General features: G+C 41.9%; 1 protein-coding gene and 1 long non-coding RNA gene across 3 annotated transcripts; one reads left to right on the top strand and one right to left on the bottom strand.

Moving 5' to 3' along the window:
* Nucleotides 1-6433: 6433 nt before the first annotated feature.
* Nucleotides 6434-8045, top strand: LOC136944845 (uncharacterized). Its single transcript, XR_010876797.1, has 3 exons — nucleotides 6434-6596; nucleotides 6844-6878; nucleotides 7463-8045. It is a non-coding gene; the product is annotated as an uncharacterized lncRNA (long non-coding RNA).
* A 6335-nt stretch (nucleotides 8046-14380) lies between these two features.
* rspo3 (R-spondin 3) lies at nucleotides 14381-57364 on the bottom strand. Of its 2 annotated transcripts, none has more exons than XM_067238304.1 (6): nucleotides 57312-57364; nucleotides 21965-22147; nucleotides 21156-21299; nucleotides 20848-20994; nucleotides 20446-20631; nucleotides 14381-15406 (listed from the first exon to the last, which is right to left on the bottom strand). In XM_067238304.1, exons 1-6 carry the CDS (start codon nucleotides 57340-57342, stop codon nucleotides 15186-15188), a joined length of 912 nt encoding a protein of 303 aa, XP_067094405.1. In that variant the 5' UTR covers nucleotides 57343-57364; the 3' UTR covers nucleotides 14381-15185. The 2 variants fall into 2 exon arrangements, with proteins under 2 accessions (XP_067094405.1, XP_067094404.1); XM_067238303.1 differs by lacking the exon at nucleotides 57312-57364 and adding an exon at nucleotides 24952-25237.
* Nucleotides 57365-72089: the final 14725 nt, after the last annotated feature.

The raw sequence follows: 72089 nt of genomic DNA, 5'->3' as shown, positions 1-72089 counted from the left end.
ATGATAGTATTTTCGTGAAATGGTAGCTAATGTGTTAGAAGTGGGCTAGTTGGAGAGCTCACAGTCTGCTGTCTCTGGTGTCCATTTTTACTGTTACAGCTCAGGGGAACATTTCATTTATATGCATCTGTATGTATGCTTGGAGTGGAGCTAGAGGTGTTCCTCATTATCACATCACCGGAGAGCAATTGAGGGGTCTGATGATAGATGGCAGATATTCCCACGTGTTCCATTCTACACTCAAACCACATCTAAGGTCAGTTGTGCTTGGGGTTGAATGCTATGAAATGCAAAGCTTTTAAATGCATGGTTTCCTTGGTAGGAATTTTGTATTTAGGCTTATTTAAACCAGTTTATTCTACTCTACGATTTAAAGTTTTCACTCCTTCGATAGCTAGTGCTAGCTAGGTGTTTTCGTCGAAAAAATTACTTATTTAGCATCAATTTTAACAGACCGGGAAGGCAACACGTATAGTATTCTACCTGCGCGCGTTGCTCTCTCGGGAATGTCGAACGAGTGAAAACGTTAAATCGTAGAGTAGAATAAACTGGTTTAAATAAGCCTACATACAAAGCTTCGTACCTAGTTTTGTACCTGGCTTCATGTTTTGGTTGCTCGCAATGTTGAGGCTATCTCGTAGTTATGATCAGTGACCTATGCACTTTTGTAAAGCTCTCTCGTGGAAGTCGCTTTCGATAAAAGCGTCGGCTAAATGCATAAATGTAAATGTAAATAAATGGAGTCAGGTGGCTGAGCAGTGAGGGAATTGAGCCTGTAATCATAAGGTTGCCAGTTCGATTCCCGGCTGTGCCAAATGGCGTTGTGTCCTTGGGCAAGGCACTTCACCCTACTTGCCTCGGGGGGAATGTCCCTGTACTTACTGTAAGTCGCTCTGGATAAGAGCGTCTGCTAAATGTAAATGTAAGATGCAGTCAGTGATTAAGATCACTGAAACACACAACTACAGATTACTTGAACTATAGTGCACAGTACTTGTGATAACATTTGTGGCGCACACACACACAGACTTCTGGAATTATAGATAGGGCACAATGCCCGGAATGATGTTGGTGACACAAACAGATTTCTGGAATTATAGATGGGTAGTGCAGTGCCTGGTGATGACAGTTCTTCTCAGTGGCTTTGGTACCTATTTTTCTCAGATAACAATTGAAATTCTCTGTCATCTCTGAAGTACTTGTTCAACCTCCCCATCATATATGCCAGTCACTTATGCACATCATAAAAGCAATTTCTCATAATTTCTCACATTAGCAACTAGCACCTGACTCTACTGTCTATAGGTCCGCTGTCATTGGTCAAAAAGTCAACTGGCTGTGTGGGCTGGATTAATTTATCCCAAACCAGCACCAAATCAAGGGGGCGTTCCTCAAAACTTTAAGTTACATTACGTAACCATGATTCTTTAATATTATGAGTGAGGTATCTCACTATGGGAGTTGTCATCTGTCATTGACAGACAGGTCATGACAGTGACCCCCCAGGGTACCACCCCCTTTATAAGTCACTGTCAGACCCTCATAAGTCCTTCTGAAACAAATATCTTCCATGTGCACAGCAAGGACGGATGTGCGGTGAGATACCTTATTCATATTATCAAAGAACCAGGGTTATGTATTGTAACCCAAAGTTATTTTTCAAATATTCACTCGGTATCTCACTATGGGAAGGATATAGACAACTCCCGTATTGCCTGCTCCTATGACAAGTCAAGACAGTAGTGTGCATGCACACCCCTGCTATTATAAGCTAATATAATAGCCTGTACTATCCCATGGGATAGCCACTGACGGAGAGAGGTTTCCCCCTGTAGGGAGGAGCCCACGAGACTAAGAGCTGGTCACACCTCCTAAGGACCTTAGCCCTGTCCAGGTAAATGCGTAAAGCCCGTACCGGACATAGTGTGGATCCGTTGTTCCTCGGGAGAGGAGAAGGGCCGAGGGTAAAAAGCCAGTAACTGCACTGTAGTCGGGGAGTCAATGACTTTAGACACAATGGCGGGATTAGGTCTTAAGCTCACCACAGGGCAAATTGCATGCACAAGGAATGGACTGACAGAGCGTGCAAATAACATACTCGCTTAGCTGAGGACAGAGCTAGTAGAAGGGCTGTCTTCAGTGAAAGAATCCTCAAGTCCACAGTTTCCAATGGCGCGAAAGGCAAACAAGAAAGAGCCTCGAGTACAGTTGTAATGAAGGTCTGTTTCTAAGGTAGGCTAATTAAATAAGACCAAGATCTGAAATGAGGCTTCAATGACCAAAGTGTAAACCACACAAGTTTATAAAAAGGCAATGAGTTTCTTAAATAAATATATTCTTTGTTCCTCTTAAAAAAAAAGGTAAAACAGGTATTTAGGACCATGGACCACTGGTGAAACAGAGTGCCTATACAACCCAGATAAACTTGTAGTAGCACATGGTGAATAGATTCATAACACAACCCTGACTGCAGTTACAAAGGAAATATTTACTCAACACGGCATTGAGTATTCACAGCAAACATATACTGTATTCTTGAGATCTAAGAAACAATAGCTGGAATATTTTATACAGACTAGTTACTCAGGGTCTTGACCGTGAACCTACAATTACGATATACATAAAAACACAACTATACTCGTAAATAAATACAATAATGAAACTAGGAACTAGTGCACAGTGCCCATGATGCATTTGGTGCTTAAGATTACTTGAACTATAGATAGTGCATAGTGCCCATGATTAAATTGGTGGCACACACACAAACACACACAGATTCCTGGAATTATAGATAGGGCACAGCCCGCGATGATGCAGTGACACACCTAGATGTCGGGAATTATAGATAGTGCAGTGCCCGTGATGCAGCTGGTGATGACAGTTCTTCTCATTGTCTTTGGTACCTATATTTTTCAGGTCACAATTGAAATTCTTTGTCATCTCTGAAGTACTTGTTCAACCTCATCTATTCTAGTCACGTATGCACATCATAAAAGCAATTTCTCATTATTTTAAACAAATTGCCAAGGCTCTAGTAGATTCATGCAAATTATAATGTAACCTTCATTTGTCTGCTGTTTCCTATGTTATCAATTGCTAATGTTATGTTCATCAAAATGTATTATATTGGTTTTCTGTTAAATTGTCTTACAACCACAAACATCTTACAACCACAAACATCTAGACATTTAGTTAATAAAATAAGTCATTACATGCACAATAGTTTAGCCAGTTGTCATGATTGTAGGCGTAATTCACCATACAGCGCTTGCATGTACAGTTATGCCTAAGAGGTGTTTGCTATGTAGGAGCCAATTGAGTCCTTTTGAGTATTTGAGTTGATATTTGTTGGAATGCTGCTTAAGCATTCCAAGTATTGTTCTTTGAATCTTTATTGTTGGAATGCTGCTTCAGCTTTCCAAGTGTTCTTTGAATCTTTATTCAACTTCTTATTCTATTTCTTCCGTGGCACGTTTCAGCGCCTTCAAATCTTCAGCTATTAAAACCGTTAAGCTATCAAAAAATTCAGCAGTTTCAGGCCATTCCTGCTATGACTTTTCAGCTTTGTACCTCTTATGCTTGAATTAATATAAATCAATATTCATAATATTTTTAACCTGGTTTTCCAATGGAGTTTACTTTCAAATCCTCTCAAACTTCTTAAAACTTCTTCAACTTCCAAATCCTTTTTCTTCCTCAATCTTTCAGCTAGAGCCACCATTTAAACTTTAAAATGTTGACAAAACCCTAAACTATTTTTAAATAATTCAGCTTTTTGATATCTATTCAACTTTTTTCAATATCACTGATTATGTTTCATGACTTTTTCAAGCCGTTTCTGAGATTTACATGGGTGTGTACGTGAAACCGCTAGAGTGCAGACTGAAACGCTTAGAGTGGAGGGCAGCTTCGGATGTCGTTGAAAAAATATTTCTAGTTTGCCAGCATTGCCACAATTTTCGCTCTTCATGCTTCGTTTTTGGATCAATAGATAGCTAATTTTGTGCTGGTCGTAGACAGTTGTCTGTTGAATCCAACAGACGTACACATTTGTTCAGAGCCCCACGAAAGCGAGACAAAGTCCAACTTCGCCCCATAGAGACCAATGCAAATCTGGTGACAAAGTCGTCAGAGAAAGCAAAAAGAACAATATTTTGAATCTGCCGGTAGAGTCGTATTTATGACCGCACAGAAATATAAAGGAAGTCCCTGGTTTCGGCAGAGTCTTGGGTCTCGGAAAATATCCTTATTTTTTGGATTGGACCTATAGTTTTGCGTCTAGGTCAACTTGTTTGAGGTGTGGATGCTAGGTAAATGTTCGTTTTTCTCTCTGCCTAGCTCGTTAGCCATCACAGCTGCGCCATCACCGTGGCAACCAAACAAACACGCACCAGGAAAGCAAAAGGAACACGTTTTCGAAACTGCAGGTAGAGTCGTATTTCTGACTGCACAGACATATAAAGAATATCTCCGGTTTCGGCAGAGTCTTGGGTCTCGGAAAATATCCTTAGATTTTGGACTGGACGTACAGTTTTGCGTCTAGGTTACCTTGTTTGAGGTGTGGATTCTAGCTACATTTCTCTTATTCTCTGCCCTCAGCGCGTTAGCAATCATAGCTGCACCATCACCGTAACGACAGACACGCACCACTCAGTCTCTCACACAGGTGATTGGTACGTTTACTTGACCATGAGAAACCCGATTACTAGCAATTGTCGGTTTATGCCAATAATACGATTACTCCGTTTACATGTGTAATTAGTTATGCGATTACTCAATAAACGCGTCTACATGATTCTTTTTTATTAATCGTTGTATGCTCCACGGACAAAACTTGCACCATCATCCTTCTGCAACAAAGTGTCGCCGTGACTTCCTGTATCGGCTCTACTGCTGTATGTTTCATTCCATCAACACATTGAATCCTACTAAGAAAGCCGAGTAAACGCATAGGCTACATCTGCTACTACTAATACTATCCCAACTATAATTTCATCTGTTAAAACGATAATATTCTTGTTACGACTAGCTAGCCTACTTCTACTGTTTAACAGTTCAGCTTTCAGCTTCTCCCACATTGTAGGCTATTTTAGCTCTTAGCTTTGTTAAGATGATGCAGTTCAGCTTCCACACTGCCTCTTTTGTGTGACTCACACATTTTTGAAATTCATTTCAGCTTGCGGGTATTTTCTCATTTACATTTACATTTACATTTAGTCATTTAGCAGACGCTCTTATCCAGAGCGACTTACAGTAAGTACAGGGACATTCCCCCCGAGGCAAGTAGGGTGAAGTGCCTTGCCCAAGGACACAACGTCAGTTGGCATGACGGGGAATCGAACTGGCAACCTTCGGATTACTAGCCCGACTCCCTCACCGCTCAGCCACCTGACTCCCCTCCTCATTTATCACTTTTATACTTTTTTAAATATTAAGGTTTTTGTGCAAATTATTCTCCCTTTAAAAGTAATGATACATCCTTTCAAATCATTGTTGGAATGCTGCTCCAGCCCCTTTCAAAAATACCTTTCGGTTGCTTTGAAGCTTCAGCTTATAACTTTCTACTAAAGTTTCACAATTTTCCGCTTTTTTAGCATGGTCAGCTATCCCCATTCAGGTTTTCAGCATGCTCACTGCTGTTTCGCAGGAACAGCCGTTTCTAGTTAGTTATGCGATTACTCAATAAACGCGTCTACATGATTCTTTTTTATTAATCGTTGTATGCTCCACGGACAAAACTTGCACCATCATCCTTCTGCAACAAAGTGTCGCCGTGTCTTCCTGTATCCGCCCTACTGCTGTATGTTTCATTCCATCAACACATTGAATCCTACTAAGAAAGCCGAGTAAACGCACTCAATGATTCAATGACAGCTATTACTACCCCAACTATAATTTCAGCTGTTGGACGTATAGTTTTGCTTCTAGGTTAACTTGTTTGAGGTTTGGATCCTAGCTACATTTCTGTTATTCTCTGCCCTCAGCGCGTTAGCCATCATAGCTGCACCATCACCGTGGCAACCACACAATCACGCGCCACTCAGTCTCTTACACAGGTGATTGGTATTAGCTCATTAGTCAGCTGAGTCACAAGACTGAGCTATTCAGTCAACTCGTCTGCGCATCATTCCGTCCTGACGTCTTCTCTGGTGAGTAACTGTGAGCCGCTAACCGATAATGATTTAAATGATATAAATACAATATAACGTTTTAAAAAGACGTTGAAGTGAATTTGTAACTCGTACAGAGTTTATGCATGAATGGAAGTATGACTTATTTTAGTGTTGGTGGAGCTAACTAATAATTGATCGTGGCAGCTTTAATGTTGTGTCCCATGCTGAGACAGTTGCATTATGTTTAAGTCCTTGACATGCAGTAACACATATTGAAGGTATACAATTGAATGCTGTTGAAAACACAGGATTACCTCAAAGTCACATTTAAATGTACATTTTACATGTGATGTTGATAATAAATAAAGAACCTGAAAGTCCTTAAAGTGAGCTATGAGGTTGGTTTTCTGAAGTGAACTGAAAATGTCTCTTTCTCCCTCTTCATCCCTCACCCTCCTTTGTCCTGCAGGCTGACTCTGAAGAGTAAGTTCACATACATTGTTATGGTTTATGCTAGAACTAAACTGATATTACATTGGTTTACAGTTTAGAATGTCTTCCCATCATAATAATCCGTCTTGACAAAAATGATCTCCCTTACCTACTTAACAATAATCGCCCAACCTTAAGTTCTAGAGTGAAATGGGATGTGATACTGTTTTTTGGAGAAGAATGGAAATATAATGTATTTCTCTCACTTTTGCTGTTTCCTCTCTGTTTTTAACTACAGACCATCACTGCTGGTGACTCCTAGGTGACTTCACAGTAAGTTCACACGAGTTAAAACTGAATGCAGTTTGTTAAAACGCATTGTGAAGTTGTTGTGAAACACTCCCAGCTGCGCTGCCTATGTGAGTCTGTGGCTCTTTTCGAGATTCCTGTCCACGAATCCCCTTATTTCTTAAACGCTTTCTATTCTGAAATATTTGCAGAACATTGAAGGAAAATGCAATGACTTTCACGGCTCCATGAATTCAGAGAATCAGCTTTTAATTGTGGATTGTTTCTTATGAATAAACACACACTTCTTAAACTTTTTAATATATTTAAAATACACTTTTTAAAGTATTATATAGTTGGTTCATAATTAAATGAAGTGTGGTAATCATAAAAGGCAAACCCTGTAAAAGGACAGCTGGCAGCAGCAATTCTGTGAGACATCTGAACCAGTCCCCTTAATGATACATTTAGAACCAGCATTGTTTTTAATATAAATAAGTGAAGTATTACTTGTGGTAGACTGTTTTATATCCTAGTTATTTGAGCAAATTCTGCATTTTAGCTTTAAACGTTCCTTAAATTGATCTTCAAACTGCTGTCTAAAGTGTGTTTTGTTTTGTGTCTTCCAGGTGTCCTGCTGTCCAGCATCTCTCCTCTATCACATTGGCTCTGTCTCTCCTGTCACATCTACCGCTCTGTCTTTTGCATTTGGCAACTCACACTTTGTATCCCCCTCTATCCCACTCTGATGTTGGTAATCTTTGGCAAATGAATGGAACAAACTCTGGAGCCCTTTTTCTGAACTGAATTTTGGACTAAACCTTGGTCACAAGGACCTGTCTGTTGGCTTGACTTGGGTTACCGGTACCCGATCTATCTGATTTGAATAATCTGAGAGGCTCTATTCTCTCACCCTCACCTCTTACCTCTCCTGTCTACAACTCATACACTTAAAACACTTGCTGTTTTTACAACTTAGACTAAGCATTTATGCTATTTCTGAGACTTTTTCCAACACAATTGGTTTGAACAAAACTGAAAAGTTAATTCAGAAACTATAAAAGACAACACATAACATACACATACGCATTTTGTTGTAATTGATAATTGACAAGCTAAATTTCCAAATATATAATTTCTTATGAAAGTTCATCATTAAATTAACATAATTCAAGCTCTCTTGTTACTTTACATAAAAAGCAATTGTAGTAAAAGTCTAAATTATAAAATAAGTTAATTTCCTGATCGTTGTTGCTTTGGAGATCTTCTGTTCGTACCTAAAGTTTGGTTTGGTAGCAGATATCTTCACTCTAGAACTAACGTACATTATTTCAATCATTCACTGTATATGTGTGTTTAGTTGATTTACTTTGTTCATACTGAAATAAAACAAAGCCATCTGTAAGGAGGAAGTGGATTTATTGGGAGTTCCTGCCTTCTGTCTGCAGACCCGACGTTCTTCAGAAGCTTTCTTCCATCATCACTTTGCCACGACAACTCTTCCTGAATTACAATATAAAACACTAGTATTATTAAGTTACTCTCTTCTGGTGAGTGCAAACAGTTGAGGATCAGATCACAGCTGATATTAGATAACTGGTTGTGGATTGATGGAAAATATCTTCTTTAGTGTATTTAATTTATACAAAACAGATTGTGATATAAGTGGCTCGCTGTTATAAACAATTGGAAGCAACATAGTTTGTTCAGTTGTGTGTCAGTGTCAAACTTTAGTTTTTACATTGAGTACATGAAAAAATTTGTCCAGGTTTCTTTGAGAAATATCTTTTACATATTCAATATAATCTGTTCCTTAATTGAAACCCTTATTCACGTACACTGCCCAGAATAGACCCGATCACAGTATTTATAGAAGTGCTTTGTTAAAATTGTCATATACTGTAATAAGGGTTCTTTTATTTGTGTATAAAAGCCTTAATATAATACGTCTAAGGAATATATACTGTCACTGAATTTGACATTCCAAGCATTTGATTAAGCGGTAAAAAGTAAGTTCCTTTGTTATAGATAGACGAATGTAAGAAACTGAGGCTCTGTGGTGTGGTTTACTCTGTAGAATGGACACTCAGATTGTCTTAAGGTATTTATGGTGTTGTTTTATGATACCTAACTAAGAGCCAGAGGGTCTTAGTTAGGTCTGGGGGTTGGGGGAGATTTATCTCAGTTGAGCGAGCTGACCTAACCTTTTGGGCAAGAAGATTGTGTCTGTGTCCTGTTTGTGTATCATTAACCATCTCCTTCTTTTAGAGAGGGAGTTGTGACATCAAAGAACTGTGGGACACTTGATGTGGAGTCAAACTGTCACTGAGTAGTGCTGGCCAATCACAGAGACCGCTATATTGATGGATTGACCATCAGAAGAACCATTTGTTCTAAGTTTATATAAGGCAGGGTTTTAGGGTTGTTCTTCACCACTCTCTCGAACGACCTGTAGGTTACATCTGCATGTCTTTCGCTATGACCGGTCCAGAGTACTCTTAATTTATTTAGTTTGTACAATTTAAGAATTATGTTGAAACCGCCATCTTGACTATTCAGATCTACACAGTGCCACTTGAATTTCCACCATGACAGGGGATTCCACCTAACCAAATGGGTGAGTAACAGTCGCACTGTACTGTCTCATATCCCCAAAGAAGACAGAGCCACTGAAATGAAAGAACTGGATTTGGACAGGGACAAACTCCCTACAGAAAGAGCCCTAGGATTGTTATGGTGTGTAGAAAGTGACACATTCAAGTTTAACATCTCTGTCAAAGACAAGACACACACCAGAAGAAACATTCTGTCAATGGTCAGTTCTATCTACGACCCGCTGGGTTTCCTGTCTCCTCTAATTCTGCCTGCTAAGTTGCTTCTTCAGGATCTTTGCAGAAACAAGTACAGCTGGGACCATGAAGTACCACAGGCTGCTTCAGAGAAGTGGAGGAATTGGCTAACTGGTCTTGAAAAACTGGAGCACTTCAGAGTGGCACGCTGTGTGAATCCAGATGTAAACGGAATGTCCACACAGGCTGAACTCCATCACTTCTCAGACGCTAGTGACCACGCGTATGGAACAGTAAGCTATCTAAGACTGACAGAGGGAAAACACTGTGCATGTAGCTTTCATGCTTGGCAAGGCCAGAGTAGCACCTTTGAAGCAGACAACGATACCATGCCTGGAACTTGTGGCGGCTGTCTTAGCTGTTGGAGTAGACAGAATGCTCAGAAAATAACTAGACATCACACCCAACAGCTCAACTTTCTGGACAGACAGTCAGACAGTGTTAAAGTACATTGCAAATGAACACACAAGATTCCGCACATTTGTAGCCAATAGAATCTCTGTCATCAGAGAGAACACTGATGTCACACATTGGAAATTCATTGGAAGAAAGCTGAATCCAGCTGATCTAGCATCTAGAGGAATGAGTGCAGACACGTTCATCAAATGCAGCAAGTGGATCCACGGACCAGAGTTCCTGTGGAAACCAGAAGATGAGTGGCCACAGAACCCATTAGAAGCCATGCCACTCACACAGGATGACCTTGAGGTCAAGAGATGCACAGCAGCGTACAGTGCTGTGATCAAGACACAGAACAATCCAACATGACAGTTGCTTGAATACTTTTCAAGTTGGAACAAGTTAAAAAGAGCTGTCGTGTGGTACTTGAAATTGAGAAACCTTCTTCTTGTTCTCAGTGTGAATAGAAAGATACAGTGTAAAGTGTCTCCACACCCACAGACAAGAAGCCAGAGCAAAATGCTGGACAGCAAGAGAAAAGCCGGCAAGAACAAACCTGGCAGCCAACGTATTTCCCTGGATGACCTGATGTGGGCGGAGAAAGCAAAACATCAAAGCTACCCAGAGGAAATGGCAAAGCTGGAAAAGACTAAATTTGTTGGAAAAGGACTAAGGCGGAACAGCACCATCTACAAGCTGGATCCTGTGCTGGAGGATGGAGTCTTGAGAGTAGGAGGAAGACTCAGCAAGGCCGCAATGCCTGAGGAGACTAAGCGTCCCATAATCCTGCTCAAACACATTCAATGTCTCCACACTAATACTTAGACACATACGTACATGAGCAACTTGGACATGGTGGGAGAAACCATGTTCTCTCACAACTCCGAAAAAGATTTTGTATCGTTAATGCCAACTCCGAAGCTCGCAAAGTCATATCCAAGTGTATTGTGTGCAGATGTGTCCGAGGAAGGATTGGAGAACAGAAAATGGCAAACCTGCCGAAAGAAAGACTCGAAACCGACCTTCCACCTTTCAGCAATGTAGGTGTTGATTACTTCGGGCCTTTTGAGACAAAAAGAGGTAGAAGCCTAGTCAAGCGCTATGGTGTCATTTTTACTTGAATGTCAAGTAGAGCAGTACACTTGGAGACGGCCCACTCCTTAGACACAGACTCTTGCATTCATGCTCTGAGGCGGTTCATAAGCAGAAGAGGTCAGGTGACACGCATCCGCTCTGACAACGGAACCAACCTCGTAGGAGCTAAAAGAGAATTACAAGACGCCATCTCAAACTGGAACAAAGAAAAGATTCAGAACACAATGCTCTAGAAAGGTTTTCAGTGGACCTTCAATCCACCAGCAGCCTCACATCATGGCGGGGTATGGGAGAGGCTAATCCGTATGGTCAGGCAGACTCTCAACTCCATTGCTCATGAACAACCACTTGATGACGAAAGGTTTACAAACACTTTTCTGTGAGGTGGAAAGCATTCTGAACAGTCGCCCTATTAGCACAGTCCATGAAGATGATTCTGATCTTGAGGCACTAACACCTAATCATATTCTTCTTCTGAAGTGCCATCCTGCTTTTTCCCATGGACTGTTTCAGAAGTCAGACACATACAGCAGACGGCGCTGGAAACAAGTTCAGTTTCTTGCCGATCTCTTTTGGAAGAGATGGACGAAAGAATACCTACCCCTGTTACAAGAAAGACAAAAATGGACTACAGTCAAGAAAAGATTTAAAGCAGGAGACATTGTGATGGTGGTGGACAGTTCAGCCCCTCGTGGGTCCTGGAACCTTGGAAGAATAATGGAAGTCCAACCAGATTCCAGAGGTTTGGTGAGGACGGTGAAGATTATCACAAAGACTGGTGTGTTTGTGAGGCCAGTAACCAAGCTCAGTAACCAAGCTCTGTTTGCTTCTCGAAGGAGCAGAAAAGATGACACTGGCCAGAGATGAGTAATACCCACTCATGATATGATTGATTTAAGTGATTTAAGAATAACAGTAAACTACAATGAACTTAGGCTCCTTTATGATTTTGAATGTTGTAATAGTCGTCCATGCATACTATTAGGTGTGTAGGAGCCAATTGAGTCCTTTTGAGTATTTGAGTTGATATTTCAGTTTGTGTGACTATGTTATTATTAGTGATTTACTTTGCATTGAATTAGCCTGAATTAGGACGTGGTAATTGTTTCTAAGTGTGTGCTCCCTATAGGTCAGACACTGGCATTAGGATAAAGGTGTGACAGGCCAAGGAGAGGTGTGGGTTCCGGCCTGCGCTTACCATCTTTGACCGTGTCCGGGAAGCGTGAACGTGAACCATGCAGAGCCTCGAACTGAGCCAAACTTACTAGAATGAAACAAAGACCTTAATGCTTTAACTTACTATTGATGTATTTTTGATGTACGAAATAAAACGGACTCAAGTTCATTATGTCCACGTCTCCTGGACTCTACTTTACAACACGCGTCAAGATACAATCACCAGAACTCTAAGAAGCGGTCAAACAAATTTGCAGAATTTCGCTGCTACAGCTATGTTTACATAAACGTTTAAATTTTTTCCTTTGTGTTATGCAATGCTGTAAAATAGTCTTGCATTTTCAGTATTGCATTTGCATAAATAAGACGCAACAACTGACCAAGGATTCGTACGAACATTGTTCCTGTCGTATGCCCGTTTGTGGATTGCTATATCAATGCCTCAAGAAAACGACCAAGGAGGCTAAAGTGGTAGGAATAGTGCTACGTTTCTGTCTTGTCCAGTCCTGGTTTTGTGTGTGTCTGTTCAGTCTATGTTCCAGGTCACATACCCCAATACGCCGGTCCACATCTTCTAGTAATCTACTTCGCCTCCCAACCAGACACACCTGTTACCCATCCATTATTACCTGAACAGTTCATCTACCCTGGCTTCCCACAGACTTGTTGCCAGTTCAACATTGCTACTTTGACGATAGTTGGTCGTTGCCTTGCCTTAAAGATTACTAATCCGCCTCTGTCCCTGTGTACTACAGACAACCTACAACCTACGGCTCCATCCTCACTCCCTCCTGTCTGGCATCCACGGACATCACCATCATCACCCTCTGGTGACTACAATAAACCTGGTTCATATCACATCAGCATCTGAGTGTTGCATTTGGGTTCACCTCTCACTCCCCGGGCAGCCGGGATCATAACAAATAGTGCCCATGTCTGTGATGCAGCTGCTGGTGATTATAATGTCGTAGCACATTTGAAATGTGCAGGCAGTTTTTACATCAGTAAACACATACATTTATGTAACAAAATTCACTGATTCAATCTGACTCGTAAAGAGAGGGAGTGCAGAGTTAATGATTTATTCACTAAAATAAAATGCAACGTTACGTCCATTACGTCCCTCCACACTTTCAACATGAAAGGACTAACCGGAGGTAGTTCACCTTAACCCTTGTGTTATCTTCGGGTCATTCTGACCCATCAGTCATTGTGACCCACCGTCGTATTGCGACAACTTTACCGCATACAAAAACAAAGTGAAGTATTTTCTTTTAACCGTTGGGCTGTTTCAGACCCCCCACATTGCGAAGGTTAAAAGAAAATTATTTTTATTTGTTTTTGTATTGGGTAAAATTGGGTAAACACAACGATGGTTCGTTATGAACCTTTGGGTCATGTGACCCGAAGGCAGCACAAGGGTTAAGTTATGATGTGTAGCGAGCAGGCCTTTCTTAGGCCCTATACTGAATGGCGGCTGAGTCCGCAGTGGGCTCAGGTAGTGATTCTGTCATTCCTCACACTGACTTATGAATCATGCCATCTGGAAATTAATAAAAGTGCTTTTATATTTTCTTAACCCTTGTGCTGCCTTCGGGTCACATGACCTAAAGGTTCATAACTAACCATCGTTGTGTTAACCCAATTTTACCCAATACAAAAAATAAATAAAAATAATTTTCTTTTAACCTTCGCAATGTGGGGGTCTGAGACAGCCCAACGGTTAAAAGAAAATGCTTCACTTTGTTTTTGTATGCGGTAAAGTTGTCGCAATACGACGGTGGGTCACAATGACTGATGGGTCAGAATGACCTGAAGATAACACAAGGGTTAAATACTGTGTGGTGTGGTGTGTATGCTGACCTCTGATGCCAGACCATACCAGTTAAATATAAAGGTGGCAGCGTAACCTGCTAAGCGATCCAATAATTGGTTCACCTTGTTTGGGCGTTTCTGGTATGTTACAAGTGCAATACTGAAATACCATAAAATAACAAGAAACACACAGACTCTTACAAACCCATTATAGTTTATTGGACATACAGGTGCTTTTGAGTTCTGTTTAGGTGGGTTTATTGAAAGCACAGATCCTGCTCACACTGATAGGCACACTAGTACTTTGTTCAGGAGACACATAATAAACATGGCCATGTAAGCTGGGATAAGTGTTCTCGGAATCAAAATAAACGTGAGTCTATTTGCCTCATATCTCCATGCAGTATCCGCATTTCTTCTCTCTCTGTAGGTGATGTTTTACGATGAAAATAGGAAAGTTCACTTTTAATTTACTCAGCAAAAAAATACAAAAATAACTAAAAAACACGATAACATCTAAAGAACAGCAACAACAACAACAATTCTACTTAATGTCACAAATGTACATTAAAAACAAGACATAAAATTTGTGGGCCCCGTTTTAAATAACCATAAACAAGCATTGTCCCAACAATATTGTCTCCATACTGACACGGTATCTATCCTATAATCTTTCTTTACTATACAGTCATCCAATCACGCTGTTTGAACTACAAAGAAACAGAAATAGGAGATACCCTTCCTTCCTTTGCATTGTGTATGTGTTTGTATGTCTGTGTTTGTGTTGGGGTAGTTGTTGAGTTGTGTGTGTGTGTGTGTGGATCCTCAAAGTCAGTAGTGTCCCTAGTACCATGTGCCCCGTCTCTCTTGTGCATATACAGTATTATAGTTAAATTATACAGGTAGCAGCAGCACCCCTCCAGTAGGGGGTTGAGGGGGGCGAGGGGGGGGGGGAGGGGGAAGAAAGAGGGGGGCAGAGGAGGTGGAGATCAAAGGAGACTGGGCCCCAGAGCGCTTGCTACTGTGTCGGGCTGGGAGAAACAGGGTCTATGTTCTGGCCTCGCCGGCGCCTGTGCTCTGTCTTGTTCCTTTTTTCAGAGTCTTCTCGATCACCCGTGTCCCTTTCACGTTCTTGCTCTTTCTCTTTTTTCCTCTCTCTCCGGCCCTCATGGCCCTCCTTGTCTCTCCTGTTGTTCCGGTTCCTTCTCTCTCCCCGCCGCTCTCCCTTTTTCTTGTCTCCTAGAGAGAGAGAAAAAAACATTTTACACAACTCCTCTATCTCTTGTCCATCTTGACATCTTCTTTTCTTTCCATCCATTTAAACTTATTATTCAGCTATTGGTTAGGCAAATCACTATTAATTCAGTCGACCACTAGGGGTCAGCCTGACACCAAAGATGACAGCCATAGCCTAGCCAACATTTATTTCATCTGTTGCAATACTCCACTGATAGTTTTGATAAAAATAGAACGCCTTTAAATAAATGTTAGTTTATCTGCTTGTTGAACCATCATATAAACAAATCTATGTATTGGAATGTTGAGAGTTTCTCACTGAAACTCAGAAGGCCATTAGTAATAACAAGAAGAGAGATAGAGGGAGGCAGGGAGATAAAGGGAATGTGACTAAGAGATGAGTACACATATAGAGATGGAGGGAGACAAAAAGAGAGAAGATAAAATAAATAGAGAGATAGAGAGTAGAGACAAATCTACTGAAACTGGGCCTTTCCTGTTGTGCCATCCATGTGTCCACGAGCGGTATTAAGAAATTGCTGAGGTAGGCACTGAGGCCCTCTCTCCCTGTCAACCGTAGCCCCCCCCCACCACCACCACCACACACACACACACCCATACACACTCTCTCTCAACACAAATGCCCCCACTTCTGTCTGTGTCCATTAATCAGCCGAGCTCTCCGTTCTGATCGGGAGAAAAGGGGTCTCCGCTATCGACCATAGCTGACCCACACATTCCTGGGGTCCAGCCAGAGCAATATAGAGCCCTACCAGCAAACTGTGTTTAGTCTCCCCTGCAGAAGTAATGAAAGCATCTGCCTTAGAGGTGTGGAGGACACTCAACCTGGAGCTCTCTCTGCCTGTAACTATCTATTATCTACCCAAGTGTGTGTATGTATGTGTGTGTGTGTGTTGGAGGGGGGGAGTAGGTAGTATGAGTAAGTAATTTTGTGTTTGGGTGTGTCTGGGGGGTGGCTGAGGTGATGTGTGTGTGTTTGTTTTGTGTGTGTATGACAAAAGACAAATTATTGAACGAGGGGGTTGGGTGTTTCTCTTGCTGAGGGAGTACAGTCCAAACAATGTAGGGGGCTTACAGAGAGAACGATAGAGAGAGAGAGAGTTTCATTGCTGTGGTGTGCATGTGTATGCACACCACTGTCTGTCTGGCAGAGACAGAGAAACAACAGGACAAACGGATTAGCATTCTGTGAGACTGACCCACTCTGTCTCCACTGGAAGTATGACTAAAAATCATGCACCACCCATATTCTATATTTAAAGGAAGTTCTCAAATTCTCTCCAATTGCTTTCTCTGTCTGAAGATTCTGAAGCTCCAGCAGATTAGTCATTTAAAGGTATTTCCCAAAAACTGAGATCTAAGCTGACCTAGAAGGTGTTAAGACGATGACAAGGAGTGTTTATTTGGACTCTTTGCCAGTGGAATCTCTGTCTGTGAGTTTTGTAAACTGTCCTACAATATGCTGGGCCAAAATGAGACATTTGAGTTAGCAAATCTCTCCACGAACATATAACACTTACTCAGGATCTTGCTGGGGCTTGCAGGGGATTGATCCCTACCAGTTGTTTTTGCAGTCAAAGGTGGCACGCATGGAGGGGTTAACTGAAACTTATTGGATTGAGGTATACAGCCTACTGTGAAGCTACCATGAGACAGAAAGTAACATCAACAAAGAATGAGACTGTGGATTAGCTAAGGACAGCTTTCAAAAGTTAAACAACTTCATAAGAGTATGCTTAAAGTGCTGGGAGTTTGCTTATCTTGCTTAGCACAAGATACCTCCAATTAACACTGAGGCTTCACCGAAGAAATTGTCAGCTTGCATTAGTAGAATTTCAAAAAAGAGTGGGGAAAATGGAGTGTCAATGGAGAGTGTCAATGGAGAGAGAGAAAGAAGAAAGTGGCGTGGAGTATGTAAACAGCTGGGATTCACTCAAGCCATTATTCATACAATTATAACATTACCCCTTGTCTGATGTGCTGACATGAACATACAATTCTACATGACTTAAAAATATGTAAATTAATGGCTAACTTTTAAATATTTGCAAATGTATCTGCACATTTTCTATAACCAGAACACTGTTAAATAGAACTCAACTACACCCTACCCAACATACTGGAAGCTGGGTGGGGCAGGGGCCTGAGAGGCAGAGAGGATTTGTATGTGTGGGTGCGTTTGGGGGGGTGTGTTTGTGTTGCTGTGTGTATGTGGAGAAGCACAATTAGGATAATGACGTAGAGGGGGCAACATCCTCCATGGCAGGCGTGCGGTCGTCCGGGGGCTTTTGGCGGGAGCCAGGCAGGGATTAAGAGCTCTGGGCTGTCCCAGGGGAAGAATGCCCGCTGCTTTGAAGGCACGGGATGTCCGCTTGCTGCCCTTCGTTCAGCACCGACCGCCTGGCCTGAGGGCTGGAGGTCTTGGGGGGGCTGAGGAGTGGAGGGGGGCCTGGTGATGGGTCGTGAGGGGAATGGATGGATGGGTGATGGGTCGTTGTCAGATGTGCAAGGACGTGAATGTACAGAGGTGCTCTAATTTGTTGGTACCCCTCCACAAAAAACTAAAAAGGTACAATTTCCTCTGAGATAACTTGAAACTGACTAAAGTAAGTTTCCTACCATTTGCACTATCCTAGGTTGATTTTCCTTTTGTGGCCACGCCCAGGGAAGTTGGTTACAGTTCCATAGACCTTGATTTTCTTAATATTTGCAACTGTTGTCACAGGAATACCATCAGTTACTTTTACCATGCTTGTCTATTATTTTCTTTCTGATCTACTCAGAAAAGTATCTCTTTTGCTTGCTCTGGTCTATTCATTGGTGCCCACAATGAAGCCAAATAGCAGTGACTACTTTCCTCCATTTAAATAGGCTGAATGACAAAATTGAATGACAAAATTGGAGACGTGTGATACTAAGTAAAGAAACCAATTTGTTTCAAAAATACCTATAATCCAATTATTTATTATCTTTTGTAAGGGGTACGAACACGTGTCCAGGACATTTTAGAATATATTTGTAGAATGGACAATAATGAATCTATATTCACAGCTTCTTTGTTTTATTCTGTGACATACCATAGGCATGCAAGTGTGCATTATGCAAGAGCTTTTATTGTCATCATTATTCAATAAGAATGGAGGGGGGGTACTGGAGAGAGTGAGAGAGTGAGAGAGTGAGAGAGTGAGAGAGTGAGAGAGTGAGAGAATGAGAGAGTGAGAGAGTGAGAGAGTGAGAGAGTGAGAGAGTGAGAGAGTGAGATAATGCTAGAGTGAGAGCGTGAGAGAGTGAGAGAGTGAGAGAGTGAGAGAGTGAGAGAGAGTGAGTGAGTGATGGCAGTGGGATCACTCAGTTCTGTTTAAGAACAGCGAGACACAATGGATGAGTTCAAAAAGAGCAGCCTTTTTTGAAAACAGCAGCGATTAAAGTAGGAGGGTAGAGTGGGAGAGCAAGAGAGACAGAGGGAGAAAGGGCTAGAGAGAGAGACGGAGAGACAGATAGAGTGACAGAGAGATTTGGGACTTGGCAGGAGAAACAACAAATAAACCTGGCCTGGTCAGTGGGGCTCTTGGAGATGGCCAGGGGGAGGAGGAGGATGTATCACTGTCTGAAGACTGTTGGGGATTACAGAACGTTGGCGGAGGTCAGGCCCTGACCCCCTGGTGCATATGGAACATAAACACTGACACGCAGGGGACGCACCAGAGCAGATAATTAGCACTCACTGGATGTTCTAAGAGCTGGGGCAGCTGAGTAATCACACACACACACACACACACAAGCAGGGCAGGGGCAAGGTCGATAACCGAGCCTGCAGTGTGTAACACGCACCCACAGCTGTGTCCTGTGACCCATCAGAGGATAAACGTGGAGCCGACTCCACACTGAGCCCAGACCCGCCTCAGAAGCCTCCACACATGGCTGGAGGTGTTTACTTTGGTGTGAGGAGAAGGGGAACGAAGGGAACGAGGAAGAGGAGAGACAGTGAAAGATAGAAAAATTGTGAGCGAGAGAGAAAGAGAGACAGAGGAAACAAAGGGCGGGGGCAGAGGGCACATGTCATGGCCCAAATTAGTCCATCCCCGTCCAGTTGACACTCTTTACAAATTACCACCTTCGAGGTAACATGTAGTTATTTTAGTGGATCAAGTTCAGGTGTATCAGTTTGTGTGGGTATATACAGTATATTTGTGTGTATGTCTATGTGTGCATTGGAAGCTGTTGGGATAAGTGACTAAACTAACTCCTCTCTCTCCCGCTGCCTCGTGGCTCCCCAGGGAGGATCGACGACAGCCTGTCTACTGCAGTGGACAACTCCCGGCTGCATCACACGTCTGTGTAGTAAGAGTGAGGCCTTGGAGACCTCCACATCTTTCTCTGTTATCTCTCACTTGGCTGTACGGATGTCGCTAAATGAACTAGCTGCCAACCAGCATGAAAAACAGCGTGTGTTAAACTGTTTAAAAAAACACAGTTAACAAACAAAAACACAAATATAGTAAGCATGTAAATCCTTTATGGACATTTTTCCCCTCCACGACGCTCTGTTTCTGCGTTGTTTTGGTTTGGAAGTAGTGGAGTTCCATTCATTAGGAATCACGCGAGTCAATGTTTACAAGAAACTGTTGTTGTTTTGGATATTTCCAAAGCCGAAAGGTCTTGCAGCCTTGCAACACAGCAGATGCGTTCTGCTAGTGTCTAGCAACTGTGATGGTAATCATCTATGTAAACAGCTCCGTTTCCTACAGAAGGAGGGGCCGATGTTGACCAGTCCTTTCACACACACAGATAAACGAGTGAAAGTCTGGCATCCATATGAGAGCAGATGACTATCATACGTAGCAGGGACGTGCAACTATGCAACCCACCTGGGATTCAAACTCATGACCTTACCAACCAATTGCATTATTGCTTTTGTTGTCACAGAAGCTGAATGAAGTTTGATGTCATTTTTTTAATTCTTATTCCCTTTTTGTAAGAAGTGCTTTGTAACCTCGACTCATTGAGAGCTGCATCATTACCTGGACATCTTCTCTTTTTGACGATGCATTCTTTTGTCTCAGAGATGGGGGGGCAGGGTTGGCCTAGGTGGGAGGGGTGTAGGATGACCTTCCTGGTCCTTGTTTCCTCCCCCCATTTAAATCCACAGGTTCTCCCAGAGTTGGAGCAAGGGCTCCATTCGCTCCACTCACTCATCTCACAATGCACTGAAAGGGAGAGAGAGAGATATTCCATTAAATCTTGTGGGATGTGGTTTGCACTTGTGTCCGAATGATGTTGACATGATGATGATGTTTGTCATTATACAATGGAAGACTAGGAGCTGGGGTTGGGGAAATAGTGGATACTAGTAGATCTACATTGGTAAGGATCTAGATAATGCACAGAGAAAACCTGCATCAGGGTATGGTTATAAATCTCACCTTGATGGGTGCACTCCATTAGTTTGTCATTAGGCTCAAACCCCTCAAAACAGACTTGGTTGCACTGACCCTGCTGTAAGTAAAAGGTGGACCTGCATCTTGTACAGGTGTCACTGTTCACGCACGTGTCACACTCTGCAGGACAACCTGGAACATCAACACATTACCACACTATAACACACAAACACAGTTTCTCAGAGTCGCACAGTTGTTTATATGTATCTGTTTATGGGTGCACCTTCCTATGTGTGTGTGTGAGTGTGTGTGTGGTGTGAATGGTTGTGTGTGTGTGTCCTCGGCTTACTTACTGGAAACACACTCCCTCTGTGTGTCACTGCGGACCAGTCCTTCTGGACAGTTCTCCTGGCATTTCCCCTGGTGCAGATAGTAGCCTGCTCGACAGCGCATGCAAAAGTTCTTGTTGAAGCAGGAATCACACTCGGGCCCACACTCTGAAAGACAGACCCACCGCCAGCGTTTATTTAACAGTGGGAGTTATTATGTGTGTACTGGACCTTAAACATACAAGCAGGGCAGTCCCGTATGTCAGAGATGCGTCTGCAAGACTGCTCAGCAGGAATATAGGTTACTACCATACAGGGATTAGGTAGGCACCTCTCAAGGAGATACCCCAGGTTACAATGTCATGTTCTGACAATGCTGTACTTGCACAGCTTGATGTGGATATACTGAGGGACAGGGAGGTTCAAATTGAGGTTGCACCCAAGTCCTTATGACCTTTCGGAGATCTTAAAGACAATAGAGTCAATGTGGTGGTTATCTACATTTACATTTAGTCATTTAGCAGACGCTCTTATCCAGAGCGACTTACAGTAAGTACAGGGACATTCCCCCCGAAGCAAGTAGGGTGAAGTGCCTTGCCCAAGGACACAACGTCATTTTGCACGGCTGGGATTCGAACTGGCAACCTTCAGATTACTAGCCCGACTCCCTCACCGCTCAGCCATCTGACTCCCTATCCTTATCTCAATAAAGCCAGAGGGTAGGTAGGCGTGAACATCAAATCACTTCCAGTTGTCGAACCCTCTGAAAGGTACAGTGGTATTAAATGACGATGATAAAGTAATGAGGTACTAGTACAAATGTTGGTACTTACTGGTGCATATGTTCCTGTCAGGTGAGCGTGTGCCGTAGAAGCCACTGGGACAAGAGAGCAGACACACTCCGATCTGCCTCATCCCATTCCTCTCCAGAAAGATGAAGAAGCGAGGCTTGCAGGACAGGCAGCCATTGTAATCAGAGCAGGTCAAACAGCCGCCCTGGCACACCCCCGGTAATGCTACACAAAACACAGGGGCCACAGTCAATGAAAGCACCACAGAATTCAAGTTTTGATGTTCAATATTTTTTGGGGGGAGACCTAGGATAAATGTACCCAGCTCAAACTCTAATTTTCACTGTCAGACAAGTAAGGTTTGATTTTTAAGATGGCAGATCGGACTTCTCATGTAGACAGCATGAAATTATCACAGCTAATTGAGTTCAACAGCGTGCTGAAATGGAGTGGAGGCCATCGTTTATTTAGCATCATCAACAGATGCTGTTTCCAGCGACAGTGACCGTAGATTAGAAGAACCCTATAATAAACAAGACAGAAAAGCATTCGGGGCTTGTCTGTGGAATCTCTCGGCGGGAAAAATAATCAAAGGAGGTCTCAAGTAAACGCGTCTGCTTTGCACGCCACCCTGTCAGCTCTGCTCTCTCTTCACGGTGTGTCATGCCTGCTGTTTAGTGACACTGAAGGACCACCAGTGAGTATGAATGTGCTTCATAGAGAGCTAATGTGTGCCGAGTCAAATCTGAAGTGCAAATGTGTAAGCCAAGATACCCTTCTGATGTAAACACACTTAGCACTGTGTCTGTTTAAAAAATGATTGCTTTGCAGAAGGTGCTTGGGAAGGAAGGTAACGGTAGTGCACCCTGGGCCTGATTCTTTTGTCTTCTGTTAAGCTGAAATCTTTAGGCCTACTCGTTGTCTCGTACACCATAGATCACATCCTTTTGATGCAAGTAATAGATCTATATCTCATTAGCTAGGTCTGATCTCAAGACTGTGGTAAAATCCATATACACTGCACAGCAAGCTGGGGTTTGGACCCAGTTAAGAAGAGTTAGCAGTGTTTATCACAGGCAGATGGATGAGTAGTGGGTTACAAGACGTTTCCCCCTCCAGCTCTGGCATATCGTGCTATTGAGTTTGAATTTTTCCTCTGTATTCCGTTCAGCTTTTGCTGCCAGATTGCAATAGATCACCAAGATTCTGTTTGACATATCTTAGCAATCTTTACAACTGCTGTCCATTTGCCCACATTTGCTCCTGCCAAGCCCGGCTGATTCACACAAGCTCTAACTCAGAGGAATTTAGCCTGCCCTTGCACTGACACAACATTGGTTGGGCAGCAGCTTGCGTAACCAATCCCACCACAAACTTTCCTGCATATGTACATCTCTCCAATCTAATAATCACCTGCCAAATTAAAATAAAATGAAATGTTGACAGCTCCAAAATTGAGGCCTCTACGGCATTGGTAAAGTTTCAATAATTTACATGGAATTATATGTAAGGTTTGACAAAAATTCTGTCAAAGACATTTCAATATTTCCCTTTTTCTCTTTATTGGATAGGCAACTAAAAAAGAATTGGAGGGCATGAAGAGGAATGAACAGAAATTTAACAGGTCTGAATTTGAACACAGCAAACGCAGTTACAAGCAGTAGTGAGAGGCAGTAGAGACAACTATTATACCACCCAAGAGCCCCTGGACTGTAGTTTACAGAAGGACTTCTCCTTAACTAATCTATCTTTCATCTATACTGTGTTTGTCCCTAAAACAGGTAGGTTTCTATGAACGCATTGTCATTTACAACAACATTCTGACATTTAAATGTATCATCAAGCAAGATGGACGCGGATGCTTCAGGCCAGTTGACCGCATGGTCGTTGACTCGCTATCCTTTCCTCTTCTCTCCTATTTCCTTTTCCCTTTTAATAGTGTCCTGAGTAGTGCACTCATTCACCTCTCCCCCCTTCCCACAAAGCACATGCACACACACTTACTTGTGCCTTCAAAAGCATCAGCTCAGAGTAAACAATGACTAGAAAGAATTCATCTCTCCTACGAGATTAAATCCCTCTGCATTTTGATTTCAGTATTAGTATCACTAGTTATTCTTTTAAATGCACAGGTGAAAGTTGCAATTACCTACTATGACTATTTCTAATTTCACTTTAGGCACACACATTTTTGCCTTAGGGACACTGTCAGGCTGTCTGATGTACCAGTTTGAGCAGTACCACTCTGATAGCAGATTAACTAACAGATTAATTTATCTTTGGGGCATCTCAATCAAAATAATGGAAAATGTGGTAAAAACAGCTGGCGGGCTTCACGAAACAGGTTTGTCTGACTGTTTATTTGAAGGGATACTGAAACAATTTTGGATATATTTTAATTGGAGATGTGAATGGTTTAAAGAGACTTCTACGTTGCCAATTCCTAAAGACACATAATTAAGACCACTTTTTGTAAACAACAATCCCGGCACATAAGAAAGAGTTGCTCAGATGTGATCATTTTGACTAGTTCAAAACAACAAATTAGGGACACCGAATCCTAAACCGCTTTGCGTAAAGTGAGCCGTAAACCTACTGACCGCCAGAGAGCGATAGGAACTAGCGGACAGAATCAGTGCGCACGACGCAGATGCCTCTTTTACCCGCGAGAAATCGTCAAAAAAAACAAAACAAAACAATAACAGTGAAGTGAACCTCAAGTCAACTTTGTGTACGAATGCTAATAAAACAAATAGCTTAACTACAACTGGGTTTAGGAAAACAAAACCTAGTCGCATACCCTGCTGTTTTTACCGATCCAAATTAATTCAAGCTATCCATATCACCAAATATAGTATGCCCTAAACAGTTAGATCACAACATGTTATAAACCCAAGAGTGAAATGACACTTAAAACAAATAATGAAATGACTGTCCATGACACACCGTTGGGGACGTGGACCATGCAAGAGAGCACTGCAATGCGCGCGGGGCGCCTCAAGTCCACTGTGTGAATTCAGTATACTCACGTTTATGTTGCCGGTGCCTGGAGGTGTGTTGCTGACAACCAGTGTATTCTATGCAGTGCAAGATTAACACAATGGAGAGCAGTTGTAATTGCATAGTAACCCGGAGATGATACGTGTATAGCCAATGTCAATGTCCGCGAATTTTTTATTTAAAATTCCGGTGTTTTTCAGAGGGAGATTGTTGTATAATTCCTAGAATGAGCTGAATCTCCAGCACCCTTGTGCAGAAGTGAGAGATATGTGATGTACAATGGCCCAATGGTACCTGGGCCGCTCAGACAGTAACATTCTGGATAGAATCCTCATACGTGCCACAATGCTCGACCAAAGCAGGTATCCACTGTGATAGAACGTATTCCCACAACATTACCCGTTATTTTATCCTCCACCGTCACGGGACTAAGGAAAAACGCAGAGCAGAAATGCAACTAACATAGTGATAAAAAAAACTTTAATTTGTCCTCTTCCAGTGGTCCACACCGATTCCGTGTGAAGGTACTCCGGGCGTCCAGGTGTGAGGGCTACTTTATTGTGCCCTGCGAGGAGGAGGTCATCGCGTCATCTCAGCATCTAACTGAGAAGCCAACACTAAAACTCGAAGGCCGACACAGCAGAACCTTTAAGTGTCATACAGAGTGCCAAGTTTCGATGGGTTTGGAAATGTGTGTTTTGTTGATGCACGCCTGCTATTGCCTTCGAAACGAAACTCGAACAAATCTCTGCGTATAGTTTCAGCTCTTTTCTGCTTCGCGTGCAGTACCCATTCACTCACTTCGGTTTGCTCTCTGATGACTTCAGCCCGGTGTCGTGTCTCTTTCTCTCTCCACTCCACGCGCTCCAAAGTTTATTTAGAGGGCAAGCCCCCCACGTCAGAGACCCCCTCGCTTTTGATTCCTAAGTTATTTTAGAAAGGCAGTTAATGCACGGCGTTTAGAAATCTAGTGAGTTGTAATCTCATATCAACAGAATAACAGGTAGCCGACTGCGATAACTGTCATTTAAATAGACCTTTAATTGTTTCTATTGATAATTATCAACAGTTAACTTAATGTATTTTAGTTGTTGTCAATTACGAAATGAGAGCAATTAAGACAGACTTTACCATGAAAAGTTGTATTATATTTGAAAATTGTTTATGCTTGTGTTGTTTCTAATGTGGATCCACAAGAATACAATATACACAAATTAAAACCACATTGTCGGTTCATAACACGCGGCTTGGTTTATAAAGCGCAGAGGAGACGAGTCTCCAGGGACTTGCGGTTCTAACCTTGGGAAAGTTCCTGTATGTAGGCTAATAGTGTTTAAAACGGGAGAGATAGACAAGAGGGTCGTGTGGCCTCTAATTTCTCTGTCTCTTTTACAAATAACATCGGTACTGAGCACGAGTTTTTGAAGCCTGGATTTAGGCCCTACCATCCTGTTGGAAATATTATCAACAACAATTATGGTTCTCGAGTTTGTTTATTAATTGTTGCAGTTCAGAGATAGAATAAGATCTCCGACAATTCGTCAGCACGAAATGTTACGTACAGGCACACCCACAAGGGCATCTCTGGAGGCTCATACCAGCGCTCCTTGGTTAGTTGTGAGTTGTGCTAGAGCAGCGCACCCACCGTTTTACTGTATACCTATTTTTTTTGCCAATTTCCAATTGCCAAAAGTGAAAAACGTGTCCTTTGTAGCTACTCATGTTGTTTTGCAACCTCATTTGTCATTGGCAAGATTAGTACCTGTGAAAATAAAGAAAATACAGTTGTCATTCTAGCATGATTAATAGCAAAATACAATTCCTGTAATTTGTGCATTTTTTTTATTCTAGTATTATTCCAATATGAACACTTCAACACCCTATTATAAATTGTAAATGCCGATTATGTGGGCCACAGAAGTTCCATCACCTCTAGAGGGAGTCAGTGCCGTATAAGCCTATGTGACCCACATAGAAGAATATAACTGTTTAGGGAGTAATGTTATAGGGATCTACTTACCCAGGATGGGCACTAACATACTATTTATGTCTGCAGCAATGGGAGAGATTATTGCACTGTGTGTGTGTGGTGGAGAAATAGCAAGTGATAGAGCGAGAAAGAATAGAAAACGTAAAATCAAGAGAGGCTTCAGCCCGTTGCAATGTATCTACGTCCTGTATGCCAGTGGTATTCCTAATTTCCAGATAGGGGGTTATTTACTTGTCTGGCAACATTGAAAAGGGGCCTGCTGCTTTCTCTAACCAGTGTGTTGATGTTTACAAGAGCATCATGCAGGCCAATGCTTCCTTCTCATCTGCAGCTGCAACATCAGTTACTCTGATGTGGAAAGAAATGCAAACATTGTGTGGTCTCCTTTCTTAAGTGAGCACACTGCACCCCCCCCACACACACACCCCACAAACACACACAAGCCACCAGACCTCTCCTCACCACCATCCAGAAATATGCCAGCGCGGCCACACTCGAGGGTTGATCATTACTTCTTGTCCGGTTGTTTGTTTATGATATGCTTAAACCCCCGCTCATACTGTTTAACTGTTTAGTTTTTAGTTTAATTGTTGTTCAGACAGAAATGACATTTCACAAGTAGGGTTGGGTATCGTTAAAATGTTTTCGATTCCGATTCGGATTCCGTTTTTTTGAATCCGGTTCTTATGGAATCTTGGTTCATATTTAAAAAACAATTCGGGAGAGAAAAAATATAAGAATATAATTTTCTGTTAGCAAGCTCTGATTCTGACATGCAAGTAGATACAGGAGAATATCCATTGATATTTCTGTGAAAAACTAAACATGTTTCCTGTATTTATTCAAACAACATTTGTAGGCCTATTATCCAATCATGTTCTAGGCCTATAGCCTACTCTATATAACTACAAATAGCATCCAAAGTTTACGTCAAATTATGAGATGGAAATAAATACGATGGAGGGGTAGCTTAACCTACAATTTCTATTTCTGGGAAAAAGTTTAGTTTTTTTTTTTTTTGCCTTTTTTGTGCCCCACTGCCATTTTCGTTTCATTTTGTCGGGCGATCATTTAATGGAGAGGCAGTAGCCTAGGATACAAACTTTTTGGCTTTATATTTCAACTGTCAAGTCAACCAATCAGCTTTAACTAACAAAACTATCCTATGAACTACTTATGATTAGGGTTGGGTATTGAGAACCGGTTCCATCTTAGGACAGGTTCCAAATTTCCAAAAACCGTGGATTCGATAAGACACAAGCCTTTCAATTCCTCACTTCGGTTTTACTTTACTGCGAAGGGTATTATGATCCCTTGGTGCTATTTTTACGTAGATAAATTGCAAATTTACAAGAGGTTTCTTCTGCACTGTCACTTGTATTCCCCTGGTTGAGCTTTTTACATGGCTTGTGTAGAGAGAATGTATGGTCCCTAACATCATACTGTAGGCCTCCCGGAGGTTGGAAGTGGAAAAAGGGGTTAAAAATGTATAGTAATAATGATAGCAATAATAATACTAACAATAATAATAAAAATAATAACAATAGTAATAATAATAATATATTGTATTTGTAATGCGCCTTTTTTGCACTCAAAGCGATACAAACAATACCCTCTTTGTGTCTCCCAGGTCCATCCTGCTGGTGTCCCAAAAAGGGATGCTGACTGGGAGTACGTGTGTTTAAATGTGTGTGTGTGTGTGGTGGAGTTGGGGGGTGATGGTCGGTAAGGTCGCTTGGTCACTCCCTGTGACCGCCCGTGACAGGATCTGTCAGCACTCTCCAATGAAGTCTGGCAGGTGCAGAAATCAAGCCCAGAACTACATGACTGTACGAATGGGCCAGGAGAGCAAATCAAACACCTATTTCAGTCATCATAGCCATCATATCAGCATCTCAGAAACCTGCAGGCCAAGGTTAAAACCGGGCTTGGCTCTCTCTTTCAAAATGACTCTCCTTCACTCCCTCTGACAAATTAACCCTGATTCAGATGGTCATCTCACCCATGCTACACTAGATGTTCTTTCGATTAGATCATACTTTACTGTCTGCCAAGGCAGATATTTTATTTGCATCACCATGCATGATGCACAAATAAAAGAGTGTGACACATATTAAGCATACACAATGTTCAAATAGTTTTCAGATATGTTTATGTTGATATTTCAAGTACAGGGCTGCGATTATACTTCCATGTGCATGCCAGTGTGTTAATCACTCTTTCCTGTTTGCAGCTGCCAGAGGCAAAAATCGACTACAAAACCAGTTACAGTAAACCAAATCGTTTTCCCTGGTTTTCAGTACCGTTTTGTAATTAATGTCTGTCTTATTGTTGTGCTACTACCGTGCCACTGTACCCACTGCCTTGTAGTACTACTGTTTTCTAAAGTGCTAGGATTTTTCTCTTTATCTTGAGTGGTGTAACCTTTAATGCTTTAGAATCTAAAGCAAATCTAAAGTTTACATTCTATGCTAGATTGATGTCTAAGCTGTCATGTGTTCTTCATGTCCAAGTCCAATGTATGTGGTATGTCTGCTATGGGGCCTGTTGTGTTGCAATTTTTAGTTTTGTTCCTTCTCATGCCCTTCATCCCCCCTCCCTCCCCCCCTGTGGCAGAAACACATCATAATTCCGCACCAACTTTGCACGTTATCCTGAGCTGCAACAGACAGAGAAGGATAGCGCAACAGAGGAGAACAGGAATGGATTCAGTATCAACTATCAATGACATTGGGTCCCTGAAATGTGCTGGCCATGTAAATCTGGCATAATACCATCAATATTATTATTACTCTTACTCTCTGAAGGCGAGTCTAATATATAGCTCTTGCTTCATCAGATTCTCTTACTTGTCAGGAGGACTTAGATGCAACCACAGGACATGAGACAGATGCATACACAAGGACTGAGATGGGATCCGGGCCTGACCTGGGCATTTTGGAGCTAGACAAGGACTGATCATTGAGGGTTTGGGGCTGTCAGCTGCACAGGGCTGGAGAGAGCGCCAACAAGGGGGACAAGATGGGGTGAGAGAGGGGTGTAACGTGTTCCCCCCAGGCGTCTCTGGGCTGAGCCCCACACCTGCTCCTCTCAACAGAGTCCTCGGCAGCACTGAGGTTGTTTAACAGACATTCCTGGGGTGTTCCCCCAATGTTGCTCTGACGTTTTTATCATTGTTGTATGATGAAAACACGCTTATGTGATCCTCCTGGATGGCTCGAGCTGATTTCACCGTGATTGTGACATTGACTACGGATTCTTTCCGAAGCATGCTTCTTGCCGGTGAACTGACATGTTATATAAATGGAACATAAGATGTAAAAAGCCCGGAACATGAGTGGAACAAAACTAGAAAAAAAACAATCCCCATGTTAACCCTTGTGTTGAAGTCTGAAAGTCCTGTGAGAAAAGTCACGTACAACTACACCAGAGTAGACCTTCCTTTTTAGGTTTATATGAAGGAGAATATGGCAGCTGTCCCCTGGTCCAGAGTAGTCCCCATAGCCCATGAGTAGGGTTGCAAAGGAATTGACAATTCCCCTAAAGTTTCAGGAAAGTTTCCATTGGAATTTTCAATTGACAAAATGTTCCTTCAATAGAAATGTGTTGCTTATTTTACCATTGTACATTAATGCAAGAAGCTAAATGTATGTATGAATATATAACAATGGACGCAAATAATATTTTGATTTAGCTTCTACACACAACATACAGTATAAATATACATTTATTTATTTTTAATACGGATGAAAAGTTAATTTGAGAGTCTGAGGCAAGTTATGGTGAGTAAAAATCTAGCACAAATTAAGTAGGATTGCAATTCACTGCATGCCTTGTCCATCCTTCCATCACATAAGCAGTTAATTCACTCACAATGTACTCTACAATGTACAATGTAAGTTTTGATTATGTTACTGGGGTTAATATATGTGTACTAAGTTGAGGGTAACACTACAAAATAACTAGAAACTATTAAAATAATATATTATGTAAATGTTTATCCCACAGCAAGAGAATCCTATCCTAACCCTAATTCATTCTAGTAAATTCCTGAAAATTCCCAACTACTCATAGCTATTTCCTCATTAATTTCTCAGAATTCCAGAATATTTCAAAACATTTCAAATTTTCTGTGAGTTTGCAAAGTAAATGAGATTAATCAAAACCTCCAGTGCCTTATTCTCATCAGTCGTTGCTGGGAAACCTGTGCGACAGCTCCAAGGATCTGATTATGTATAGAAGGCATCTTGGGTTTAGATTAATCTGCATGGCCTGCCCTGGGCATTCTTTCACTTTGATAATGCTTTCTCACTCTCTTTCTCTTTCTTGACAGGTGGCTTGTCTGGGCCAACTTTTTGCCCAACAGTAATCAGTTTGCTCTACAGGGACTCCAGTCTGGGCAGTAGCTTGTGTGTGTATGTTTATTAGTCTGAGAGAGAGAGAGAGAGAGAGAGGGATTGTGTGTTGGCAGGACTTTTATTTTAATTTACTTACATCCTTAAAAAATTTAGGATTAAGTAGTAATAAATGAAGTTATTAGTCCTTAGTTTTTCCTTTAAAGAAGGGCAAACGTCTATCGTTGGTCAACATCTCTCAGAGAAAGCTACTTGCAATAAGATAGAGATCCGATACCATAAGTTTCCAAAATTCCACATAAGACAGATGTAAGAGCTTTATTTTTGTAGTGAACAATTTCCTTTCTATCTAGGGGACTCCAATGGAAAGTTCCTGAATTAAAACACGTGTGAAAGCACAATTTACCTCCTCATTTCTATCGAAGCAGAACAACCCCAGGCACAGGACGGTGAAATGTGCAATACCTCTTTATAACACAAATGAATTCAGACTTTTTCCATTCAATAAAACTAGCCCCTTGCCCTTTTCCAAACAAGTCTGCTGTGTGACACATCTGTTCTTGTGAAGTTAGCCGATAACACACATGCAAGCACACACCTCTCTGAGGCACTATGTTCAGATCCCGCAGTGCTACTCTAACTGACCCTAATTAGCCTATCACAGAAACCATATTAATATGTGGCATTAAATATATAATAAATAGATGGAATTCAAGGACTCTGGACTGTGTCAACCAAAACATGTTTGTTTTAAGCGTGAAGTCTTTGCCCAAAACGTGTTTAAGTGCACATGAATAAAGGGGAAGTGTTAAAAAAGTCTATCTTCTCAAAATAGGCTCAACCATTTCATATTGAGATATCTAAGATGGGATATTTGTGGAAACATAGTGGCTCCAAAGTGAACTGGTGTTAGTTAGCCTCCACAGGCATCCATTTATCGTTTAAGAACCAGTCAAATAAAAACGACCTTGGACCCATAAAACACTGTGATTCGGGGCACTCATTTTTAAGTCCAGCTTTTCTTGCTAATGACCAGTAGTTTGGTCTTGTTGGTGTGGACAGTGGAGTTAGTCAGTCGAACCAGCACTGAGCAGTGTTCTATAAGTAGCCTAGCTAGCACACATGTTAGCCGTGTGTTTAGCATGTGAACCCTGTAAAATATGTATGATTTCTGCGTCAAAGCCTTGCAAAGGCTGGGGCCCTAATGACAGTTTATAACCAGTGATAATGACCCCTCTATAAAAACCAGCCGCTTTACAATCATGGCCAGTATCTTGTAAGACTGTTAAAACCTCCTCACTGTAGTGAACTTATACGTAGACTGTGTATTTCCTAAACATGAAATATGTTACATTACAGGTGCGTCTGGTACACTTTTGTTGCTGGGTGTAGGACATTTTGTAATTCTGTGAATTAGCCTGACAGAACCAAGAAGCCAGGAGGAGTTAAATCCACCAATGCCACGAGATTGCCAGATCAAGGCTGAGAAACCAAACACTCAATCTCCAGTTCTAAATGAAGTTTCAAAAGGCTTTAAAGAATATTTTAGAATATTTCCACTGCAGGAAAAATCACAAGAGTTATCTTACACGCCTGACAGCATACGTGAGCAGCCATGATCCTTGCCACAACAAAGACACACACACTATTCACACAAAAACACTGAAGACGGTACAGTCTCTTTCAACAGTGAGATAATGGATGGGGTGGTGGACAGCCTACAAAGACCACCAGGGAGTAAACAATGAACATGGCGTACTTTTTTGTCTCTGTTTCTTCCTCTTTATCTCCCCCTCTTTTCTTTGTGTGTGTATATTTCAGTGTGTGTCAGTACTAGGCTAGTGAGGGACCTTATTTTGCTAACAAGCCAGATATCAGCCATCTCTGCCTTAGATTACTCATTTTTCTCTTGTTCTGGAACTTACTGGAATTTGCTAATCACCAACAGGTGGCATAGAGAGGGGAAGCAAACAACTCAAAATAACAGAAACTAAAATGTGGTAACACTCTACAATCATGGTACATTCTCCATGATTACATGTGTTTGTGTGTGTGTTCAGCATGTTAGTAGGATGTGTGCGTGTGGGTTCAGGGATTCCGTCTCCGGGGCATTTCCTCTGCGGCTTGGGCGAGACCTCTGAATCTTGCTATGATCGGAAACACTGCTATTCCCTGACCCCCCCCAAACACAGATCCTTTTACACACACACACACATACTACATACTGTACACTCATGGTTGGAAACCACAGGGCCCCCATTCACACTCCACTCTGACATACAACATAATCCGACAGGGTAACTACTGACATTAGGTTGTAGTTAGGGCTAACAGTCCTGTAGCAACAGTCCTGTAGCAACTCTGAGGCTGTCTGGGTATTCTGGTCATAGCAGTTCAGCAGGGTTGTGAGTTCTGTCACCAAGTTACCCATAACTTTCCCATCTCTTGTCAAAAGCTGTATTGATACATTTTAGAGTCTAACAATTTATCAGTTAACACAAACAAATTGCTTAAGTAGCTGCTGAAGTCTGTGGGAAAAAGGTCCATAGCTTATTCATGTGTTTATCATTAGGAGTTAAAGTATGTACACTATAATCATTTTACAAGTTGACACTGGCAGCTTTCTGAGGTTGGCTAACGCTCTGCAAGCATCTGACTGAATAATTATGTGTTGAATAAACTGGAAGGAATAAAATAATCTAAAAGTGTTTTTTGTATATCTGTGGCATGATTATCTTGCCAACCAGGTACTCTTTGTAGTTGAAATGCGGCAGGTATATGGCTATGGACCCTAGGATATGCAGTGCCATGTGTGACGTGGTTTGCATGAGCTGTTTGCAAAATAAGCCTAAAAGGTTACGTGCCCTGCATCATGGGCACTCTAATAATACCAGGAATCTCTGTCTGTCTGTGTATTTATTTGAATGGGATTTTAAGGCAGCCAGTTTCCCACGATTATCTTGAGAACAGGGCACTCTGCAAAGTTCATATTTTGCAGGTGTCCTTTTTATAACCCAATGGAGTGCCGCGTGTGACGTTGTTTGGATAAGCATTTTGACATTTCCAAAAAATTATTTGACACCAGTTTTCAGCCATGTTGAGCTTGCACTAAGTGCTTGGACTAATGTGCACTAGAGGTAGGAGGCTGCATGATAACTTCAGTGAATTTTGTTTCATTAATAAACTTATGTGATAAACAAAGGCATTTGCAATGAAATTACACTATTGCACTTAAAGCTGGTGTAGGCAAGATTTGCAAGGCTAGCTATTTTAGCTTCTATTCCATACGATTCAAACCATAATATCCCACCCCCTCCCTTCAAAGCCACTCCCGAAAAAAAAACATGCTGCATGACTACAGAACTGCCGGGAGACTATTCCAGTTAGTCCACGACAGAGCTTTAGAGAGAGCTTCGAAAATAGTTCACTTTTGATATACTTTTAAGTATGCTTTGAAAATAGTTCACTTTTGATATACTTTTAAGAAGTATGCTTAGAAACAGAAAATGGTATACATTTCTTCTAGAGTAGGATGTAGGTTTTATATTATTATACAGCAAAAACAGTCAAAGTACATTACAGGTAGAACATTTTGGATTCATCTTGTATATTCTAATTATTCATGTCTAGGAAAATCTATTATGCATTGCACATTGAATCTTTTTTGGTACTGAAGCTGTAACCTTAATTACTGCCAAAACATTTTGAAGCCCTATACTCTTATACTAATAATTATCAATTGGAGTATTAATGGAAAAAATGAAAAAGCTACTTGAGAAAGTAGCAGACAGAAGAGTTGCATTATGCATTTGAAGGCGGTAAATAGTGTTAAAATTTGCTGATAAGTTTGCCGTTTGTTTGAAATACAAATGTAACTTCATGAATTTCCTTTTTTAAATGTGACTGCTTAGAATGTAGTGTTTTGTTGCGTGGTAATTGTCATTGTTGTGCTGGTTTACCATTGTAACCATGAGTTAAACGACTGTTGCGTTTGATAAGAAGAGCTGGATTATAACAACATTAGCGCGTACGCAGTAAATAGCTACTTTCAACAAAGAATCTGCAATTTCGCTTGACGAGTATCCTTGTTCTTGTCAAGTGACCGAAGATCGGCGGCGTTTGAGGGGCCCCTAAACAATTAAATATGTTAGTAAATCGTAGTAAATGGACAATTATTACGTTAACTTCTTGAAGTACTTACATTAATTGAAAGTGCACTTGAAAGTATTAAAAAGTATACTTTATGGTACTTTAGGTAAGTACACTACACAGGTTACTTTAGAGTTTTCAAAAGTAAACCGCAAATACACTATAAGTGTACTTTAAAGTGTACTAAATGACCTAAAAAGTGGGCCAATTCAGTTTACTTAGTACAAAAATAGTATATAAATAAGTACACTGCTAGTACACTTTAAGTACCATGATAATAGTATACTTTTTATACTTAAGTATACTTACAAATTAAACTTGAAGTATACTTCTTTTTCGTAAGGGAACACACACAACACTATCATAATGAACATAAACATGGCTAACGTTAGTACTCATTACTTTCAAGCTAGCATGTTAATATTGGGAAATTCTATTATAGAGTTTTAAATCTCTTAGTTCTTACCAGCATTGAAAAGCAACACCGATATTGACTCTTTTTGCTGGTAGCCTTTTCAACTACTATCTGTTTTCTCTTTCGTCTTTTAACATTGAAATCTGGAACTAGATTAATTGCCAACTCTTTCTCCACCATTCTTGCGGCTCTAGCTCGGTTGTTTGGAATACCTCTGCCTAGCCTGGGCTGCGTTTCCCGATAACGATGTATCGTAGCAACGATCGAGCAAAAAAAACAAAAAAACATATTTCTTACGTGCGTTTCCCAAACATGCTCGTAAGGCAGTGGCGGCCGGGACTTTGCAGAGGCCCCCCGCAAAGTCGGAGCTCGAGGCCCCTCCCCTAAATCCACTCAAAATGTATCTCCATCCTATATTATACATTGCTGTCTACCTTTAAATATAGCCTATATTCACCAATGTGAAAGAGATATTAAAAAGTTTACAAATAACAAAAGCACAACAGCTGCTTATGTATGGATGTATGGATGTCGCGGCCGCTCATTGTTGGCTATAAGCCATAAAAGATCAAAAATAGTTTTCTGTCAAAATTTAGATTTTTTATGTTTTCTATAGTTAACACCATAAACTTCATTGTAATGTACAAAAAGTATATAATTGCTTCTGAAAAACTATTAATTTCAACGGTTTTTGGACATGTCAGCTAGCAAGATTTCCAAGCCATTTCAAATCAAATGCTCAGTTTGCCTGCTCTTTTGAGTGCTGCAGCAGCCCCAAACAACTGATCAATGAAGTCATGCTGTTAAACTTAAAAATAACTTGCTGAGAAGTTATTAATGTAGCCTATACTTAAACTGACATTTACTTTCACAACGTGATTACGAACAAAATGATTTCCTTTCCATATTCGCCACAGAATTAGAATGAAACGGAGTGGAATGCAATTTTCTCGCTCATCACTTTTTGACACAGGTCAACTTTACAATTATGTAACTTCAGTTGTGATAAAGATATCTGAGTGATTTAAACAGATTTGTATTCAGGATAGTTTGTAGTTTCCAAATATGTATAATACCCAGAAAGACCCAAATGTTCACGATGTGAAGGGTTTCCGCAGGCCGTCACACATTTGTCATTGTTCAAAACCAAAGACAGCACTAGCCTTCTGATAGTTCAGCACCAAGGATAGCATCGCCGAAATAACACACAATCAATGGAGGAAAGGAAAACATTTATTCTTGCCTTTAAGTAGGCTAGTAAGCAAGTATATTTATTGTTGGTTGCTTCTAGCTACCTGCGGCTGCGGTAGTGTTTCGTCTATGGAGATGTCGATAATATTCCTCTCTGGCTGGTCTAAATAAGTGTGTAATCTTCGGGAGTTTTGCTCGAGCTTGTTCAGATTTTATTATTGCTGCGATTTTGAGCACCTCGTGCATATTTTCTTTTACTCATGTCTCTACCGTCATCTAGCAGAACGTAATGATTAGCATTTTTTAAATGTGCGCGTTCACGGCAGGGAGAGGTGAGGGGAGTGGTGATTGAGGGCAGGTATCTGGCCGCCCGTTGGATCCACCCCCGAGCCATATAGGGACTTCCTGCTTCAACGACAGTTGGGAGGTTGATTGTTTGTGGGATGGCCTATAAAATGATGTATGTGACGAATTAAATTGCCTGATACATGGAAAGTGGACTGGGTGTGCTGAAGTCTTATTCAACTTGTTATTGTGGAAACCCCACACCCCTTGACCTGCTACATACTAAAGAAGGCTTTGTTCATCCCATGATACCCACAGAGCATCATATCCGTGAAAGCAGCCACGAACAACGGGGTCAAGTTCATCTTCCAAGAGGGACAGAAAGAACTGATATACAAGAATGGGACTGTGTTTCGCATAGAGGAGCACGAGAGACTGTACTATTTGAAAACGGTAATTAACCATAATCAATGTGTTGATGCATTAGTTAATGACATAATGTCCTGAGACAGTGAGCTTAGCTTGTGACGTCAAAACATGGCATGAGATCATGAGTAATGTTGATGATGTATTGAAATTGCCTAAACTGGTAGAGGGTATGGAGATCACCGGTAATACCAAACTAGACTGCAATGTACAGTTAGGTCCATAAGTATTTGGACATTGACACAATTTTCATCATTTTGGCTCTGTATACCACCACAATGGATTTGAAATGAAACAATAAAGATGTGCTTTAAGTGCAGACTTTCAGCTTTAATTTCAGGGTATTTACATCCAAATCAGGTGAACGGTGTAGGAATTACAATACATTTTATATGTGCCCCCCCCCCCCTTTTTAAGGGACCAAAAGTAATTGGACAATTGGCTGCTCAGCTGTTCCATGGCCAGGTGTATGTTATTCCCTCATAAAGGGAGTTCGTTATTTCATTGACAAGGAGCAGATAAAAGGTCTAGAGATCATTTCAAGTATGGTATTTGTGTTTGGAATCTGTTGCTGTCAACTCTCAATATGAAATCCAAAGAGCTGTCACCATCAGTGAAGCAAGCCATCGTCAAAATCAAAACAAACCTATCAGAGAGATAGCAAAAACATTAGGTGTGGCCAAATCAACTGTTTGGTACATTCTTAAAAAGAAAGAACGCACTGGTGAGCTCAGCAACACCAAAAGACCCGGAAGACCACGGAAAACAACTGTGGTGGATGACAGAAGAATTCTTTCCCTGGTGAAGAAAAACCCCCTTCACAACAGTTGGCCAGATCAAGAACATTCTCCAGGAGGTAGGCGTATCTGTGTCAAAGTCAACAATTAAGAGAAGACTTCACCAGAGTAAATACAGAGGGTTCACCACAAGATGTAAACCATTGGTGAGTCTCAAAAACAGGAAGACTAGATTAGAGTTTGCCAAAAAAAATCTAAAAGAGCCTGTACAGTTCTGGAACAACATCCTATGGACAGATGAGACCAAGATCAACTTGTACCAGAATGATGGGAAGAGAAGAGTATGGAGAAGGGAAGGAACTGCTCATGATCCAAAGCATACCACCTCATCAGTGAAGCATGGTGGAGGTAGTGTTATGGTGTGGGCATGTATGGCTGCCAATGGAACTGGTTCCCTTGTATTTATCGATGATGTGACTGCTGACAAAAGCAGTAGGATGAATTCTGAAGTGTTTCGGGCAATATTATCTGCTCAGATTCAGCCAAATGCTTCAGAACTCATAGGACGGCGCTTCACAGTGCGGATGGACAATGACCCGAAGCGTACTGCGAAAGCAACCAAAGAGTTTTTTAAGGCAAAGAAGTGGAATGTTCTGCAATGGCCAAGTCAATCACCTGACCTAAATCCAATTGAGCATGCATTTCACTTGCTAAAGACAAAACTGAAGGGAAAATGCCCCAAGAACAAGCAGGAACTGAAGACAGTTGCAGTAGAGGCCTGGCAGAGCATCACCAGGGACGAAACCCAGCATCTGGTGATGTCTATGGGTTCCAGACTTCAGGCTGTCATTGACTGCAACGGATTTGCAACCAAGTATTAAAAGTGACAATTAGATTTATGATTATGTTAGTTTGTCCAATTATTTTTGGTCCCTTAAAAAGGGGGGGGGGGCACATATAATTAATAAATGTGTTGTAATTCCTACACCGTTCACCTGATTTGGATGTAAATACCCTGAAATTAAAGCTGAAAGTCTGCACTTAAAGCACATCTTGATTGTTTCATTTCAAATCCATTGTGGTGGTATACAGAGCCAAAATGATGAAAATGGTGTCAATGTCCAAATACTTATGGACCTAACTGTATGTACTGAGGGAAAGTTCATTAACAGCAGAAATAGGAAAACTGACACAAAGGCTGGTGAGGCTCTAGAGTTAGTACATACTGACTTAGCAGGCCCCATTGAACCACCTTCTCAAGAAGGATATAAATATGCAATCTCATTTAGAGATGATTTTTCAGGAGCAATAGCTGTTTACTTCCTTAAGAACAAGAGTGACACAACATTAGCAACAGAGAAGTTCTTGGCAGACAGAGCCATACAGTAGAGTAAAATGCATAAGATCAGATAATAGCACCAGGCAATACATTTCAGTCACTTTTACGAGAAAAGGGGATACGACATGAGACATCATTCCCTTACTCTCCTCATCAAAATGGTACTGCTGAGAGACAATGGCGAACCATCTTTGAAATGGGAAGGTGCCTGTTAATAGAGAAGGGATTGCCAAAGGTGTGGCCGCTGGCTGTCCAGGCTGCAGCTAACATTCGAAACCGATGCTATAATGACAGAATTAAGAGTACACCATACTTCATGATGACAGGAAGGAAGCCAGGATCAGAAGCCTGGATCAGAATGCTATGCATACAAACACGACCATAAGAAATTGGATCCTAGGTGTGAAAAACGGATATTTGTGGGTTATAGAAAGAATAGCCCTGCTTATCTGGTGTACAATCCACAGACAGGAAAGATTTCAAAACACAGATTGGTGAAGTTTGTTAGGAAGAACAGTACTGAAAAACAGACACAAACTGATGAAGATTAGTTAGAAATCCAGAGCAACATTAACAGAAAACCGGATTGCAAGAACATTTACATTACATTTAGTCATTTAGCAGACGCTCTTATCCAGAGCGACTTACAGTAAGTACAGGGACATTCCCCCGAGGCAAGTAGGGTGAAGTGCCTTGCCCAAGGACACAACGTCAGTTGGCATGACCGGGAATTGAACTGGCAACCTTCAGATTACTAGCCCGATTCCCTCACCGCTCAGCCATCTGACTCCCTAAGAACAGTGAGGTTGTTTCACACCCTCACTGTTGAGTGAGGGAAACACAGAGGACCAGGTCCTAGACGCAAACAAGGAGAGTGTTAATGCTGAGAACCCAGAGGTGTCCGGATCTGATGAAACTATGGAAAAAGTAGCCATAGAAGATGAGAAAAACAATGCAGGGCCATTGACAACAATTAGTAAAAAACATGACTACTCAAAAAGGGAAAGGAAAGCCCCGAGATATTTAGAAGACTATGTGACGTTCTCCAAAGAGGATGTAACTAATGTGAGTGTTGATTATTGTTACAGGGCAGTATGTGCAGTTCCCCAAACCTATAGAGAGGCCCTTATGTCACCAGAGGCTCCCGGATGGGAATGTGCCATGAAGGAAGAGATCCACTCACTTAAAGAAAATGACACATTCGAACTGACAATTTTACCAGGAAAGATCTTCAAGGCTAGCTATGTTGCTAAGGGATACAACCAGACTCAAGGCATAGATTACCATTAAACTTTTGCTCCTACGGCAAATCTTACCTCTGTGCGCGCATTAATTCAGATAGCTGCCCAGAACAACTTCCTTGTTCGTCAGATGGATGTGAAAACAGCCTATTTACATGCTCTGATCGAGGAAGACATATACTTAGAACAACCAGAGGGTTTCGAACAGATATCAGAGACAGGGGTTAAGTGGGTATGGACATTGCTTTAGACCATACAAAGATTTATTCAGTCTGGGAGGAACTGGTATAAACTATTAAATGACCACCTGGAACAAAATGGATTTGAGAAAAATCAGTCTGATCACTGTGTGTATAGAAAGCAGATTGAAAATGACACAATTATAGTAATCATCTGGGTAGATGATTTGATCATCGCAGCCAGCAGTGAGGATTGCCTCATCAGATTTAAAGACACAATGAAGTCCCAATTTAGCATGAAAGATCTTGGCAAAATATCATACTTCTTGGGAATTCAGTTTGAGCAGAAGCAGGGAGAAATGAAAATGAATCAGAAAAAGTACATCCTCAAAATGCTTGAAAAGTTTGGAATGTCTAACTGTAAACTAAGGGCTACCCCAAGTGAACTAAAAGTGCAGTCGAACAGACATGAAGAAGAAAACAACAATGAGATTGAAAAGATTACTGTGAAATTGTTGGTAGCCTGATCTATGCAATGACCTGTACTAGACCAGATATCAGCTGGATAGTGAGTAAACTGTCACAAAGCCTAGCAAAACCTAAAACACAGGACTTAGTGGCTGTTAAACATGTACTGAGATATGTTAAGGGCACAGTTGATTACGAGTTGATTTTTAGGAAAACAGATGAGGTTTTGAGTCTAATAGAATTCAGTGATTCTGACTGGGCATCCTCTGTAGAGGATAGACGCAGCACAACAGGGTACTGTTTCAGCCTGACACCACAAGGCCCTGCAATTTCCAGGAAGTCTAGGAAACAGCCAACAGTGGCGCTATCTATCTGTGAGGCTGAATATATTGGTCTAGCAAACACTACTCAAGAAAGCATGTATCTAACTCAACTGCTAAATGGTATGGACAACAGAGCCTACACTTGTACCAAGATCTATGGTGACAATCAGGGGGCTATTGCACTGAGTAAAACCCAGTGAATAGATCGAGGTCCAAACACATTAATATTAACCCATTTAATCCCATCGGTCACAATGGTGACCCTAAAAAAAGTTTTCAGTTATGAGGCACTTAAAAGGGTACTGAATGATTTATCAATGTATTTCCAACAAATACTGAAATAATAAAGGGTCTCAATGAAATATGTGCAGTTTCATTTGTTTAGTGTACATTTTCACAAAACTATAGCTGTTTACTTCCTGGATGCACCTTGACATGAGGATGGCTGTATCACAGCTACATTTAGTCATTTTACATTTACACTTAGTCATTTAGCAGACGCTCTTATCCAGAGCGACTTACAGTAAGTACAGGGACATTCCCCCCGAGGCAAGTAGGGTGAAGTGCCTTTCCCAAGGACACAACGTCATTTGGCACGGCTTAAAATCGAACTGGCAACCTTCAGATTACTAGCCCGATTCCCTAACCGCTCAGCCACCTGACTCCACTACCAAACAAAAGGTTAGTAAAGTATGTTTACATAAAGATATGACAAAGATATTTGGTACACATCACCTTTAAGGTGTCTAGTAGTAATACATGTATTTGCAATTACTCAACTTTGTTCAGTGTGGTTATAGAATTAGTAAACATGTGGATGGCAACAATAGTGACCAGTGGGATAACACTGTGCAAATAGTGGGGTTTTTCAAATACTTATTTTGTACAAATATTGCAGGTGCAATGGGTGCCACACCATAGCTAACTAACACACATATGTTAGTTGTGGCTAAAATTTTAAACAATGTGGTGTTCATATGGTTACTGAGAGGTTAATAATATTAGTTTGTTATGTCGCGTTGTATGCTTATTAGCCGCCAGTAACCATACATTTGCCATTACACTGAACAAATCTGGAAATCAATATCAATACCCGAAGAAGAAAATAATAAAGTCAGGACCGACAACAGTGTTGCCTTCTCATTTAGAACGTTTTTCAAGAATGAAAAACAGGCAGTGCCCTTATTCCAGTAGAAAAAACAATTTAGAACTAAACAATTAAAAAATATAACAATTAAAAAATTGAATATATATATATAAAAATAAGACTAAGAATTTGAATAAGCAGCATGAGTGTGCAACTTAGTGCAATGCCTGCTCTGCCTTTCCCATACAATGTCACTTCTCTATCTTTTACGGCCCTGATGAGAACGCCGGTCTCCTCGGCTGTGAACCCGCTCCTGGCGTGCGCCTGGCAAATCCGCCGTTATAATAGCAATCCGCCATGGAACAAGCGCTGCTCTTAAAGGGAATGTGGGATGACGCTCTGATTGGTTTATTGCATGTTACCAAACCACACCCATAAGTAATGTAGCAACTTCAGACCAACCCATTTTAGATTTGCACCAGGCACAAAGTCATTTATCCCGCCGGTATAATAGCAACAGCGCCGGAGTCCCGCCCACAAAGTTACTTGTGCTTTCCGTTTTGATACTTGCCTTTCAGATCGTTAAAATAGGGCCCTAAGTGTAGTAAGATAATTAACAACTGTTAATGTATATTTACACGTTGTGTGATCTTTTTACATGAATGACGGAAACATATATCAACATGGATAGAGGAGAGCAGAACGTAACAGTCCCACACAAACTTAGCAATTGTCCCACATTTGGTTTCTTTGATGGTAGTCACCCTAATAGTAGAACATTAGTTTAGCAGCTCATTAACTTTTGTGAGATAGCTAACTACCTAAAACGGCAAGACAGCTGCAGAAATGCCACAGGCAAAGGCCAGGGTAATAACTATTTACTCATTTAACATTGTGATAAAAAACACAATAGTGAAATGTTATGTACAATATGATATATGTTGATATTATTAACCTAGTACATCTAGGCTACTTTCGGAAACAGTAGGCTAGTCTGCTATTTCACTGAGGCGTTAGCGTAAGTGTTGCAAACTTAGCGACTTTCTCACTATATCTGGCAACTTTCCAACCCTCCTAGCGACTTTTATTGTCAAAAGCGACTAGTGACAAATCTAGTGACTTTTTCCGGTGTTGTTGGAGACTTGCTGGTGTTTTGGAGACTCTGACGTGAAAGCACGGATCGTTTAGCAGTACTGTCCTCAACGAGTAGCGGGTGCTGCCGTGAGCTCCTCCGCCATCCCAAAGCACTCACAGGCGGTCAGTCTCACAATTCATAGTTTTCACGTGACGTCACGTTCCAAGGGGCATGTCCCCTTGGAGGGCAAAAAAGACTTTCCTCTGCCCACCACCCATTATAAAGTCATACATTTTCTTTGAATCTGTTGCTTTTGTGGTGCCAAAATGCCGGCTAGTTGTTGTTCTATCAGATGCAGTAATCGAAGAGGAGACAAGCCTGGGCTGTGTTTCTTTAGAATTTCGTCGGATAAAGAATACCCAAGGAGGAGGAGATCGTGGATTTGTGCCATTAAACCTAACGTTACCTGTCTCCGGGGAGGGCAAACAATAGCCTGCTCCATTGACAAGCGTTAACTTCCTTGAAGGCGGATACGCTGTTGAAGTTTGAAACTATTGGATCTGCCCAGAGCCACTCTGATCTGCCATAATCAATCACTAGCGTTCGCCTTAGCCAACTCCTTCACCACTACTGTAACGGAGCTAGCTGCAGTAGCTGGAAAATCAAACTTTTCCCAAACCCCGTGGGGAGGAGGGCCAAAACATCATGGCCACCAACAAAACTCAGCAAGGATTGTTCTTGCTCCGGCTGTAACTTATGGATATTCGGCAGCGTTGCCACAACTGACCGAATAGCTTCGCTCGCATCTTTCTCCGCCGCCATTACTGAACTACAACTCAAACTAGTGCACGACATCAACGTCATCGTTCTCAGCCACTCCCTCTGTTCGCTGATTGGACCTACACATTTTTTCTTCTTCTGAAAACCGACTAATACACCGAAATCCCAGACCTAGTACAGAAGCAAAATGAAAATTGAGCAGAAGTACGTAGGAGGGCAGAGCCAGGCTAGGCAAACAATGCCAGCCATCCAAATATACACGTATTTGCAGCTAACACTTCATCAAGCTCAAGTAAAGTTAAACACAAAAATATATAGGTATATTAATTATGGTATTTCTTTTCCATAAAACACATCTTTATGTAATCGGACGGTTTGACATAGTTTGTTGTGTATCGAGGCAACCAACTGCAGTGGTCGTAGTGAGTTAAAGTGAACTAGTTAGCTAAATAGTTGGGTTGTTGTGTTAGACACAACTAAACTCAAAATGCATTTGGAATTAAATGATTTGGAAATCCCTTTACACCGATATTCAACTGAATGTAAAACAAAGACAATGTGTGAGGCTTGTGTTAAGACTGATTGGTTTTTCATATTCATTTGGTCCTTTGTTGTTATTTACGTTTTTCAGAGCATCCCAACTTTTTGGGAATTTAGATTGTAATAAGTAAAAAATTAAAGGAAAAGTTGACTTTTCGTTTGAATAGTTAGAGACATCCCAAGTCTCCTGGAAGTTCCGTGAGTCTCCCGCATTTCAGTAGCGGCTCCCGGACGTCCGCAAATGCTATACAATCTCCCGGAATTTGGGGATTTTGTATTTAGAGTGAGCGTGTGACAATGCAGTGCAATGGTCATTTATGGTACAGGTGCGAAATCACGCGTCCTGATTGGACGTGCTGGTTGAGGGGGTACATCATACGTGCGGATTGCGTCCTCGGGGGGGAATATGGATCCAAAGAGGTGATCCAAAGAAACGTGGGAAGGTAAATTTGCCGGCTTTTGCTGCGTCTCAACGGTGTGAGCCGTTATCGCCAGCAGCTTTCTGCCCTCCAGGTCACCGCGGACGTCACAAGACTGAAAACTATGAATAGCCTCTTACACTCCACATCCAGACTGCAAATTATTTTTAAATGGTTCGCAATGTTGAGCAATCAACCTTTGCTGCCTGCAGCTATATATTAAAAAAGATCCTCTTCTCCTTGCGCCAAAATGTTGAGGGTCAAATTTGGCATATGTATACTACAGGCTAGTGGGTACCTCCACACCAAGAATGGGCCACTAATGGGAATGTACCTAATTTCTCATGGGGAATGAAAAAGCCTCAAGGACCCATAAGGTCCGCCATGATGTATTTGGCTGTACAGTGAATATTTGGGAAAACCTAAAAAAATCTCTTGAACCGTAAGTCAAATTGACTTGAGATTTGGTATACATGTGTAGAATACATGTCTTTCTATAGGGATATACGGAATCAGGATTGAAATACAAAATGGCTGAAAAGGGTGTATTTTGACTGATGGTTTTTCAAACCTAACAGGCTTCAAGATGACATCACTTTGAAGTACCTTGCATTTCACCTTTATATGTCAAAAGATGACTGAATTACAGCTGTTTGAACTTGGTCCAAATCTGACAATGCTTGCCACTGGGGACGCGGCTTATTTCTTATACAGTGACTGAACTAGTGATGGGTCGTTCGCGAATGAGCCGCCTCTATTTTAGGTGAACGTAGGGAGATGGCTCGCATATCTGAAGAGCCGACTCTAGTTTTTAAATCATAGTCTATAGAAATTAAATTTATGTTATATAATTATTTTAATTGTATTTAAAATAATTGACTAATTCAAAGAAAAGAAAAATATATAGCTGCAAGCAGCGATGCGGGTTCCTCCGCAAAAGTGCAAAATATTATAAACATGTACACTGTAGAAGATCGAGAGTTGGACAACAAGAGAGCAAAACGACTTCATGTTTGGCCAACACAGGCTAAATGGGCTGAATGGGGATTTGAAGTCATGAGCATAAAGTTACAAGTCAGTCTCTCTATTGTCTCTGCTACACACTAACTGTTGAGACTTTATGCATAGAAAAGGCAGAGTATTAGCTTTTTATGGGATATTGAAACTCTTCTTCAGTTGATCTCTTTCCAAAATCTCAGTCAATGCACAATAGTCATGTGTGTAACGGGGCTAGGTAGAGCTCATGTTCAGCTAGATAATTCAGCAGCCAACTCTCTGGTCCCATTAAACTACACAACATGCACAATCAGGGTGACCAACAAGATTATATTAACTATCAAACAATAACATTACAAACATCTAACTGAACGAACACAACAACTGAAATTCCTTGCACAACTATTTTCCACGTCTTTGCGTTTTTTGACATGCCGCACTGCATGCTGTGTACCCAAGGGCGCTGACGCTGATTATCTAGCTGTGCTCCAATTGCGTCATATGAGTATTAGCTTTGGTCAGCTTTGGGACAAAGGTTAAGAAACGGTTGACATTTCAAGGTGAAATTGCATGAAATTGCGCATGGTATTTCAGAATGATTTCAACCTGTTTAACTAAACAAATAATCAAAATTATGACAGGCCAAAAGACTGCCTGGATTTGAACTTTTGACCTTGCTCATTGCAGTGCACTGTCTTAGCCTATTGAGCTATGCTCAGTGTTGGGAGTTGCTGTGGTCAGTTACTGTATACACAAGTAAGCTGTTTCTCCTGTGGTAAGCATTGTTAGATTCAGCCAAAGTTGAAATAGCTCTAATTAAATCATATTTTGACATACCAAGGTGAAATTGTTTATGGTACTTCAGAGTGATGTCATCTTGAACCCTATTAGGTTTGAAAAACCATCAGTCAAAATTATATTTGATTTATTGACACAAAGATATTGTGGCAATGTGGACATTTACATAAATACACCCCTTTCAACCATGTTGTATTTGATTCATTTCTCTCAAGTAATGATTTGAAAGACATCGATTGTACGCATCTGTACAAAATTTCAAGTCAATTTGACCTTTTGTTTAAGAGGAGATCGATTTTTAAGGTTTTCCCAAATTGTCACTGTACATCATGGCGGACCTTATGAGTCCTTGAGGCTTTTTTGTTCCCTGTGAGAAATAAGGCATGTCTACCAAATTTCAGGCATTTTGGAGTAATGGGGCACTGGGGAAATCACGTAGACTTTGGGCATGGCTTATAGCGTCACGTATGGGCGTACGTGGGCCACTAGCCATCTGGGAGTAGTGAGTGACCTGTTGTATCATTTAATTTACATTTAGTCATTTAGCAGACACTCTTATCCAGAGCGACTTACAGTAAGTACAAGGACATTCCCCAGAGGCAAGTAGGGTGAAGTGCCTTGCCCAAGGACACAACATCATTTTGCACGGCCGGGAATCGAACCAGCGACCTTCTGATTACTAGCCCGATTCTCTAACATATCATTGGGCCAAATTTGAAAAAATCAGGTTGAGGACTTTCTGAGCTATTGAGCCTGTTAGCGGAGAAGAGGAAAAATAATGAGAAGAATACTTACAAAAACAATAGGTTTCCTTCTACCGGAGGAACCCTAAATATAGCTGCAAGCAGCAATGGCGGATTCCTCCCTCAAAATGTTGTAAAATTTACATAATAGATAGTTACACTGGGATTAACAAGAAGACTTGAAACTTAAATTTCGGTCATAATAAAAAAATACATACCTCTGATTGGGTTAGAACCCACCACCCTTCACACTTCAACATTGTGTCTCATCCTACTAAGCCATTCACAGACTTAGATATGTTGCTGTTCAGTTTTTGTATCAGAAAATAAGACATGGCTTCAATGGCAAGCATTGTCAGATTTGGTTAAAGTTCAAACTGCTATAATTTTGTCCTATTTGGGACATAAAAACGGGACAATGGGAAGACTGGGTTGCTGCTGTAAAGAATAGCTTACTCGTAGTGCTTTAAAAAGGTTGTTTGGGGTGCCATAACTTGTCATGGAAGGGAATTTCCAATCATGCCTAGCATAAGTGGCGATTTGTCCTGGTTTAGGTTACTGAAATGAATTTGCACAACAGGCAAGGGATCCACCCTAACAATCAATATACTTCATTAAAGATAACTCGATTGTGAATCTGACACTACCATGCGTAGACTACAAGTAGCAAGCTACTGTGGTGAAGCTGGCTTGTTTTGCAGTGGTTTACACAGTCTCGCTAAAAAGATGATCAGAGTGTTGTGATGGGCTCAAATACACACGCATTGCTATGTTTTACAACCGGAGGATTGATCGGAAAACTAGAAACCGTTCTGTCAGAAGAAAAAAAACGAAAGAAAAAAAATGCCTCTGACAAGTTTTGAACCTACAACCCTTCACTCACCAGCACAACATCTCAGCCTATTAAGCCATTCACAAACCTGGACTTTAATATGTTCAGTAACTGGATAATAATATAAGACATGTCTCCTAAGGCAAGCATTGTCAGATTTGGTCAAAGCTCACACAGCTGTAATTCAGTCATATGTTCACATATCAAGGTGAAACTTTGCAGGGTACTTCAGGGGGGTGTCATCTTAAAGCCTATTAGGTTTGAAAAACCATCTTTCAAAATGAAATTTGATTTAGTGACACAAACATATTGAGGCAATATGGACTGTTACGGGGGTCAGATGGCTGAGTGGTTAGGGAGTCGGGCTACTAATCAGAAGGTTGTTGGTACGATTCTTGGCTGTGCCAAATGTCTTTGGGCAAGGCACTTCACCCTACTTCCCTCGTGGAGAATGTCCCTGTACTTACTGTAAGTCGCTCTGGATAAGCGCATCTGCTAAATGTAAGTTACATAAATACACCCCTTTCAGCCATATTGTATTTGATTACATTTTCCCAAGTAGCTTTTTTAAATACATCCATTCTACATATCTCTACGAAATTTCAAGTCAATTATACCTTTGGTTCAAGGGAAGAGCTGACCTTATGGGTCCCTGAGGCTTTTTTTGTTCCTTGTGAAAAATTAGTCATGGACATCAAGTTTCAGAATAATTGGAGCAATGGGGTGGAAATGCCATCACTTTGAAAATCAGAGTTTAAGGCGTGGCCTGTGGCGCCCCCTACCGAATGTGTCCCATATTTGGTGTGGGGGTACCCACTTGGATGTAGTATCAATGTGCCAAATTAGAACATTTATGACCAGGGACTTTTTGAGATATTGGGGCGCAAGGAGAAGAAAAATAATAAGAATAAGAATACTAACAAAAACAATATGTTCCCTCCTACCGGAGGAACCCTAATAATAATAATAATAATAAAACTAACAAAAACAATAGGTTTCCTCTTACCGGAGGAACCCTAATAATTATAGGCTATAGGCCTGAAGGCACACACACATTCGACTGTCTGATCAGCCTCACATTCTGTTCCTGTCAATCATACACGTGTCAACCAATTATACTGCATGAGGGAGGGCCGAGCCAACTCACACACACAGTCAGACGAGACTCGGAGGAGAGCCATAACAAATCAATGCATTTTTAAAGACATTGTGGTTAAGGTAGAGAATTGTTTTCACACCTAGTCAAAGTCATAGATAAAACATTTATTTTTTAAAGATCCATTTTGGAGCCAAAAGAGCCGGCTCTTTTCAGTGAGCTGAGTCAAACGAGCCGGCTCACGAAAAAGAGCCGGAATGCCCATCACTAGACTGAACGCAATAGTACCCAGTATTGAATAGTTCTCTAGGATAAGACGGTGTCCTGTGAAGTGCGAAGTCAGATTCAAATCCAACCACAACCATTTGAGCTCATCAATACACTGTTTAGTGAAACTGTAAGCCACTGCAAAGAAAGCCAGGTACTCCACAGTAGCTTGCTACCTGTAGTCTAGCTATATATAGTCAAAGCAACCCTCACAAAAATGTCCGGTACAGCAAATCAAATTCAACACCACAGCAACCGAACAGAAGTTCAGTCATATCTCAGCGACTCTTTGAGAAATCAAGACCAAACTTGAATCTTGGACTTGTAACCCTCTTCTGAATATGTCCCCCCAAAAGATTTTTGGGACCAAACTAAAAGTTATCATGTTTTGGGGGATTTTCAAAAATTTCCTGTACAACCTGTCAAAATCATCAGCAAAACCACCAAACAGGAAGTTGGGTCCTATCTCAGCAAATCTATGATGGATTCACACCAAACTTGCTGCTACATGTACTCAGAACCCCCCTGTTCTGAGGATGTCTTAAATGTTTGAGGGGTTATTAGACCTGGTTCGCCCCCTCATTGCTGCAAGCAGCTATATTTTAGAAGCAAATTCGCTTTTACAACCAACATGGCCAGGTTTAAATGTTAAGATGTTTATGGTGGTAAGACAATTTAACAGAGAACAGATATAGTACATTTTGATCAACATAAGCAATTTATAACGTAGGAACCAGCAGACAAATGAAAACGACATAATCATTTGCATGAATGTAGGCTACCACAGCATTGGCAATTTGACTAGAATAGATGTGGAGGTCCCCTCCTTGAGTCACCACCTTACCGCGGTGGAGGGGTTTGTGTGTCCTAATGATCCTGGAAGCTATGTTGTCGGGGGCTTTATGCCCCTGGTAGGGACACCCAAGACAAACAGGTTCCAGGCAAAGGATCAGACAAAGCGTGGCTCAAAAAACTACCATGAAGAAAACGAACAATGGTTCTCAGTTGCCCCTGCCCGGAAGGGGTCACCGGGGACCCCCCCCTGGAGCCAGGCCCGGGGGTGGGGCTCGATGGCGAGCGCCTGGTGGCCAGGCCTTTTCCCATGGGGCCCGGTCGGGCACAGCCCGAAGAGACAACGTGGGACCCCCTTCCAGTGGGCTCACCATCCGCAGGAGGGGTCATGGGGGTCGGGTGCAGTGCGAGACTGGACTTTCTTCCACTCTGGAGTTGCCCTCGGTGAGAGGCGTCGAGCTGGGGTGGGAATACTTGTTTCCCCTCGGTTTGGCGCCTGTACGTTGGGGTTCACCCCGGTGGACGAGAGGGTAGCCTCCCTCCGCCTTCGGGTGGGGGGACGGGTCCTCACTGTTGTTTGTGCTTATGCACCAAATGGCAGTGCAGAGTACCCACCCTTTTTGGAGTCTCTGGGAGGGGTGCTGGAAAGCACTCCTCCCGGAGATTCCCTCGTCCTCCTGGGGGACTTCAATGCTCATGTGGGCAATGACAGTGAGAACTGGAGGGGCGTGATTGGGAGGAACGGCCCCCCCAATCTGAACCCGATCGGTGTTTTGTTGTTGGACTTCTGTGCTAGACACGGCTTGTCCATAACGAACACCATGTTCAAGCATAAGGGTGTCCATATGCGCACTTGGCACCAGGACACCCAAGGTCTCAGTTCGATGATAGACTTTGTAGTCGTGTCGTCGGATCTGAGGCCGAATGTCTTGGACACTCGGGTGAGGAGAGGGGCGGAGCTGTCAACTGGCTACGATGGTGGGGGAAGACGCCGGTCAGGCCTGGCAGGCCCAAATGTAATGTGAGGGTCTGCTGGGAACGGCTGGCAGAATCCCCTGTCAGACAGAGCTTCAACTCCCACCTCCGGCAGAGCTTCGATCATGTCTCGGGGGAGGCCGGGGACATTGAGTCCGAATGGGCCATGTTCCGGGCCTCCATTGTTGAGGCGGCTGACCGGAGCTTCGGACGCAAGGCGGTCGGTGCATGTCGCGGCGGCAACCCTCGGACCCGGTGGTGGACGCCGGAGGTAAGGGAAGCCGTTAAGCTGAAGAAGGAGGCCTATCGGACATTTTTGGCTGGTAGGACTCCAGAGGCAGCTGATGTGTACCGGCAGGCCAAGCGGAATGCGGCTTTGGCGGTCGCGGAGGCAAAAACCCGGGCGTGGGAGGAGTTCGGCGAGGCCATGGAGAATGACTTCCGAATGGCTTCGAAAAGATTCTGGACCACCATCCGGCGACTCAGGAGGGGGAAGCAGTGCACTGTCAACGCTGTATATGGTGGGGATGGTGCGCTGCTGACCTCGATGGGGGACGTCCTGGATCGGTGGAAGGAATACTTTGAAGACCTCCTTAATCCCACCAACACGCGTTCCGACGTAAAGGCCCCCTTCTATCTCTGGGGCTGAGGTCGCCGAGGTGGTTGAAAAGCTCCGAGGTGGATGAGGTCTGGAGTTCCTTAAGGCTCTGGATGTTGTAGGGCTGTCTTGGTTGACACGACTCTGCAACATCGCGTGGACATCGGGGACAGTGCCTCCGGACTGGCAGACCGGGGTGGTGGTTCCCCTCTTTAAAAAGGGGGACCGGAGGGTGTGCTCCAACTTTAGGGGGATCACACTCCTCAGCCTCCCTGGGAAAGTCTATTCAGGGGTGCTGGAGAGGAGGGTCCGTCGGATTGTCGAACCTCGGATTCAGGAGGAGCAATGTGGTTTTCGTCCTGGCCGTGGAACTGTGGACCAGCTTTATACCCTCGGCAGGGTTCTGGAGGGTGCATGGGAGTTCGCCCAACCAGTCTACACATGTTTTGTGGATTTGGAAAAGGCGTTCGACCGTGTCCCTCGGGGGCTCATGTGGGGGGTGCTCCAGGAGTACGGGGTACCGGACTCCCTGATCGGGGCTGTTCGGTCCCTATACGACCGGTGCCAGAGTTTGGTCCGCATTGCCGGTAGTAAGTTGAACCTGTTCCCGGTGAGGGTTGGACTCCGCCAGGGCTGCCCTTTGTCACTGATTCATAACTTATATGGACAGAATTTCTAGGCGCAGCCAGGGCGTTGAGGGGGTCCGGTTTGGTGACCTCAGGATCGGGTCGCTGCTTTTTGCGGATGATGTGGTCCTGTTGGCTTCATCGGGCCGTGACCTCCAGCTCTCACTGGAGCGGTTCGCAACCGAATGCGAAGCGGCTGGGATGGGAATCAGCACCTCCAAATCTGAGGCCATGGTTATCGACCGGAAAAAGGTGGAGTGCAATCTCCGGGTCGGGGAGGAGATCTTGTCCCAAGCGGAGGAGTTCAAGTATCTCGGGGTCTTGTTCACGAGTGAGGGAAGAATGGAGCGCGAGATCGACAGGCGGATCGGTGCGGCGTCCGCAGTGATGCGGGCTCTGCATCGGTCCGTCGTGGTGAAGAAGGAGCTGAGTCGAAAGGCGAAGCTCTCTATTTACCAGTCGATCTACGTTCCTACCCTCACCTATGGTCACGAACTGTGGGTAGTGACCGAAAGAACGAGATCGCGAATACAAGCGGCCGAAATGAGTTTTCTCCGCAGGGTGTCCGGGCTCTCCCTTAGAGATAGGGTGAGAAGCTCGGTCATCCGGGAGGGGCTCAGAGTAGAACCGCTGCTCCTCCGCGTCGAGAGGGGCCAATTGAGGTGGCTCGGGCATCTGATAAGGATGCCTCCTGGACGCCTCCCTGGAGAGGTGTTCTGGGCACGTCCCACTGGGAAGAGGCCCCGAGGAAGACCCAGGACACGCTGGAGGGACTATGTCTCTCGGCTGGCCTGGGAACGCCTCAGGGTCCCCCAGGAAGAGCTGGTGGAAGTGGCCGGGGAGAGGAAAGTCTGGGCCTCCTTGCTTAGGTTGCTGCCCCCGCGACCCGACCCCCGGACAAGCAGAAGATGATGGATGGATGGATAGATGTGGAGGTTGAACATGTGCTTCAGACATGACAGATAATTTCAATTGTGATCTGAGAAATATAGGTACCAAAACCACTGAGAAGAAATGTCATCACCAGCTGCATCATGGGACACTATAATTCCAGAAACCTGTGTGTCACCGACATCATCGCAGGCACTGTGCCCTATCTATAATTCCAGGAATCTGTGTGTGTGTGCCACAAATTTTATCACCGGTACTATGCACTATCTATAGTTCAAGGAATCTGTATTTGTGTGTTTCACTGACATCTTAATCACCGACTGCATCTTGGGCACTGTGCACTAGTACAGAACAAGAAACAAACTGGCACAGACTCCACTTCATCACTGAACAGTTTATTTCTCTCATCGCCATGGGGAAAGGGTCAAGGATTTGTTTCCTGTCATTGCAAAGGCTATTGAGAGGTAAAAACGTGGGTTAGCATTATATCCATCACCACATAGCATTATTTAGCCTACCTGGCTATAAGGTCTGGCTTGCAGCAACTAACGTTAGCTAGCTGTCTTCCCATGTAAGGGGTTGTATAGCTGGCTAACTGCAGTATTGGCTAACTGACAAGGTTATTCAGCTAATTGATTAGAAATAGGGAAATGTACAAGAGAAAGCACATTCTGTCTGTGATTTTAACTACAAGAACATGCAACAAGTCACAATCTGAATTATATACCACAGGCAGTGAACTAGTTCTTAAATAAATGCAAACATGAGAAACAGCACCCCACATTCTTGTCTGAAATTCCGCACAATCCTCCAGCTTGAGTTTGACACATAAATAAGCCAAGGAGGAAGGCTCATCCGACCTGGAAAGGATTGGATGGCTCCAAAAATCGAAATTCACATTATATGATCCTCATTAGCTTACACACCATGTAAGAATGTATTTTTTTTACTGAAACAATCAGACCTATTGTACCTTTAACATAAGCACAAACCATGAAACTCCAACTGTCTGTCCGTCCATCCATCCATCCAAAACCAGAACTTTTGTATTAAAATCACCAGAAGTACAAACCCCAAAAAACATATATTTATACTATACAAACAAATATTTTAGCACTCAAAAGGTTGTAAAGGTGATACTCTGAATAAAATTATATGTCTGTTATAAAGCATATTAGTGATTAGAATGGAGTTATTGTCAGTCATCTTTCAGTCATTTCCTTTATCAAGTGCAAAACCCTGCAAAGCCCTACAAGATTTCACAGACACTTTTGGATTATATCTGGACATTAGAAGTGTTTCCACTAACGTAGTAATGTAGAATATCTGTGGTCTGAGGCTTTTTAGACTGGTAGATGAAGGAAATAGATTTATGGTGGAGTGGTAAGGTGTAAGAATGTCTTAATGTACCATAACTGACCAGATACTGGTTGACATGCTGGGTTCTGCTGGTAGCGTTTCATCTCAGATGCAAGTCTAATACAACCCTAACTGAAGCCAACCCGCATGTTAACAGACACACAGATTCCCTGCTCTCTCCCAGCCAACCAGCCGATCAGACAGAAGGACAGACCGACAGACAGGAAAGCAGGCAGACCCCCTGCTTATCTCTACTCACTCCCCCTTTCTCCCTCCCCAAGATTCCTTTTCCCTCTTTTTCTGTTCTGGATTTTATATGGCTGTACCTAAGTGCTCTTTTGAGGAGACTGTTACCCCCACACACCAGTTATTTTCCTGAACTGCCAAGCCTGTATGACTGACACAAACAGGGGAACCCCCAGATTGTCTGAGTGTCTTATGTAACAACACGACCACTCATTGTTTACGTCAGTACGAGTCAACAAATGGTCTAGTTCACAGGTGTCTCCTGGAGACACCCGTGGAGAAGCACAGCAAGGTGTTCATACGGAGACAACTTCATCTGAACACGCACTCTGTCAGTGGCCCTTTTTTTGTTTGCTTGAATTATGGTTTGTGTTTACTGGGTCAGACTGACTGAGTGTATGTGTGTGTGTAAGTGTTGGAATCCCCCTGGGCTGCAATGGGAAGCTCCCCTCTCAGGGCCTGTAAACACCCCAGCATGTGGGGAGTGTCACAGTTGGGAGCCAGTGGTTGTTTACACACCAGCAGCGACAATGCCAGCCCTGTGTCTACCCCCCGGCGCATGCACACACAGGCACTCACACATGCTTGCACACACACACATACACAGCACTCATGACCTCTTAAGAAAGCAAATAAACAAACTGTACAGTCCCACAGAGCAACAGCACACTCACTCATATGCACTGGGACACATGCAAGCACCCACCCATTTACAGTGTTTACGTAGTGTAACCACATACCATTTCACAATAAAAGTTATGTCTCGAAGAAACTGCTCCCACCACAGTGTTAAGAAGAAGCTGCAAGATTGTGTGTCTGTGAGAGAGTGACTGTAAAAGCAGAGTTAGAGAGCTGAGACAGAGATTAAGACAGAAAGCGAGGATTGAAAGAAATCAGAGAGCCTCCTTCTCCTTGCTGGCTCTCCGCTCACCTGCTCCAAAAATGCTGTCAGTATCAACCCCCCCACCATTCGCCCTCAACCCCCAACCCAACCCAGCCCAGCCCATCCCCTCCATATCCATCTCTACCCCGCCCCATTCTCCCAGGGTCACGCCTCATTGGCATACAAACATCCTGCCACCCATCCACACCCCCCATTGGCGTCTCCGCCTAAAACACAAATCTAGACCCTACCTCCCCCGTCCCAGCTTAGCATGTAACCATAGCCTACCTGCAGCGTATCCTTTACATGCATTCATCATCCTCAGCCATTAGGGCTCGCTCTTGGAGGGGTGAAAACCAAACAGGTCATTAAATTAAGGTCAGAGTTGTTACTGCTAGAAGTAGGAAGGAGTGATGCTAAAGTAAGGCATGCCAGGAATTAGTGACTGTATCCCCCCCAGAGTGCTGACTAGCACAACCCACCCCCACTTCTCCACACACTCACATGCACGCACACACAGATACACGTTCACACACACCATCTCTACCCTTTTGGTGCAGATGGAACTAGACATCACTTGAGTTTGAGTTGTGTGTACACAACATGTAGGTAAGGGAAAATTAAGAATTTACTGGAAAGTACTCATGGATAAAAACATATAATTCTTCTGTAGGTGTTAATGTATTCAACACATCACAACATGCTGTATATTTATTGAACATACTAGTTTCTGGCTTGATTTACATATAACTGAGTCCATCTGAACCCTCTTCTTACTCAGTCAATCTGACCACTTTTTTCAGTAACGAGTAAAATAACGCATTACTATTTCCAAACCAGTAATCAGATTAAAGTTACTTGTCCAAGTCACAGTGCGTTACTATTTTGTCATTAATAGTAAAATATATATTTGATTTCTTCTTGCGTCTTTGGAAGTGAAGTCATGTAGCCTATGCGACAATTAAGTCACGTTTTCAGCATGAGGGTCACGTCACGTGTTTATACATAGACCTACCACTCCCTCCCAGTGACTCTGAGTCGCCACTTTCCTCAAGCCCCTTTGCTCCGGTGCCATCTCGATTTGATTATATGTGACAAATAAGATTAATAAACTATTACATGAACAAATGCAACAAACCGCAACTAAATCCATGTTTTTTCTAAAAGTAATGGTTCGCAAATTATCTCAGATTTACTGTACTCAGGGTGTTTTTGGTGGCCAAGTGGCGAAGCCACCTTAAGTGTTTCTACCTTTTCTTCTTCTTATTAGGGTTCCTCCGGTAGGAGGAAAAAGTCCCTGGTTATAAATTTTCTAATTTGGCACATTGATACTACATCCAAGTGGGTACCCCCACACCAAATATGGGCCACAGCAGATCATAGGGGGCGCCACAGGCCACGCCCAAAAGTCAAATTTTCAAAGTGATGGCATTCCCACCCCATTGCTCCAATTCTCCTGAATCTTGGTGTGCATGCCTCATTTTTCATGAGGAACAAAAAAGCCTCAAGGACCCATAAGGTCTGCCATGATGGATTTTCCTGTACAGTGATAATTTTGGAAAACCTTAAAAATTCCTCTTCTCTTGAACCAAAGCTCTAATTGACTTGAGATTTTGTACAGATATTTACATTTTACATTTATTCATTTAGCAGACGCTTTTATCCAAAGCGACTTCCAAGAGAGAGCTTTACAAAGTGCATAGGTCACTGATCATAACAACAAGATAGCCAAAAAACATCGCGAGTAGCCAAAACATGAAGCACACATTGTGAACAACCAAAGTAAGTGCCAAAGGGAAGAACCATAAGAGCATGTAGTTAAACAAGTTACAATTAAACAACATGAACAGCTATAAGTGCAAGTGTACCTGTGGAAAAAAGCAAGCAACAGTAATAAAACAATATATCACAGCGAGAACAAAAATTTAAATCAGTTACCACAAGAGCAACAAGTCTCTAAGCAAGAGTCATTGTGATCCTTGAGGAAACTAACATCGGGTCAAGCGAACCGTTCCTAAGTACCGTTGTACTCCCGGGACAAATGCGTCTTGAGCCTTTTCTTGAAGGTGGAGAGACAGTCAGTGTCTCTGATGGAGGTGGGGAGTTGATTCCACCACTGGGGGGCCAGACAGGAGAAGAGCTTGTGTTGTTGTATGTATCATTGACGTATTTAAAAATGTTTAAGACAATTGAATCAAATACAAAACGGCTGAAAGGGGTGTATTTATGTAAATGTACACATTGCCTCAATATGTTTGTGTCACTAAATCAAATGTATTTTTGAAGGATGGTTCAAACTTAATAGGCTTTAAGGTGAGATGCCCCTGAAGTACCATGCAAGGTTTCACCTTGATATGTCGAAATCTGACTGAATTACAGCTGTTTGAACTTCGACCAAATCTGACAATGCTCGCCATTGGAGAAACAGCTTTTTTTATTATCCAGTTTTGTACCATCCATGTCTGGGAATGGCTCAATTGGCTGAGATGTTGTGCTGGTAAACAAAGGGTTGTAGGTTCAAAACCAGTCAGAGGCATGAAAAAACGGTCAAAAAGGTTTCTAGTCTTCCGATCAATCCTCCGGGTGTAAAAACATAGCAATGCGTATTTATTTGAGCCCATCACAACACTCTGATCATCTGTTTAGCGAGACTGTGTAAACCACTGCAAAACAAGCCAGGTTCACCACAGTCAGTGGCGGCTGCCAGCCCCCGCAAGGCGGGGGGCCCCCACGCCCTAAGGGCCCCGCCCTGCATATCAAAAAACAGACTAGGCCTATATAAAAATATATATATTAAGGAAAACACTTTGAGGGCGCTCATTTAGAGCCCCAAGTTTCAACTGCCAGGTAAAGGAATTCCGTAATGTAGGCAACGTAACAGATCTAAATAGGCTAAATAGTCTCAAAATCCCCGAATCTGGCAACAATGGCTTTTGCGTATCTTACGTGCCTTTTGGGCCATTACGCCTATTGAACGCGCACATTTAAAAAATGCTAATCATTAGGCTACGTTCTGCTAGATGACGGTAGAGACATGAGTAAAAGAAAATATGCACGCGGTGCTCAAAAGCGCAGCAATAAACTGTTGTCTGAATAAGCTCGAGCAAAACACCCGAAGATTACACACTTATTTAGACCAGCCAGAGAGGAATATTATCAACATCTCCAGACGAAACACTACCACAGCCGCAGGTAGCTAGCAGCAGCACGTCTTCACCAGCAACCAACAATAAATATACTTGCTTAGCCTACTTATTGGCAAGAATAAATGTTTTCCTTTCCTCCATTGATTGTGTGTTATTTCGACGATGCTATCCTTGGTGCTGAACTATCAGAAGGCTAGTGCTGTCTTTGGTTTTGAACAATGACAAATGTGTGGCGGCCTGCGGAAACTCTTCACATCGTGAACATTTGGGTCTTTCTGGGTATTATACATATTTGGAAACTACAAACTATCCTGAATACAAATATGTTTAAATCACTCAGATATCTTTATCACAACTGAAGTTACATAATTTTAAAGTTGACCTGTGTCAATAAAGTGATAACCGAGAAAATTGCATTCCACTCCACTTTCATTCTAATTCTGTGGCGAATATGGAAAGTAAATCCTTTTGTTCGTAATCACGTTGTGAATGTAAATGTCAGTTTAAGTATAGGCTACATTAATAACTTTTCAGCAAGTTATTGTTAAGTTTAACAGCCTGACTTCATTGATCAGTTGTTTGGGGCTGCTGCAGCACTCAAAAGAGCAAGCAAACTGAGCATTTGATTTGAAATGGCTTGGAAATCTTGCTAGCTGACATGTCCAAAAAACGTTGAAATTAACAGTTTTTCAGAAGCTATACTTTTTGTACATTACAATGAAGTTTAGGGTGTTAACTATAGAAAACATCAAAAATCTAAATTTTGACAGAAAACAATTTTCGATCTTTTATGGCTTATAGCCAGCAATGACCGCGCGGCCGCGACATCCGGCGGTTTCCGCAGAATGCCACACAAATAGTCTGCTATTGTGCTTTTGTTATTTTTTAACTTTTTTATTTCTCTCACATTGGTGAATATAGGCTATATTTAAAGGTAGACAGCAATGTATAAGATAGGATGGAGATACATTTTGAGTGGATTTAGGGGAGGGGCTTCGAGCTCCAACTTTGCGGGGGGGCCTCTGCAAAGTCCCGGCCGCCACTGACCACAGTAGCTAGCTACTTGTAGTCTACGCATGGTAGAGATAACTCTAATGGTTATCTCTAATGAAGTAAATTGATTGTTCAGGTGGATCCCTTGCCTGTTGCACAAATTCATTTCAGTAACCTAAGCAAGGACACATTCCCACTGATGCTAGGCATGATTTAAAATTCCCTTCCATGACAAGTTATGGCCCTCCAAACAACCTGTTTAAAAAAACGATGAGAAAGTTATTCTTTACAGCAGCAACCCAGTCATCCCGTTGTCCCGTTTTTATAGGAAATGTACAAGCAGTTTCAACTTAGGCTGAATCTAACAACGCTTACCACAGGAGAAACAGCTTACTTTTTTATACAGTAACTGAACATGACAATATTCAACACTGAGAATAGATTAATAATAATAATAAATATAGCTGCAAGCAGCGATGCGGGTTCCTCCGCAAAATGGCAAAATATTATAAACATGTACACTGCAGAATGATGTCATCCTGTTTAACTAAACAGATAATCTAAATTATGACAGGCCAAAAGATAATGGCTGGATTCCAACCAACTACCTTATACTTTACAGGTCACCATGCGTGCCCATTGAGCTATTCTCAGTGTTGAATATTGTCATGTTCAGTTACTGTATAAAAAAGTATGATCAGTAATATGAGTAATAATCAGCGTCAGCACCCATAGGTACCCAGCATGCAGTGCGGCATGTCAAAAAACGCAAAGACTTGTGGAAAATAGTTTGGTTACAACAGCCGTGCGAGGGATTTCAGTTGTTGTGTTCGTTCAGTTAGATGTTTGTAATGTTATTGTTTGTTAGTTAATATACTCTTGTTGGTCACCCTGATTGTGCATGTTGTGTAGTTTAATGGGACCAGAGAGTCGGCTGCTGTACTGTCACAGGCTGTTCTCGCAATGAAGCTGAATATGAGCGCTGCCCTAGCCCAGTTGCCCACATGACTAATGTTAGTTGTGCATTGACTGAGTGTCTGGAAAGAGATCAACTCAAGAAGAGTTTCAGTATCCTATAAAAAGTTAATACTCAGCCCTTACTAATCATAAAATCTCAGCAGTTGGTGTGTAGCAGAGAGGCTAGAGAGACTGACTAGTAACCTTATGCTCTTGTTCAAATCCCCGTTCAGCCTATTGTTGTTGGCCAAACATGAAGTAGTTTTGCTCTCTTGTTGTCCAAGTCTCGATCTTCTACAGTGTACATGTGTATAATATTTTGCCATTTTGCGGAGGAACCCGCACCACTGCTTGCAGCTATATTTAGGATTCCTCCGTAAGGAGGAAACCTATTGTTATTGTTAGTTAGGATTCCTCCGTAAGGAGGAAACCTATTGTTATTGTTAGTTTTATTATTATTATTATTCTAGTTCCATGGGAGTCAATGGCAGCCCCTAGAACCCTTGGATAACTTTTTGTTAAATTTGGCACACTCATTAAGGACAGTTCCTTCTAAACCTTTGAAAGCCTACTCCTCCTACAATTTTTGTCATATCTTCTTCAACATGACCAGAGATGATCTTCAGACCAAGCCTCACAAAAGTTATCCCATGGCGTTTTGATTTTATAAACCGTTTGTCCGGCACAGCCAATCAAAATCAGCAAAAAAGTAACCAAACAGGAACTTGGGTCAAATCTCAGCAAATCTTTGAGATATCAACACTAAACTTGGTATATCGGTGGACGACACTACAACATGATACCATGTGCAAAGGCAACTTCATATCTCAAAAAATGATTGATAAAAAGCAAATCGAATTTATCGCTAACGCTAAAATAATGCTTAAATAATGTCAACAAAGCAACCAAACAGGAAGTTGGATCAAATCTCAGCAAATCTTTGAAATATCAACACCAAACTTGGTGTGTCACGTGAAAGACACTACATCATGTTCCCATGTGAGAAGGCAAATTAATATCTTAAAAAATGATTGAAATAAAGGAAATCTTTTTTATTTCTAACGCTAAAATAATGCTTTACACATCCGCCAGTCAAAAACTGATACTCTGATTCAATCACAAGTTCATGAAGACTCTTGAGAATGTTTAGTACACAAATCTCAGAAAAAGTTGACTGTAAAATGAAAAGTTGATTTTTGGTGAATATAAAAAAAATGCATGCTTGGCTAATTGTTAAGGAAATTTCCAATGAAATGTCTCCCCTGCTCCTCAGCGCGCGCGCTCCACATTCTCACACACTCAGCCTTTCCCTTGACACACGCGCAAGCTTGACGAGACGCATACACAACATTTCAGGCAATTGTGGGCTGACCAAGCCCCCACTCATAGCTTGGTCTTTAGCAAAGGCCCATGTGGATCTTGATGGTATTGCATTTCCGATTTTGTATGCAATGGTAAAAAGTTCTCAAACTCCTGAAACATTGATAGTATAGGCCAAGAGTAACTACCACACCACAAATGGCCCAATATCACCCATAAGTGACGCTACAGGCCACGCCCTGATACACAAAGATACAAGGCTTTCTGGAATGGGTCGGCTCACCAAGCCCCCTCCCTTCACTCCTTGGCTTGAAATAAAAGCCCTTGTGGATCTTGATGGTATTGCATTTCAGATTTGGTATCCCATTGGTAAGTCTGCAGCATGGAATTTTACAGTGACAATTTGTAAAGAATATACAATTTTCAGTGGTTTGCAATGTTTGGAGGAATCCGCCATTGCTGCTTGCAGTTATATTATTAGGATTCCTCCGTAAGGAGGAAACCTATTGTTATTGTTAGTTTTATTATTATTAGGATTCCTCCGTAAGGAGGAAACCTATTGTTATTGTTAGTTTTATTAGGATTCCTCCGTAAGGAGGAAACCTATTGTTATTGTTAGTTTTATTATTATTATTATTCTAGTTCCATGGGAGTCAATGGCAGCCCCTAGAACCCTTGGATAACTTTTTGTTAAATTTGGCACACTCATTAAGGACAGTTCCTTCTATACCTACACCAAGTTTCATGTATCCCATCAGACCACTCTAGCGCCACCAATGGGTCAAAGTTGGACTTGTGTTTACACACGCAACTTTTGACTGATTTTCAAAAATGAGGTACCATTGGATTCCCTGGATCAAGACGAGTTCAACGCACCCTATGACGTAAATTTCCGGTTATATAGATTTTCCGCTATTTCCGGTTGTATCAAAAACCTTTGAAAGCCTACTCCTCCTACAATTTTTGTCATATCTTCTTCAAAATGACCAGAGATGATCTTCAGACCAAGCCTCACAAACGTTATCCCATGGCGTTTTGATTTTCTAAACCGTTTGTCCGGCACAGCCAATCAAAATCAGCAAAAAAGTAACCAAACAGGAACTTGGGTCAAATCTCAGCAAATCTTTGAGATATTAACACTAAACTTGGTATATCGGTGGACGACACTACAACATGTTACCATTTGCAAAGGCAACTTCATATCTCAAAAAATGATTGATACAAAGCAAATCGAATTTATCGCTGACGCTAAAATAATACTTTACACATCCTCCAGTAAAAAACTGATACTCTGATTCAATCACAAGTTCATATGAAGACTCTTGAGAATGTTTAGTACACAAATCTGAGAAAAGGTTGACTGTGAGATGAAAAGTAGATTTTTGGTGAATATTTGAAACATGCATGCTTGGCTAATTGCTAATGAAATTTCCAATGTAATGTCTCCCTCTGCTCCTCAGCGCGCGTGCTCCACATTCTCACACACTCAGCCTTTCCCTTGACACACACGCAAGCTTGACGAGACGCATACACAACATTTCAGGCAATTGTGGGCTGACCAAGCCCCCACTCATTGCTTGGTCTTTAGCAAAGGCCCATGTGGATCTTGATGGTATTGCATTTCCGATTTTGTATGCAATGGTAAAAAGTTCTCAAAATCCTGAAACATTGATAGTATAGGCCAAGAGTAACTACCACACCACAAATGGCCCAATATCACCCATAAGTGACGCTACAGGCCACACCCTGATACACAAAGATACAAGGCTTTCTGGAATGGGTAGGCTCACCAAGCCCCCTCCCTTCACTCCTTGGCTTGAAATAAAAGCCCTTGTGGATCTTGATGGTATTGCATTTCAGATTTGGTATCCGATTGGTAAGTCTGCAGCATGGAATATTACAGTGATAATTTTTAAAGAATATACATTTTTCAGTGGTTTGCAATGTTTGGAGGAATCCGCCATTGCTGCTTGCAGTTATATTTAGGATTCCTCCGTAAGGAGGAAACCTATTGTTATTGTTAGTTTTATTATTATTATTATTATTCTAGTTCCATGGGAGTCAATGGCAGCCCCTAGAACCCTTGGATAACTTTTTGTGAAATTTGGCACACTCATTAAGGACAGTTCCTTCTATACCTACACCAAGTTTCATGTATCCCATTAGACCACTCTAGCACCAACAATGGGTCAAAGTTGGACTTGTGTTTACACACGCAACTTTTGAACCGTATGACTGATTATCAAAAAAAGAGTAACTACCACACCACAAATGGCCCAATATCACCCATAAAATACGCTACAGGCCACACCCTGATACACAAAGATACAAGGCTTTCTGGAATGGGTAGGCTCACCAAGCCCCCTCCCTTCACTCCTTGGCTTGAAATAAAAGCCCTTGTGGATCTTTATGGTATTGCATTTCAGATTTGGTATCCCATTGGTAAGTCTACAGCATGGATGTTTCTATACAGTGACAATTTGTGAAGAATATACATTTTTCAATGGTTCGCAATGTTAGGAGGAGTCCGCCATTGCTGCTTGCAGCTATATTTAGGATTCCTCCATAAGGAGGAAACCTATTGTTATTGTTAGTTTTTAGGGGCCAAGCAGCGAAGCTGCGAGGCACCTATTGTTATTGTTAGTATTATTATTGGGTGTGCTCAAGCCTTCGGCGAGAGCACAACCTTTGTTCTCTCACATATATATTTATTTATTTATTTTTATTATTTATTTTCGCCCCCCTAAGGATCAGTCAATATTTGGACTACATACACAACGGCGGTATCAAAAGGTTCGTCTTGGTAGCGATTGCGTTGGTTGTATTTTTATTTACGTTCCGTTGCATGGTTTAAGTAGAAATTGCGTTTTTGTGGTGAAAAGTGAAGCTAACGGTGGCTAGTTTGCTAGCCACAGTCACTGACGTTACTAACGTCACTACGTCACTAACGTCACGAAAACACGCGTGACTACCTGTAGCAGAACATTCGTTTCGCATCTGTTAACTTGGGGGATAGCTAGGCTAACTATAGCTTTACTGCAAGGCAGCTGCAGGAACGCCACAAGCAAAGAGGCCAAGGTGATAACTATTTACTCATTTTACTTTGTGATATGACACACAATTGTCATGTGTAATGTACAGTATAAGCTGATATTATTAAGGAAGTACATCTACTTTCGGAAACAGTAGTCTACTATTTCACTGAAGTATTAGCATCATGACATTAGCCTGTGTTGCCCGGGCAACACATACTACAGTGGTCTATGATGTATCTGTTTTCAATCGTTAAAATAAACATTCCTCACATATACATTTTCGTTGTATGATTTATTCTGACATTAGTAAACGATTTGTTGGTGAAATTACCATTACCTGCGGTTTCAAACCAGTGTAGCTCACTGCAACGCTGTAGCTTACGCGAGACACACTACAAAAACATCTACAGTACACAGCTGTTTAGGAAGTCAAACGGCGACAGAACATGTTTGGCACTCCCCTTACTTAAATCAAAAGTCTATCTAACTACTAACCTGAACTTCATTGCCACAGCTTAAACGTTGTCAATCTGTTCATGAAAATAATTAATTTCATCTTAAACCATACAACGGAACGTTAAATCCAATTCAACCAACGCAATCGCTACCAAGACGAACACAGCAGTAGTCTAGTACTGTACCGTAGTAGTACAATTTACCGGGGCAGCTTCTCCTATATCGCATTTTGCGTTGTTACTGACAATGATCGCTACCAGTGAGCTTTTTATGAATGAGCGATTTTCCACTAAATAAATGTCAAGCTTATTTACGTTTTGGGGGGCATATTTTCAGTTAGCAGATGGTACTGTTTGAATCGCGATTCCATCTTCTACTGCCGGGTAACGTCGTAGAATAATCTTCAAAGGGGGTTCTTTATTAATGAATGAATGCAATGAGTAGGCTAAATGCCTGAAAATATCATGAGAAGGGAAAAACTTAAAATGACGTTTAAGTCATAGAGATTAGGTCAATTTTTACACCGGTCTGCCAAAACTAACCATATCTAACTCACAAAAGTTATCGAAAAGAATTTTGATCCTCACAACCGTTTTTCCGGTACAGCCAATCAAATTCTGCAGAAAAGCCACCAAACAGGAAGTGAAACCATATCTCAGCAGTTCTTTGAGGCATCGACACCAAAGTTGGTACGCCTACTCGGAACTTTATTCTAAGGATGTCCTCCAAGAATTGTGTCATGTGACTAAAAGGGGGCGTGGCCGGAAGCATAAACGTGTTTTGGCTAATAACTGTTGAAGTTTTTATCTTAATAAAGTAATTTATTTGTCTCTTGATGTCTTGTGAGATATCAAGCCTGACCATTGATAACTTTTCATAATAACCGAATTGACGCGGCCGCCATTTTGGATTTCATGGAAAAATGTAAAAACCTTTTGCACGCCCCAATTTTTGTCCAATGTTTACCAAATTTGGCAAAGATGATCTTTAGACTCAGTTTCACAAAAGCAATCAGATGAATTTTCAATTTTCAAAAACGTTTGTTCGGTAGAGACGATCAAAAGGGGTGGCAAAGCCGCCAAACGAGGCGCAAGAGCATATCTCAGCAACCATTTACGCGATTGTCACCAGACTTGGGTTCCATCGTTCCCATGAGGAGCAGAGGAGGCCTGCAGTGTTATACCAGAAAAATAACTTTGAACTCTCAGTACTCTTGAACGCAAACATATATTTCAACCAAACTTGGTGTGTTGCATGAGTGCAACAGGTTGTTGTGACTTAATTGTTGCACAAGTGCTATGGAGGCCATGTCCTGCTCTGGACTGCTTGGCCCCTCCATTGCTGCTTGCAGCTATATTATTAGGATTCCTCCGTAAGGAGGAAACCTATTGTTATTGTTAGTTTTATTAGGATTCCTCCGTAAGGAGGAAACCTATTGTTATTGTTAGTTAGGATTCCTCCGTAAGGAGGAAACCTATTGTTATTGTTAGTTTTATTATTATTAGGATTCCTCCGTAAGGAGGAAACCTATTGTTATTGTTAGTTTTATTATTATTATTATTATTATTCTAGTTCCATGGGAGTCAATGGCAGCCCCTAGAACCCTTGGATAACTTTTTGTTAAATTTGGCACACTCATTAAGGACAGTTCCTTCTATACCTACACCAAGTTTCATGTATCCCATCAGACCACTCTAGCGCCACCAATGGGTCAAAGTTGGACTTGTGTTTACACATGCAACTTTTGAACCGTATGACTGATTTTCAAAAATGAGGTACCATTGGATTCCCTGGATCAAGACGAGTTCAACGCACCCTATGGTATTGCATTTCCGATTTTGTATGCAATGGTAAAAAGTTCTCAAAATCCTGAAACATTGATAGTATAGGCCATGAGAAACTACCACACCACAAATGACCCACCATTACCCATAGGTGGCGCTACGGCCACGCCCCAATTGTCCATTTTCAAAGTGATGGCATTTCCACACCATCAGTCTAAAACGTCGGAAACTAAACATGCCTTATTTATAATGGGAAACTATACAGTGGTGACCCATACAGTCCACCATGTACGGTGAACATTTTGAAAATGTACAAATATCTTCTTATGACTCCAATTGACTACAAATTTTGTTTGATGTGTAGGCCACACGTAGTTATGCTTGTTTGCTACCACAATAGCTATGGGAATAAGAGTGAATGCAATGAGGAGGTTATTGAAACGCAATACTCTGAGTTGGTGCATGTCAGTTTAGGCAGAGGTAGCTTTTTAAACCTCTACAGCCATGCCCAATTTGCCTATATTCAAAGTGATGCCATTTGCATCCCATTTGTCCCAAAGTTCTGAAATTCAGTAGATATGCCTTATTTCTCATGAGGAACAAAAAAGCCTCAAGAACCTATAACGGGCGCCATATTGGATTTTTCTGTACAATAAAGATTAAGGAAACACGTTTTTTCGCTACTCCTCCTTCAATTCTGGTGCAATCTTCCCCAGAATTGGCACACATCATCGTCAGAGCAACCCTCACTCATGTATTCAACAGATTTTTTATTTTCACAACCGTTTGTCTGGTACAGCTCCTCAGCGCGCGCCTGCTCCACATTCTCACACACTCAGCCTTTCCCTTGACACACGCGCAAGCTTGGCGAGACGCAAACACAACATTTCAGGAGAGTGTGAGCTGACCAAGCCCCCACTCATTGCTTGGTCTTTAGCAAAGGCCCATGTGGATCTTGATGGTATTGCATTTCCGATTTTTTATGCAATGGTAAAAAGTTCTCAAAACCCTAAAACATTGATAGTATAGGCCAAGAGTAACTACCACACCACAAATGGCCCAATATCACCAATACTTGACGCTACAGGCCACACCCTGATGTACAAAGATACAAGGCTTTCTGGAATGGGTAGGCTCACCATAGACCCTGAAGCCGACGCCAAGTGCCACCAAGCGGTGCCATTTGAGTTTCAGCCAAAGCCAGCTAATATTTTGTAAGCCAAATTGAGCCACCATCTGATATTATTTGGCTCAGCAAGATGAAATTATTTGCGTCAAACAATAATTATATCTATCACATAGAGACATACACACACAAAACATCAATGATAAACTAAATCAATTTTGCACACCGGATTCGCCACAGTCTTGTGCTCGTTGCTATGATACACAGGACTCACAGTGAATTGATGACCAATTAAAATTGTGCGTTTTCCGATAGTGATGATCATAGACATAGACAGTAAAAGAAGCAATGCGTTTTTCTCTCACGCTGAGCTGAAATGGCGGAAACAACTAGAAAAGGTAATTGTTACTTGTTACATACTTTCTTAATTTCTATGTTGCATACTCAGACGTTTGTTAGATCTTCAGTTTTTGGAAGTAAGAATGCCGTTTTGTCAGGACTAGGGTTTTGTCGATATTTTTGTACTCTTTTAAAACTTGGAAATATTGAGATCTAGTAAATCAGTATAACATAAACATCTGTAGACATGAAGTGGCAGCTTCAGGCATTTGTAGCTATTAACATTTTGGCGGCTGCAGCAGCCATTTAGGTTTTGGCTGAGCTGGCTAGCCAGCCAATAACTTCATCAGCCAGCCATTATTCTCAAAACAAATGGCTTCGGGGTCTAGCTCACCAAGCCCCCTCCCTTCACTCCTTGGCTTGAAATAAAAGCCCTTGTGGATCTTGATGGTATTGCATTTCAGATTTGGTATCCCATTGGTAAGTCTACAGCATGGATTTTTCTATACAGTGACAATTTGTGAAGAATATACATTTTTCAATGGTTCGCAATCTTAGGAGGAATCCGCCATTGCTGCTTGCAGCTATATTTATTAGGATTCCTCCGTAAGGAGGAAACCTATTGTTATTGTTAGTTTTATTATTAGGATTCCTCCGTAAGGAGGAAACCTATTGTTATTGTTAGTTTTATTATTATTATTCTAGTTCCATGGGAGTCAATGGCAGCCCCTAGAACCCTTGGATAACTTTTTGTTAAATTTGGCACACTCATTAAGGACAGTTCCTTCTATACCTACACCAAGTTTCATGTATCCCATCAGACCACTCTAGCGCCACCAATGGGTCAAAGTTGGACTTGTGTTTACACACGCAACTTTTGAACCGTATGACTGATTTACAAAAATGAGGTACCATTGGATTCCCTGGATGAAGACGAGTTCAACGCACCCTATGACGTCAATTTCCGGTTGTATAGATTTTCCGCTATTTCCGGTTGTATCAAAAACCTTTGAAAGCCTACTCCTCCTACAATTATTGTCATATCTTCTTCAAAATGACCATAGATGATCTTCAGACCAAGCCTCACAAAAGTTATCCCATGGCGTTTTGATTTTCTAAACCGTTTGTCCGGCACAACCAATCAAAATCAGCAAAAAAGTAACCAAACAGGAACTTGGGTCAAATCTCAGCAAATCTTTGAGATATCAACACTAAACTTGGTATATCGGTGGACGACACTACAACATGTTACCATGTGCAAAGGCAACTTCATATCTCAAAAGATGATTGATATAAAGCAAATCGAATTTATCGCTAACGCTAAAATAATGCTTTACACATCCGCCGGTCAAAAACTGATACTTTGATTCAATCACAAGTTCATATGAAGACTCTTGAGAATGTTTAGTACACAAATCTGAGGGAAAGTTGACTGTAACATGAAAAGTCGATTTTATGTGAATATTTGAAACATGCATGCTTGGCTAATTGCTAACGAAATTTTCAATGAAATGTCTCCCCTGCTCTTCAGCGCGCGCGTGCTCCACATTCTCACACACTCAGCCTTTCCCTTGACACACGCGCGGGCTTGGCGAGACGCATACACAACATTTCAGGCAATTGTGGGCTGACCAAGCCCCCACTCATTCCTTGGCTTGAAGTGAAGGCCCTTGTGGATCTTGATGGTAATGCATTTTAGAAAAAGTTCTCAAAATCCTGAAACATTGATAGTATAGGCCAGGAGTAACTACCACACCACAAATGACGCACCATTATCCATAGGTGGCGCTACGGCCAAGCCCCAATTTTCCATTTACAAAGTGATGCCATTCGCATCCCATTTGTCCCAAAATTCTGAAATTCATTAGATATGCCTTATTTCTCATGAGGAACAAAAAAGCCTCAATAAC

The sequence above is a fragment of the Osmerus mordax genome, chromosome 6 (assembly GCF_038355195.1).
Source record: "Osmerus mordax isolate fOsmMor3 chromosome 6, fOsmMor3.pri, whole genome shotgun sequence".
NCBI lineage: Eukaryota > Metazoa > Chordata > Actinopteri > Osmeriformes > Osmeridae > Osmerus > Osmerus mordax.
The sequence above is the reverse complement of the archived record's forward strand: the minus strand, read 5'-3'. Positions and strand labels throughout refer to the sequence as shown.

Bases quoted from the DNA above. Each gene is read 5' to 3' on its own strand.
- rspo3 (XM_067238303.1), bottom strand. From the start codon at position 25,045: ATGCAATTACAACTGCTCTCCATTGTGTTAATCTTGCACTGCATAGAA. The intron at 22,148-24,951 runs GTGAGTATACTG...TGTTTTGTGTAG, and splicing joins CAGGCACCGGCAACATAAAC to CATTACCGGGGGTGTGCCAG. The intron at 20,632-20,847 runs GTGAGATTTATA...TCTCCCTTTCAG, and splicing joins AATGGAGTGCACCCATCAAG to TGCATTGTGAGATGAGTGAG.